The 70,698-nt window shown below is 43.2% G+C and overlaps 4 protein-coding genes across 4 annotated transcripts; 1 reads left to right on the forward strand and 3 right to left on the reverse strand.

Annotated features, from left to right (window-relative positions):
* Positions 1-5,947: 5,947 nt before the first annotated feature.
* GABARAPL1 (GABA type A receptor associated protein like 1) lies at positions 5,948-15,264 on the reverse strand. The gene is made up of 5 exons (XM_010309393.2): positions 15,009-15,264; positions 11,205-11,283; positions 10,089-10,207; positions 8,617-8,678; positions 5,948-7,870 (listed from the first exon to the last, which is right to left on the reverse strand). The coding sequence occupies exons 1-5, from the start codon at positions 15,096-15,098 to the stop codon at positions 7,858-7,860; spliced, it is 363 nt and encodes a 120-aa protein (XP_010307695.2). The 5' UTR covers positions 15,099-15,264; the 3' UTR covers positions 5,948-7,857.
* Positions 15,265-21,511: 6,247 nt separating this feature from the next.
* TMEM52B (transmembrane protein 52B) lies at positions 21,512-27,076 on the reverse strand. The gene is made up of 5 exons (XM_010305806.2): positions 26,540-27,076; positions 25,864-25,907; positions 24,886-24,924; positions 23,772-23,938; positions 21,512-23,322 (listed from the first exon to the last, which is right to left on the reverse strand). The coding sequence occupies exons 1-5, from the start codon at positions 26,585-26,587 to the stop codon at positions 23,072-23,074; spliced, it is 549 nt and encodes a 182-aa protein (XP_010304108.1). The 5' UTR covers positions 26,588-27,076; the 3' UTR covers positions 21,512-23,071.
* Positions 27,077-30,592: 3,516 nt separating this feature from the next.
* Positions 30,593-39,418, forward strand: LOC104638104 (oxidized low-density lipoprotein receptor 1-like). Its single transcript, XM_075742901.1, has 6 exons — positions 30,593-30,822; positions 32,378-32,476; positions 32,817-32,966; positions 34,575-34,726; positions 35,672-35,790; positions 38,124-39,418. Exons 1-6 carry the CDS (start codon positions 30,732-30,734, stop codon positions 38,284-38,286), a joined length of 774 nt encoding a protein of 257 aa, XP_075599016.1. The 5' UTR covers positions 30,593-30,731; the 3' UTR covers positions 38,287-39,418.
* A 10,067-nt stretch (positions 39,419-49,485) lies between these two features.
* Positions 49,486-60,256, reverse strand: LOC104629229 (natural killer cells antigen CD94). Its single transcript, XM_010312813.2, has 6 exons — positions 57,757-60,256; positions 55,235-55,333; positions 54,020-54,106; positions 53,579-53,733; positions 51,464-51,576; positions 49,486-51,120 (listed from the first exon to the last, which is right to left on the reverse strand). Exons 1-6 carry the CDS (start codon positions 57,881-57,883, stop codon positions 51,000-51,002), a joined length of 702 nt encoding a protein of 233 aa, XP_010311115.1. The 5' UTR covers positions 57,884-60,256; the 3' UTR covers positions 49,486-50,999.
* Between the last annotated feature and the right edge of the window lie 10,442 nt (positions 60,257-70,698).

Consider the following 70,698-nt stretch of genomic DNA (forward strand, 5'->3'; position numbering starts at 1 on the left):
GCCACTCACAGTTGTACCAGAGTTTTTGATTGGGGTGTATGTGTTCTGCAGTGTGTGTGTGTGCACGCGCGCGTACACACATTTTGTAACTAGAAATTGCCAGCCACCCGCTAATACCATCTCTCTTAGTAAATAAATCTGGGAGGCAGGCTCTGACCAAGAATCCTTTGCAGGGAGGTACCTTCACAGAGATTGTTGTATTCTGGACAACCTAACAGCAACTTCTGAAAAGGGAGACAATGTCCATGCTGTGGGAGCAACTGACCTGCAATGCCTGAGTTAAGAGAAGTCTCAGTATGCTACAGCAAATTGCAGCTCATGCTACCTGGGATGTACTACTTGGATGTGTTTTCTGCTTTCTGGAAAAAGATGAGAATATTACAGTAAAAGAATATGCTAATATAAGCTATAAGAATATGCTAAAATATGAATCTGCCTTAGCAGCTTTGCGATTTTTCCGGAGCTCAGAAGTTGGTCCAAATATGCACTTGATTCCATCTTCTAGAATAGTCAAAGTTTTAACAAAAGGTATTTTCCCCTGTGGCTGAGTTGGGGAAATGCAGTTTTCTTACAGGACATCCGTGAGACAAAATAAGCTGAAACTTTTTATAGGAAGCAAAAATATCTCAGTCACTGCGGTGATGTTAACTTAATGTTGCTTCTCCATTTTCTTAGGTAGCTCTAGTGCTTTCGATCTCTACCCCTGGATAAGTGCTTTCTCATCTTCTGAGGCCAAGATAATGTATGACATTTTTTTTCTAACAATGAAACACTCTAACACTCATCTCCATAATATCCACGGTAAATGAACATATATTAAAATGCTCATTTCTTTTTTTTTTTTTTTTCAACCAGGAAATGCTACTCCAAAAGGATATTTCCAAAAGTCTCTTACATTTGCTTTTTCTTTTTACAACCACAGATGCATATAGCTGTATAGTTTCAAAAACATCTGATTTCTTTCTGCTTTGTCATGAGACTATGACTTTAATAATACTACAAAACAAGATATTACTGAACGTCTGTGGCTACAGTATTGCATTTATTTCAGCATTTTCAAGCATGAGTGAGGCTTCAGCCCTGAAGATCTAGAGCTACATGTCTAAATTCTTTCAAAATGACATTTAGGTTTCCAAATCATTTGAATCCTTTTGCAAATTTTATGAAATATGTTCATAACAAAATAGAAGAGCAGATACTAAATACTTGTGAGTTGCCAGAAAATCCAACAAAATGCAAATGACAAGAAGACTTTTTTTTTTCCAGGCTTGCACTGTGATTTGTTTTTTGGGTTTTTTTTGTTTTGTTTTGTTTGTTTTGGTTTGGGTTTTTTTGTTCCAGAGAAAGAAGGCACTGATAAGTGTATCAATGAGCTTTGAAGAGAGCTGTTGCTCAAAGACAATTCAGCAGTGTTTTCTTGGCAGTATGTCCAGAGTAGCAGCTACCTTCTTGTTGCTGAAGCTGGCAAAGAATCAGAGCTTTTCCAGTTTGCAAATGGCAGTACATCAAAATGTTACAATGCTGTGTTCCCAAAGATGATGAAGGGTTTCTTTCATTAATGAAAGATAATATGAATATACAGAATCTACATTTCAAATTTTGCTGTGTAATAAGTATAATCCTGTTATTAGAGGTGCTAGAGAGGGACAAGGCTTTTTTTCTAATTCTGCTTCTAATTCATTGTGTGGCCTTCAGGCAAGCCAGTTCACATCTCTGTGCCTCAATTTCCCCAGCAGCAGGCTGTAGACAATAAGAGCTACCCCACCGGACCACCAAGAGGCTGAATAGATCAGAATTTTTGAAAGGACTGAGATTGTCATATAGAACTTGTTATATAAGTGTGAAGTAATAGAATGCAAACTAATGAAATATGATCAAACCTGCCACCGCTCATTTTCTGTTCTATACCCCTTGGAACAAATGAACTGTGGGGGAGACTTGAAATATTCCAATGTTACATCTGAACAACCACAGTAAAATGGAAAAATACTTATTTCCGATTCTGATCTGTATTAGCATCTTCTCCATCATTTTATATACATACTTACACAGCGCATTGCAGCTTGACTCCTGCCTTTCTTGGCTGTCATTTTAAAAGACTTATTTTGCCCATTGTCTTCTAGTTGTTCTCTCCTAACTATTTGACTCTATTGCCCTTCCTATCTGCATGGTGATACCACTCCTTTAACTATATTTTTATTTTGCTTGTGGGGTCAGAATACCTCTTAAGAAAAAGAAGGACCATCCCTGTGATAACGGTTCACTCCCTCACCCTGCCACAGATTTCCTGTGTGATGTCAGGCAAAATCATTTAGTCCGTCCTGTAGCCTGTCCACCCACTCTCAGAGAGATTAGGTGATAACACTGAGGCAGCACAATGGTCACAGGGAGCTTGGGTGGCTACTGTAATGACTAAGCACAAAATGACTAGAGAGAAAGGTAGGTAAATAACCACAGCTTCACCACATACTCAGCTTTGCGAATGAGCCCTACATGCAGCTGCAGTTCTACTGGCAGTGACAGCAGTCTGAATGCACAAGCCACCACCCACCTGATCTAGGAGGAGCTTTTTCTGCAATACCTTTGGCGCTGGGTGAAGCTGTCTGTATCTCTTCACTCCTGCCTTGGAGCCACTGTGTTATTGCAGTGCTGGGCTTCCTGTGCAATTCTGCCAGGTTTCCTCATATCCTGCAGCCCTTTCACTAGTCTGTTCTTGCTGTTTTCCCACACTTTGCTCCACCAGGCTACTACCTTCATCTGCACTCCACAAACTACCCATACTCCAGTTTTGCCTTCCTCCTGTTCTCCCAATTCAGTCCTAGTCAGAAGGGTCTTGCTTCTCCAGGCTCTAATTTTCACCTTCAAAAGGGTAGAGGAAAAGGGACTGCTGTTTCTTCACTTCTGAAATACGGCTGTAGGTAATGGGCTCCTTTCTTCCAAGGTTTCCTGTGATCTGATGGTTTCTTGGCATCCTTTGTACTCTATAGAAAAGAGGCAGTTTAGTGGCTGTAGACTGCTTTCTGAGCACTCCAGGTTCCTTTTTCACTCCTACTTTTACCCTTGCAAACTTTTCTGTAACCACCTGACCCACCCATGACTATATATTACCCTGTGCATTTTTCCCATCCTGTTTCCCTATTGATTTCCACTTCTCGGTGGCCATCTTTGCCACATGGCTGTTGGCTCCAGCTGCGCTGAATACACGTTAGCACACAATGTATGTTTGTCCATCATCCTAAGAGATTGGTGAAAGCCAGTATGCACAGGCTGTATTTCTTTCTTGAATGCCTATATACACTATACTTGCCAGAGTGGCTGTACTTCAGGACTGTATGCGTGCGTGCACGCATCTTCCTTTTTCTTTCCTTTCTGCACTGTTTTCCATACCTGCTATCTGTGTGGGGAATTGAACTATAAGTGTGCAGTGTATATCACTCTCTCCATTACAACCCTTCTGCTTACATCTGCTTCAGGGGACCACTATCAGACTGGTATGTTTTGCGTATTTGCTGCAATGCAAGGCTCAGTATAGGAAGCGCATGATTTTTGACAGTGTATCATGGGAATGCATGCAAATTCACTGTGGTGTGGGGTACAACTAAAGACTAAGGACATTCTCCTAAGGACTGGCAGCACAAGCTGGGGCAGCTGCTGTTTGTGGTCAGCCGTGCTCTTTCTGGGTCAGTCCTGTGAGTGCCCTGCGAGCAATGAGCTCTCTAGTTACACTCTGTGGCTTATCCTGGGGGAGTGCTTATCTGAGACTGACAGGAATGAGCTAGAGTTTCTCCCTCCAGTACTCTTATTTCTGGTTTAATCAGTGTTTCTTTCATCTCGGACATAAGGGTTTTATGGAAGTTTTTAGCATAATTTGGGACCTGTTATGTTAGCCTGGATGATACCCTTCACAGTGATGTTGTGAGACTCTAATGCCCCAGGCCATCTTTTGCCTTAGGTACTCTCTGCTGCAGGAGAATGTTTTCTTCCGAAGCATCAGGATGACTGGAGAAAGGATCCCAGGTGCAGTGATAGTGACCAAGGCAGAGTATTAATTACTTAACCTCTTTTAACCAGCTGAGCCCTTAGTTTTCCCACAGGCCTCGCTCCAATCCCACTTCTGTAATCCACAGAATAAAGGTGACAGCCTTCAAGCAGAGGCTAACATTTCACATATGGACCAGGCAAATCACATTCAGCAAATGCACCCACCTGCTGTTTCTCTCAGCAATGGCACTGACACACACATGCAAAGCAGCATGGCAAGTACAAGGCATACAAACATCACTGGTGCACTATTTTCCTAGGAAAGGAGTGAGAAGGGGAGTGGGAGAGGCCTGCTTATTCAGATACAACTCCATAGTGGTTTTCTACTTGAGCCAGCAGAGAATACCACAACCTAGACAGCAAAACCTGCACTATGGTTGAAGTTGAATTTGAAATTATTTCAGTTGATAGTGTAAGCTTTCAGCTGATCTCTGCCCATCTGTCTGGAGTCACAGCACCCTTCTGCCATACAGGGGGAGCTTGTTTTAGTCATGGTGGTGCATATGAGCACAGAAACTGCTGCTACAGGCAGGCTCCAAGTTTATACAGTGCAGGATGAATTACTGTCTCTCCCTCAGCACTAGCAATAGAAGCTCATGCTGTGGATCCACCCTGTATGCAGTGGGGAAGAGATGATCCATTAGGCCTAGCAAGTTTTATTCCTGTGAATTTCAGTGTCATAATTCTTGACTTCAGCACTCCAAGCAAGTCTCTCCCGCAGTATGCTGCAGGGCGAGAGCTGACCATTGCTCCTCTGCAGCATCGGCATGGCCCATTTCTGCCACTCCAGCCAGTGGCACCCGCACAAACCCACAGGTGATGAGGAGAAGGGAGGAAGCAGAAGAAGCGGCACACCTCTCACTGCTTCCCCAGATGACAGCAGGCATCCCCTTCCCCCTCACACGCCGCCGGTGCCTGACGCCGAGTTATGGCGCTGAGCAAATGGCACCCGCTGGTCTCGCCAGCTCCCAGTAGGGCTCCTTCCTTCTCAGTGCACAAATATCTGCAAGGAAAGGCAGTGTAGATCTGCCGCCACTGCAGGCTTACTTTTCCACTGAGTCCTAGATTTCCTTATCTCTGCTTTTCCTATCTTTAGAGGGCCCTGAGGCACGGAGGGGGCTCTCCAGGGCCTCCCCCAAACCCTTTGCCCATGGCTGGGAGTCCCACTTCAGTCTGAGCTGTCATGAGACAGTGAGGGCTCACAGCTCCCTGAAAGACACAGTGGGAAGGGCACCATGGGACCCTCCCTGCAGTGCCTGATGTGGGGAGCAGGGCACGCCCAGGGATGGTGGCTGGGCCCAGACACGAGCCCTGACCATGAGGCTCATCATGGTGATGAGGCAGGTCAAGATGGGAATCCCATCCATAGGCCAGGGTCAGGTGCAGGCCCAGTGATGGCAGGGCCATGGAGACAGGGATGAGCCAAGGCAGGGCCCATGGCTGGACAGGGCAGGGCTGTGGAGAGCTGGAAACTGGCCCTTCTGCAGCATCATTGGTGCAGGGGCTGATGGCTCTGTGGGAGCTGAGATGGGGTCCTGGGCAGGGTGATGCGTGGCCCTGGGAGCCTGGCAGGGACAGTCAGGGCTGGTGGTGCCCTCAGGGCCCCGTCAGCTGGCCAGGACTGTTCAGGGATTTAAAATGGCAGAGAACGCCTCAGTGCATTCATTACACTTCTCAAGACCTTCAGGTCGAATTAAAGTTCACATTGGTGGCACAGCAAGACGTGGCTGAGTGTGTGTGACAACATAACAAAAAAAGAGACGTGACTTGTTCTGGTAGACAGGACAGAGGGAATCTGGGGTTCTGGGAAAAAGTAGCAGCAAGAAGTTCTGACAAAGCTGCCCCTTTATTTACAAGCACACATGTGGGGAGAAATGCTACAGTCACCCGTTTTGGATCAAGCCTGTGATTTTCAAATGCATCTTTATTGATTGGTTGATTTAGCTCAAGTAGTATGAACTTTATTTTACAAGAACCTGCAGCTAACCAACACAAAAAAGAATCACCATCGTTACCTTGTACAATACCGGACTAGCGCAAAAACAGAAGGAAATGCCACAATCCAGTTAAAAGACCTGTAAAATAACTAAATTAAACTGTAAACTCTACATGTAACAAACGGCTGAGATTAGTCCCACACATGTCACTTACTTACTTATAAACCCAGCAGCGGGAGGGGAGGTCTGAACACAAAACCAAGCACTCCAGATGCCAACTCTTTCTTCCCTGAGCATGCCTAAGCATGGGCTCATTTGAGACAACACACAACCATGTGCTTGGCAGCACACATGTGAGCAAGTGGGCAGCGGCAGAAAGATGCACACCATCTGCCTGCATCTCGTCTTTTAACCTAGAAAGCCTCCTGGGTCTGTTCTCTGCTTCAGAACATTCAGAGCTTCCTAAAACAAAAGACTGATGCAGATTTGCACCCAAAGGATGTGAAAAGAGCCTGGTAATTGGAAGAGAGTGGGCCAAAAAGAGAGGACTGAGCACTGCAGGCAAAAACTGAAGTTATCTAAGTTGGCAGTAGGTACAGCTCATCCAAACACATTTATTCCAGATGAACACGATGGAACAGCAAACCTGAAGTTCAGGATGAAAAACTGGGGATACTAACCCACCCATTTCATCCTTTGTTCCTCTGTTTTCTGTCTGCTTGTTACGACAACTCTACATCCTTTGCGGTCCCTCCCTTCTCTCCCATTCTTCTGCTACTTCCCATACCACATGGGCAGTTACTCTCCTGCCGCACTACAGTGCCTTCCCTGACCTTCATGCAGCTCTGCCACTGACTCCCACTTCACACTCCCAGCCTGCTCTTCTGCCTCCTGTACCTCTGTGGAACAACAGTCAGAGAAGGCTGAAACTTGATTTTCTGTCTTCCACAATCAGAGGAGCACTCATCTTGATTTCTCATTCTTGAGGAACGCAGAGAATTGGGATCTAACTTCATGTAAAATAGAGCAAATACCTTCAACTGATTTTGTAATCTGCCTGTTTCTTCGTCCTTCTTGTCTTTTCCTCCCTCTTGGTCCCTCTCTTAAATGTAGGAATGTTTACAGTAATTCAGGTCCAGTTCTCTGATTTTTAGATAAAACCCCAGAATCTTCCTGAAAGTCAGCTCACTCCCCAAACTCCATTCCTTCATCAGAGTTATGGCAGTTATGGGAAAATCTGCTATTTGTGCCACTGGGAAGAAACTGCTTTGGCATGACAGCATAAGGCTTGCACAGGACAGCATCTATCTGGCACCTTTCTAAGAACAATACTGACTTAAAATAGAATAATTAAAAAAAAAATCTACAGAGAATCTATTCCCCTTCAAGTCTAAAAGCACCTCTCTTGTGGTGAAGAGTGGCACTGTTGTCCAGTCACAAAAAGCCAGCAAAACACACGTGGGAGCGACTGATTTCTTCTTGTGCATGTGGTACAAGGGCTGTACAGGGATGAGACATGGAAAGGAAGGCTAAGCCCACAGGACTTCTGCCATCTTCAAATCTGCAGAAGACTGGTACAAGGACAACACTGATAGATGATTTTCTGTGTTCACCAATAACAAGACCATTAGTAGTTGCCTGAATGCACAGCAAGGGAGACTAAAGTTAGGTAGCAAGAAAAGCTCTCTCACTTGTAGGCTAGCTAGGAACTGAACAGACAATCTCAGCAGCCTCCAAGATCTGCCTCAGTGAAGTTCCCTACGAACAAGTTTGATGAGCAGTCACGGTGGACCCGTCTGGTATACTCAATCCTGTCTCAGAGCTGGAGCGGGCTTGTCATTCTCTTGAGGTCCTTTCTAGCTTTGTGCTTACAAGTTTATCAGTTGACTTCACTGAAAAGAACAAAAGGGTCTTCTCTAATTTTTCTGTCCAGCACTTGCAATTAAAACAACAAAGGAAAAAAAAAATTCCTTCCTTCTTTTCCCCAGCCTTCACATCTCACAGCTGAAGAGTTCCCAGCCCTCAGAGTTAGCCCTTCTAATACTGACAGAAGTGACAGGAAACACAGTACTCTTGGAACACTTCACAGGTAGCAGTTGGAGTGAGGACTGTCAGCACAGGATAGCCTTGTGCAGTCAGAGTGAAATATTTCACAGCTCACTGAATGCTCACAGGAGTGCAGCCCATACTACGGGCAAGGCGTGACAAGGTCAGTGTACAATACATAACATGCCTTCTTCATCCAATGAAAGGGTTACACAAAAATGGCCATCCTGCCCAGTTACTCTCCTGGAGCTTCACCACACTGGCTTGTCTAGCAGCCTCCAGTACTGGCTAACTACTTCCAGCTGTGGCAAGAGAAGAACTACGAACAGTGAAGTCTCCCCATCCCTCAGTGCAGAATCCCTCGTTAGCCTTTCAGTTCATCCTTTCATACACTGTCCCCCTACCCTCCCCTCAATTTAAAAAATAATGGTTATAATTAATGCATGGAAGGTGATGGCATTGTGCATGTGGTTCACTTCCAGTTCTCTTCCCCTCTTCTCAGGCATCCTCCTTCCTTCTCTCCAACATCTCCCCCCCCCCAATCCATTCCATCAGTCCATCTCGCCTGCATGCCTGAGGGGCTGGTGCTCACTTGCCATAGACGCTCTCATCGCTGTAGGCCACATAGAGAAAATAGTCCTCCTCGTGGTTATCCTGCAAGGGGAGGAAGGGAGAAAGTAACAAACCTGTAACTCACTACACGTGAAAAAGCCCAACCAAGAGATTAATATAACAAGAGGGTATAACCTCTCTTGCGCTGTTTCTCCCCCTTTACATTGAAGGCTTCACTTCCTCATACCAAAGAGAGTGTATAGCAACTCCCTCTCTCTGGCCGCAGCTCTGCTTCTAAATTCAGGCATGTCACGTTTCTGGACACAGTGAATTTACTTGAAGAGCCACAGCCAGAGTGTGCTGCAAACACTGCAACAGAAAGAGCTCTCATTGTTGCAGGCTGTGCAGCAGAATCCCAGCACTGGTATGGCCTTAAGATCGAAAGGAGAGACTTGGAAGACTTTAATAAGTCAAAAACCACCTCTAGGTAAATGTGGTTTTATCTGTCGGTTTGCAGAACACTTTGACAAGTGGCTGTATTTCTAGTCCTGTTTTACATATGGGCAGTAAAGCTGAGATGCTAAGTGATTACACTGATACAAAAAGTCTGCAGAGTGCCAGGAACAGAGTCCTGAGCTCTGGACAGTTAGACTTATCTTCCTCCTACATGTCCAGATCTGGAAAACTCCCCATGTGTATTAATCTTGTATTATTTTCATCAGTCCACATACAAATTGTCCGGTTATTGTCAAAAAGTGACAGGTCAAACAAGGCTTGCAGCACCATACTGGAGCTCTCCTATTAACACACTAACACAGCAGAAGGAGAAATCAAGGAGAAATCAATCCATACTGCAAACCAGCCATGATATAATGGCTATATAATTGAGAACATTCCTCTGATGGGCACAGAATATGCCTTTAAGGTCAATCAAATAACACTGCTCAGTAGAAATGCTAGGCACCAATGTTCACTGTGTCCTACAAGGTCCTCACATATACAGTACACAGGATGAAAAAGTAATTCTGAACAAAGAATATGTGTTCCTTGACAACGTATTTACGGATGGTTGCCCAGTGATACTGTGATCTTTTACAGGCTAAAAGGAAATCTCTTTTGTATAAACAGGAAAGCATATGTTCCGCTCCCCCCCTGCCCCAGACACAATCTTTTCTCTGAATTACAAATAATAAAGTGGTTTATTTCAATACTTTGTTAAAATAGTAGGACCAACATATCTCTGCTGGGGCAACTACTCACCACCTGGTAAGACAACCCTTTCAACTATCAATCAGTTACAATGATGAGGCTCCCAGGCTCCTCTTTGTAACTGCAGGATGGAACTTCCCTAAAGAGATGACGGGATACAGCCCAGGCCAAGGGGTCCATGTTCGGGCATCTGTGACCAAGCTGCACCCACTGCCAGCTGAGTAGTGCTCAGTTGCCCTTCCATAAGGCTATGCATTTTTCCAGACACTCCAACAAAAGGAGAAAGAGATGGGCCAGGCTTACCTCGTACAGCTGGCCCATGGTAGCACTGGTGGGAGGGATGGTATTATTGACAAAGAAGAAGAGGGCATCTTCTGGCCTCAGGTGGATCCGCTTTCGGATTAAGAAGTAGAATTGGCCAACTGAAGAGGAACAGAGGAGAATGCCTTAGATGCAGAAAGAACATTTTGGTCTGGGTTTGTTTCTTTGTGTTTTTTTTTCACCCTAACCATGGTTGTTTTCTTTTGCTGGTGGAAGTCACAGGCTGTATGTAAAAAGTAGGGGAAAATGAACAATGCAGGAAAGAAAGCAGTAACTTCACGACTGTAACCACATTAGCAGCCAATCTACTTGGAGATGGTAGTTTCTCAAGTACATACCTCAGGCCATGGACCCTCTAAATCCACACTCCACCTACTATGGTATGAAATGCTCTACTGAGGGGATTGGTGGGAAGACCTCTAACTGGCTTAACCTTTACATCCTATAGATCAAAGGCACCTTAGAGAATTTAGCCTTGGTGCAAATGGTCACACCTTTCCTGAAAACAAATTCCTGAAAACACATTCCTTATTACTTGCTTCTACTATGTTGCACAAGAAAGTATTCTGCAATCCATTATATACTGCAAGAAAAAGAAATGCTGTTCCTTTAACTCATTCATGTTCTGAAATGAAAACAAATATAATCACACACAAAATGGCCATGACCATTCAGAAAAGGAACTTAGTAGCCATGACTCTAACCACAGAGGTGGAAAACAATGGGACTATTTCAAGAACTTGTCTCTTCCTGCAACAAGGATACAGCCTCTGGCAACTCCGTGGCTAGGTCATCATTGACGGATGATTATGCTACTGCCTGTGATACACAATTCAGTCATTTTCATCATGGCTAGAAGTCAGCTGTGACACATGCGTGTTAGCTAAGTCAGTGGGATACCTGAAGATCTCAGAGAATTCTCCATGTTGTCATCCAGGCTGCAAGGTATGTAACTATAACAAGGACAGCCAGGTAAGCTGGGGTAATGATAAGATGTTGAGCACGCCTGGATATTTTCTTGGTGCCAATCATAAAGTAAAAAGCACTTCTGAGATCTTCTCACTGAAAATCAGGAAGAAAGGAGGTAGACATTGTTACCTGTGAGGTCAGAAGGCACAAGATACTTCCTTTTGTCTAGGTCGGGTACTCTGGCTTTTGGTGCTTTTTCCACAATTACCTGGAGAGAGAAAGGGTGAGAGAAAGCAAGAAACAACCCATGAGTATCATAAAACAAAATGGACCAAAAATCATTAGTGGAAAAGGATATTACCCTTTGAGAGAGATGGTCCTACTAGGCCTTTAGAAATGTATTTAATCTATTACAAATACACAATATTAAAGAAAGATAGGTGAGAAGAAGACTTAAAGTTACTGGCAATAGCTGCGCTGAGAACCCAGGGCTGCACCAGTAAGCACCATGAGTAAAAATGGAGACTGGAACAGACATAAAAATAAACCATAATGACCGAGAAAAAATAAAATCAGGTCACCTTGATGGTCCCAATGCAGGTTAATTTTGTATAAAAGAGCTGTCAGGAGGCTAATACATGAAGACTAGAAGTATCACAAGTAAATTGAACTGTTTCCAGGTTACAGTTCCAAACTGCCTGGTACAAAATCAGCCCTACTCCCAGTAGTCTCACATCCTAATTTCTATATTCACCAATACTAAGTGCTAGAATGAAGCAAAGAGTTAAAGAGAAACTACAGCTCATTGGGGAGTATTTTTTTTTTTTTTTAATCCTCAGTTCTTCAGTAGTTATCTTCTACACTGAAATTCATATCCTTTTACCCCTAAGGTTATTTTCCCTACTTCATATAGTTATGGACATTTCCTTACTCATATAAATATCTAGTAATTAAAAAAAACAGGCTACCATCTGGGCAACTGGACCCATAGAGACCTTTGACACAAAATGCTAATCCTCATTATATTCTAATGTCATTACGACATAGAAAAATATGAAGCTCAGCAGCTTTAAGGTCAAACAGACCAAGAGATCTTCTGCTACAGGAAAATTTTTGTTAGCAGAGCTAGGCAAAATGTCTACCTCAGAAGCAGGAAGTAATCCAAAGTGACCTGATCTCTTTTCATGAAAAGCCTTGGAAACCTTTGGAACTACTGGGTTTGTGCAGAAAAAAATTGCAGGCAGGTTTTTGGTGGGGCTTTTTTTGGTGAAATTTTTTTTTTAACTGGTAAGAGATATATTACAAGATTCAGTCTATGTGGCTTGGTGTTCTACAGAAGCCATTTTGACCACCCAAACAAGAAGCTGAATTTCCTGAACCTCCTCAACTTTGTAATTCCATTAGACCCTATAATCATAAATCCATGTATCCATCTGAGACACTGTGGGAGTAATTTCTAAGGGCTCCATGCTCCTGCAGCTCTTTGACAACCCAGATCAGCAACTGTATCTGTTGTGTAACAGAAAAAGCTGAACTGCTTTGGACTAAGCCTTCTTCAGAAGCAAAATGGTGCTGTCACATCAGTGAGACACTATACCAGAGAAAAATGTTCTGATGATGAGCTTGGGGTACTTAGCCTGGACAAAGGGCCATGCTAACTTGACTCCTAGATCCCAGTGAACATTTGCAAAGCATGTCACATCATAGAGATGCTAGCTTGGACATCTCTTCCCTGTGCTCCATTTGGACGCTGCCAACACAGCCAACCCCCCTGAAAAATCTAAGTTTGTTTTTAAAATAGAAACATGGTTGTCTCTGCTACTTAAGGAACTCCAAGCACTTCAATTAGTACAAGGCACTCAAGTTCTTTCAGGCAGTTTGTGGTAAGACATGCACTTCTGTACAAGACGCAGTTGGTAAATGCTATGAAGGAAGGACAGTTCCATGATCTCACTGAACAGGTGCACGCTGAACAGCAACAGCACTTTGCACGTTTTTACCCGCACATCCAACAAGGCAATACCTAACACAATAAATTGCAGTGGAGAGAAACCTTTAGTTCTTGCCCTACTGACAAGCAGAACTGCTAGCTAGCAGCACTGATGTGACCACCCTGACTCAAAAGGGTGGCTTGTAGCTTGGCGATTAGATAATAAAGTATAAGAAGTCATGCCTATGAGGAAGAGGTGAGAGTGATGGGGCTTCTAAGCCCCTAGGAAAGACTTAAATCATATCATCACTGACCTTAAGAGAGATGTCCCTCTTGCAAAGAGTCAGGGAAGGAATGGAGATGCCCGGCTAATCTATCAATGGTAGTCAGTTTGTCTGATAACACAGGTATCTCTTCTGAAGCACTAAACCCTTCACGCACACAAACCAACATACAAAGAAAATCCAAAGGGCAGATACAGATTATCTGTATGTCTGTCGTTGCTGGGTAGTGACTGTGGTAATGCAGGCCCATGCCAACTGTATAATCCCAGCAAAATGCTGAGAGGTATCAGGGCACCGCAGTGTAGGCAGCCAAACGGACGTCATCTTCAAGGATCATGCTGTCAGGAAGGGCAGAGACAGAAGTGATGTGAAGAATAGTTGTCTGCTGCATTCATTGCCCCATATGCAGCTCTGACAACAGGCTACCCCCGAGGATTCAGATCTGGGCCTTGCCATGTATCATTTTCATGTATCCTTAACTACAGCACACCTTGTTATTCTGGTCCTGGCTTTCTCCATAAAGATCTGCTGATGCCCCCCTATCTTGACCTCTTTTACCTCTTATCAGATTGGGTCTGGTCCTGGGCTCTCCACACGGCTCTTCCAGACACATCTATCGTGATCTGCTGTTCAATCTGCCATGTTAATCCTCAGTTTACAGCTGGTCTCACTCCTGACCTACAGAGCCCTCTGCGGTCCTCATCACAAACGACAGAACCGCACACACTTTACCGCTCGCTGCATGCTCAACCTGCTATGCTATGCCAGGGGTCCCAAACACAGCTAGGACAAACGCATCCAGATCCTGACTTCCAAAAACTTTTTGCAAGTCCAGCTGAGGGGCACTCCCAAGATAAAAAATGGTGTTAGCCTGCAGGGAAAACAGGCAGTCTGACTGTACCCCCTTGTCCTTACATTTATCGGGGAGTCTAAGTTATTTTGTATGCAGTACCCCTGGGCAGTAAATCTAGGACAGACCTCTCCAGCGGGGATGGAAAAAAAGAACATTTGCAAAACATTAAAAAGGAACAAAAAAAAAAATCACAATTAATTTGTAATTTCTTTTTTCCAATTATTATTAGTAATTATAAAGCTAGTTTTCCACAGGCACTCCAAAGGCACCTAACGATGAGGAAGCAAAGTTTAGCTAGACGATGACCTTGTTTTCCAAGTGATGTTTTTACCACAGGATGATGACACTGGAGGGCAGAAAGACTGAGAAGTATCATGTTTCTCTCATGCAGAGGAAAAGAACAGAGCAAGACTATATCGAAAAGACAGACCAAAAAAAAAAAAAAAAAAAGAAGGTACAGTATCAGATGACATGGATACAGACATTGTTTTCTATGAAGAGTATCCGGTTAACACACTCATTGTTCTCCTCCATTTTTACAGAGCTAATGGTAAGCTCCTTCCCCACCCCCAATCCCACGCACGCAGGCTGCCAGAAAAAAGATTAGCAGCATTCTGCCTGTCGAGTTACTGCGGATCCCAGAAAAAAAGGGTGTATTACACCCCGCACCCACCCACGAACACAGCACCTTCCTACATAATAAACTGCCATAGCTTTGCGCTAAAGAGAAAAGCAGCCTAGAATTTGAATCAAGATCATCAAGATCACAGTCACCTTTAGTAATCTCCTTTATCTTAAAAACCAAAAATAAAGCAAGCGGCAGACGACAGCCGACAAAGAAAACAAAGGCGGCAGAGCGCGGAGGTCTACCAGGCAAGCCGGGGCCCGCAGCTATCGCCGCCGCTGCCCTCGCACCCCACACTCACGGGGACTCTGTCGGGATATTTCTTCCTGATTTTCTCCCCTTCTTTTTTCCTGTACTCGAACGGGTGGTCTTCCTTGTACTGGAACTTCATGCTGCCGGGCTGTCACCTTCCCTCCCGCGGGCTGCTGCGGCTCCCCCCGCTACGGCCGGTTACTTAGCGAGCCCCCGGACACCCCCGCAAGCGCAGCGCAGCGGAGCGCAACCCCGAGCCGTGCCTCGGGAGCGAACCAGCCCGCTGACGGCAAATTGGGAGCTGTGACGTCACGGGGAGGCATACACCCCCTCCCCTCCCTCTTCACCGTGCCGCCGGGGCGGGGGCTCTCGCTGGCTGAGGGCGGGGCTCGGGTCCACACCGCCCGTGGTGGGGGGGACCGGAGACCCTTCGCGTATCGCGGAGGGGGGTGAGAAGGGATGTGCCACCTTCCAGCCCACGCGTGACGGGCGGGGGGGAGGTGCAGCGTGGCCGGTGTGGCCGCCATCCGTTGTCGCTCCCCCGCCGCCGTGGAAGGTGGCGTGGTTTTGTTCGTACATTGATTTATTGCGCGGCAATAAATATAAATACTAATAAATTAAAAATAATGAACAATTTTATTTTTTTTTTAAAGGCAGCAAAACAAACACGCTATCGAGCAACGCCCTCCCAGCGTGACTCGGGTTATAAATACAGCATGAGCACGCACGTAATCCACCCGGGACTGCGGGCATGGCTGCGTCGCTCCTCCCTCTTCCCCCCTGGGGCGGTTCTCCGGGCTGCCCGTGGGGTTCTGCGGGGGTCCAAGGTGGTGATCCGTATGTGAAGCTTGAATGTCACTGCCTTCACTTGTCTAAAACGAAGGTAATGAGGCTGATCTATTCTTAAAGTAAGACCAAAAAAAAAAAAAAAATGCTTTTTGTGTCCCTGTCGCTGTTGGATCTGGATTATTTCCCCTGTTTATAACATCTCAGTTAAACAACAAGGGGCAGAAAGTGTGTCAAGTAATGTGCCAGACCAGATGCACATTACAAACAGCAGACAGTTAAAGGGAACTGTCTGCAAACAAGCCAAAATAGCCGGCCAATTTTAGCCTGGTTACTCAGCTGACACATACTTGGAATATCTTTGGTTTTTCTGTAGGAGTAGTTGGGCTCACAATTATTTACTGACCTGCAAAACAGAAGGTATTAATGAATGGATCAGCATGCTCAAATCAGCACAAAAATCAATTGCTGCTACCCTGGGGACAATGAATGGGAGTGTGTCAGGTAATTCTTCCTTTGCATGCCTCATCCAGAGAAGCCAGACTTTTCCAAGGATGATCTTTTATTTGTGTAGTAGTTTTAATTGTACTAGTAGGGACTGAGTGGGACAGCAGACCGCCTTGGATGCATAAGGACTCTCCCAAGGCCACACCAGTGGCAGAGGTGAGAGGATCCAGATTTCCTATATCTCATTCAACCCTGTGCCAGTTTGTTGACTCAGAATGAACAAGGGTAGAAAAAGACATCATTGCTATTTTGTTGACACTCTGCTTCTACAGTGTGGTTAGAATGGAAAAAATCCAGACTATAGTAATCCAGCTTGGATCCTGAAGAAATTGAAGACCAAGCTGGATGCTCCTTAATAACAACAACAGAATCAGGGGAACATAAAGCCCTGGTCTTTTTCTAGAAGTACTCATATAAATAATTTAGGCTGCCCTCAGAAACTCATAGTACTGGTGGCTTTGTATATATGTATTGATACACACACTTGAGTTGCCTGCAGGGTGGGACTCACACACCAGGGGTAGGAAGGGGCAATTACAAATCCCCACAGCAGATCCAGGGTGTTAGCTTGTGCTCTGTGCCTCACAGAGACCTGTTTCATATGCTGGCCACCACCCACCTTTGCACTTGATAGCATGCTGCCTCTTGAACTCAGAGGTCTTTTGGTAGTGCTCCCTCTCCAAGCCCTGGTGCACTGTGATCTCTCATCTTGCACGTAAGTAGGAGAGATACGGAGGAAATGCATTTACTCAGTTGCAGATATGCTCAGATGGTGGCACCTCCCAGATATTCTTGCCTGGCACAGGAATGTAAATAGGCATGGAATAGAAATCTCACCTACACTTTTAATGTATGGATGTACAGCTGAGCCTGTCACTTTAAACTGCCTTTGTGGTCAATGGCGATAAATAGGCATGCTGGGGTTGGATTTTTCTCACCTGAATCATGACATCTACTTTTGGATGGCTGAAGTGTGCCCCCAAGAACTCTGGCAGGTGCTTTAGCATCTAAGCTTTTACTACTCAGTATGGTGTAGTGTGATCTCCTGCACCGCTCAATGGTCAGCTCCAGCAGGTGCTTGCCCAAATCTCTTAAGGATAGAGCAGCCCACAGTGGGAATGACATAGACCAGTGTGTCCCAGCCTTCATTAGTTCACGTGCATAAAGTTCGCACAGGAAGCATCATCAACTTATTTCTGTCTGTCCTAGGGCATGTGCATGTTTCCCCATGGTTGCAGGGAGTGTCAGAGGATCTCAGAAGGGTGAGTCAGAAGGAAAACATTATTTCTGTGCAGTGCCATAGCGACTAGCCTAGACTGAAGGAATCCAGGATTTAGACCTGGGGAAAATTCTGGTTTCATGGCATTGCACCTTTCTATAATACCTGTGTTTGGCCTCCTTGCTTCCTAACTGCCTGCAGCATAGCAGTTGCTAAAGCTCTGTAGTGACGTAGATGCCTCTTCCTCAAGGACAAAAGAGAGGAAATTTTCTACCCTGTTTAACCCAGGCCACTAACACATTCTGGCAATTTTAACAGGCTGATCTCAAACTCCTGTTGTCCTGTAAATCGCTGTTTCCATTTCCAGAACTATACACAAGGCAGCTGAGCTAGCATCTAGTTTGAATTTCTATTTACAAATCAGAGAGGATTTTCAGGGTTCTTCCCTGGTCTGATGTAAAGACTTGGCCTGTGAGTGCATTGTGAGGTGACTTTTCCTCCCCCAACAAATCCCACGTGAGGATCACAAATCTCCTTACTGAACTCTTCCTGCCCTGATGATGCAGCTTTGGCTGTGCAGCCACAAGCTTCGCTCCTCCCACTGCCCCGCTTCCATCCCATCGAGCACCAAATTCCCAGCCCTCTCCTCCAGCTCAGTAACAACAATAACGTCACTGGCACAAGAGCAGGCAGGAAGATGATACATGCAGAAGCAGTGACAAACAGCTAATCATCTGACTTAGAGTTCCTGTTAAAATGTCAACCCATGGGCACGTGACAAACCCCACGTTCTGGGTTTGCGTGCTAGAAGGAGGAATTGGAAATGGGGTTGGCTAGTTTTCCAACTCTGGACTGCCAGCACAGACTGGTCCTCCACAGAGTGTCAAAACAATATACTCTTTCTTAACCTAGAGTGTCAGAACAGCTCTGAGCATGTTGTGTATTGCTGTGTCTGCAGCTCATGTAGGCAGAGGTTCACTCTAACAGGGATTACCCAAGTGTTGCCAATGCTGTAGCCATAGAAGCAGGTGATAAAAATATTTACACAGAATCTGGAGGCAGGGTTTGCAGCCCGAGCTGTACCACACAGTGCTCCAGAGCACTGCTAGAAGCTCTGCAGTGCACTACTGGGAAGTGAAGCTAGCTTAGGTAGCTAACTGGCTAAAATTTTTGTGAATTAAGGATAAAAATACCCATTATTTGCCCTGTCTTGGAGATGTCATCTGGGTGGATGTCTCTTGGGAAGCCCATGGAGCTACTGTTCAGCTACCTATAACTCTGGATTCCCTTGGATATTTCTTTCATTAGTATTTGCCCTTGAGTATTTACGCCATTTGTACCTCTACAGGCTTTTTTTTTTTTAATCTTTAGTGTAGTTTCAGCATATCAAAGCCTCTCTTGTCAGAAAACTTCTATTTTGTGGTCTGAATGGTGATTAAACCACAGAGGGCATACCTGAAGTCACTTGTGATTCTGCTCTGCTTGATGTCCATTCATGACACATGGATAGTTCTTAAGTCCTTGCTTGGTGTCTCTCCTGCACCACTTGTGACTGGTCACCAGTTTCACTTGACACTGGATCTATAGCAGCCTCAGAGGCAGAACAGGCAAATCGGCCCTGGGTGAGGGCACAGGGTTAATCATTCCCAGCAAACAATGGCTAATTGTGAAGATGTTTTCCTTTCCTCTAGGAAATGGTTTTGTATTGTCTATGCTGAACTGCCATCTCACTGCTCGATTTTCTACACCTTCTTATTTTATACAAAAAAAGTTGCTCATTTCTCCCAAAGTGATCACATGGCCCAGCCTCAGCTCAAGTTGCTTAAATGCATACAAATGATGTTCTGAAGAGATTAAGTAAAATACCTTGTTGCATGGTGAAAAGCAGCAGTACAGACAAAACCCCAGATCTGAATAACACAAGTCTGAGATCCCTTTGTTCCAACCCAGGGTTCGGAGTGGCCTGTTGGAGTCAAGAATCATTGTTACTTGCAGTCCTGTGAAAACAAAGGAGCAACACAACAGTGGGGCTAGTGGGGTGTTTCTGAAGGCCAGTCTGTCTCAAGTACCACATGTTCTGGGGGAACCTAAGGGTGGCGTGGACAACTCCTTTGTGGCACCTGCTGCTGGTGTACTCTTGTACTCAGGTGGTTCCAGCCCAAACTACTCCATATGCAGGCTAATGGTAGGCAGTGCAGACTGGTTGCTCTTTCTCTTTCGATATCACTTGTCCTATGTTTGCTTGGGTCCTACGCCTCTCCCAGTGTTTGGTCGAGGGTTGAGTAAACAAGTGAGCTGAAGCTGAGCCAAGGGTCAGTGACTTGGTTATGACATAGTTTTAGCTTCAGTACTTTGTGCATCATTTATTCCATCTACAGAAGGAATACTAAGGCTTGTCTGATGCATAGGTAGCGTGACAACATGGTTAAAAGTCTGTAAAGTGCATGGGGATCTTTGGCTGCAGATACTTAATTATTCATAACTAAAGAGAATTGCTTTTGATGGTATTCTTTCCCTTGTTGTGCTGGATATTGAAGTGCTCTGCAGAACATGGGTACTCCAGTGCAGCCAACTTGACACTAGTGGCTGTACATAGCAGCTGAACTAACCCTAAAATTGTTTAATGATTAACAGAACCTTTTATTTGTTTTCCAGTGTATGTTATTCTGTATTTGTGACCAATTCATGTCCCTATTGCTCTTAAGTGGGGGGAAAACTGTTGCTACTTGAATATTTGTTTAAATGTTTTATGAAAGTATTAGTTCTTTATGTTAAATAATATTTAATGTTTAATTTTCAATCTGAAAGCATGAAAGATTTCAAATTATTGGCTGATTGGCCTTATATTGGCCTTATTGGCTGATATAATACAGCACACAAAGTATATTCAATGTCAAACTCAACAGTGAGATGGAACCACTGCTAATGGAGTAAAAAAAAAAAACAGGTGAATAACAGCAAATTGCAGTACCAAATAGCAGTTTATATCTCTCTGAATAAGTAAACTTGCTATATTTTTTTGGGGTGTGGTCATGCTTTTTCCTGAAGTACATGGGGTCTTTATTGACTCTGTCCTCATTTTTCGCTTGTTTGAGAGGAGAGAACGTCTGAATCATAACAGACCTGAGGGCGAGAGTGAGGTGTTTCCAGTCACTGACACAACCTTCTATGGTTAAAGTGTCTGTAGGTTTGCTTCTGGTTTTTGTTTGTTTGTTTTAGTCTGATGTTTTATCATGTCCTATGGCCTCTGAGTGCTCGCCTTAAGTCAGATGAGTCATCTTAATCCCAGAGCAAGTACGGTTGTATCTGTCATTATTGTCACTTGAAGTATTTTGGATGTCTTGCCAGTAAAAAAACCCACAAACAAACTTGAGGGTACCTGCTCTAGCACTTAACAGCTAAGAGACAAGCAAAGAAGGATGTGAGCAGATGGGAAGGGACAGGTGAGTTACACAATACTGGCTCTGGTCAAGGGCAACACGCTGAAATCAGCATGTAATACCTAGCTCTGGGTAGGAGTGGCAGGTAACTTTTCCCCTTGAAACTGAGAAAGGAGATAGCAGAGGTGATTTGATGCAGAGGAGGGGAAAACTAAAAAAAAAAGCCAAAATTTAAAACTTCCTTTTTTATTGCACGGTGTAATTATTTTTGCAAATTATTAGAAACTGCGCCTTCCTGTTTTGCTAGGCAGGATTGCTGCCCTGTGGAGCAGGGCTGCCATCTCCTGTTAAATGCCCGCACAGCTCGGGTGCTCGTAGGCAGGAGGAAAGGGGTGGAGGTGGTGGAGGAACAGTATGTGAAACTATTGTGAAGGCTTTTAGGAAGTTTCTGGGCTTGATAGCGCTTGCCGCATATTCAGCAGATCCAAATGTCTCTGCTTGCTTCAGCGTTTTACTGTGGAGTAAACAAAAGCCTTCCAGGAAACGTTCTGCAGCTTGGTGGGGATGTCAGGCTTGAACTGGACTTCAGAGAGCGGCTGAGGAAATAGGTCTCTAGTAGATGTTCCACAAGCAGTTGTTGTTATTATTTCAAGCGTGCTGTATAGCAGAAGAGACATAACCTTACATGTCACTTATTTATTTATTCCATTCCAGTTTATCACTCATTCATGGTACAGTTAGGTAATGAGTAGGCAATTCAGGAAGAACTTTGTGACCTAGGAAATCAAGACCCTCTTTGAATTCCCTTGGATACATAATTCCTGTGACTGGACAAGGTCTGGGACACCATCAAAGGTGTTTTGGTCTTTCAGTTCTGCTTTATGCTATCCCTGAAGCTGTCTTATCAACCTTCTCTAAATTTTTCCCTGGCTGTAATCTCAACAGCAGTTACGTTCGTTAACATATTTGGGGACCTGGTCCTTGTTGTCCTTATCCACAAAATAACCATATTTGCTGTATTTTCTCAGGGGCATTGTGATGATCAGCATATTAATGACAGTGAGAATTTGGGTACTCCAGTAGGAAGGGCCATGCAGGCACTTCAGAAAGATGGGATATCTGTGACCCGTGCATTATATCAAAATTAACATATACATGCAGTTAATACATGACTGCTTATCATCTGATATTGGAAATCCTTCTGCTTTAATGTTTTCAGTTGCTGAATCTGGGGTAGAGGCAATACAGTCACCTTCTCATGAGTATCTAGTCTAAGAAAACATTTTGCAGATTGTCCACAGCTGTGTTCATCCAAACAGTTTGATTAATATTTCTGGATGATTCAACATATTTGCATTGATCAGGAAAGACTTATAAATTATTTCTATGTGAGAAATGGCTTAAATATTTTAAATGGTCTTAGTTAATTTGATCTGCCTTTGACAGCAACATTAGGAATAATTAATAAATGATACAATATGAATACAACTAAAATGTGATTGAACTTCAGGGGTAGTGTTCCTGTTCCTCCTCTTGTTTCATCTGTTATCACACATACATTTTTTAAATTCAAATATAAGGGCTTGTGACTACTATTTAAGAAGTGCTGTATATCATATTCAGAACCAGTCTGCATTCATTCTATATATCCTGTAGGGCATTCAGAGCACTATACTGCACATACTACCCAATGTATGCTCTGTTTTGTTTACATGCAGATTGTATTCCTACACTGCTCTTTTTTTAATTTTATTTTAAATTTACTATAAATGGTTGGCACTTTCCAGAACTTTGATGTTATTATTAGATATTAATACCTTCTGACATGTCTTTCTTTTCCTTGTTGTGAAAACCTCTCTGCCATACCCAGGAAACTTAGGCTGGAGGCAAACAGAATGAGACAGCATCTGCAATCTCCCTGCAGGTCACTAGCCTGCAAAGTGGCTCGGCACCTTGATCCTGCTGCCTGCTTGTTTGTGCAAAGGGTGATACTAGTGATGTGTGTGTGTAATAAATGGACATGGGGAAGGCCAATTGTTGAATATTTCAAGGAGGTGTCAAAAGGAGCCATCAAAATATGCTGGATCTGAAACTATTTTGCTCTCTTTTTTTTTTTCCTTTTCTCACTAGACTAAGGAGGTTAATCTGATTCCTAACCCTGCTCAGAAGAATTAGTCTCTGCACATAACTATATTATTTGCCATTCAGTAAAAACAGGCACTAGTGTCCCGGGAGGGCTGTCTGGGCATCCTTGCCCTCAGCAGATGCCTGCAGTTTTTCCTCCGGCACTGGATTCAGGTCTGGCACTTTCTGCCCCGTCTTGGCGACCGTGAATCTGCTCATGTGCAGAGCTTCTTCGTAGACTGGAGGAGTGTCTGATGCTGAGAGGGGTGGCGTTCCCTGCACAGCGTTGTGGGAGCGTGCCACCGCTAATATCCTCCTGGCAGCAGGCCCAAACACAGAATGGAGAGCTGAAAGGGAGGAGAAAAAAGCCGTTTGCCTCGTTCTGAAAATACCATGCGATTAGAGGAGGACAAGTATATCTGCAGCACACAAGCTTTTTTCTCCCCACTGCCTGAATATTTTCCTTTTCCTGCCCCTTCATCCTTCCCTAAAAGGGGTGTGTGTGAAACCCCATCAGCAACGTTCCACAACTGCTGCTTCTTTAAATGCCACTGAGGGCTGTAGCTACCCTAATTCCACCCAAACATGTCTCATGGCTGATTCACCATCTGGCTGTGTTTGCTACATGAAGCCTGGTGAGCACCTTAATTTGTATTACATACAGATGCCGCTTTCCCACATGCTGCCATGAACTTCCCTCTGCCAGCTTTGGGGTGCCACAATCTGGGCTTTTTACAGTGCAGCCCCTCACATTGGGCTGTGCTGAGGTCCCCAGCCTCTGTCAAAGCCAACTCACAAGTAATGGTGCTCTGGAGGGTGCTGTCATGATCAAAAGCAATGACGGTGACCTCGTAGGGCTGAGGACCTGATTCCTCCCCTGTCTGATGGCAATGAAAACAGCACCTCACACAGATGGAAACCAGGCCACACAGGAGCAGCAGCCCACCGATCACCACCACCAGCCTGGAAGGGGAGAGAACACAGAGTTAGGATGGAAAAACTTTGTTTGCTTTAAGGTCTCTCCCTGTTTGAACTAGGGCTAACCTCCAAGCTAGACATGGTCATTTGGAGCCTTGTCCAGCAGTTTGGACAGTCTCTAGGGATGGAGATCCTGCATCCCCCCCGGGCACCCATTCCAGTGCTGCACCACCCTCGGGGGATGCATTTTTTCCTTCTGTCTAATCAGAATTCCCTTGGATGCAGTTTGGCCAGTCACCTCAGGTCCTTCTGCTGGGCACCTCTTGAGCTAACTCTGGCTCTGTTTTGTCTCTAGATCCGCTTTAGGTAGTGGAAAGCTGCAGTTAGATTTCCCCCTTAACCTCCTCCAGGTTGAACAAACCTGGTCCTTTTAGCCCCTCCTCACACATCATGTTCTCTGAACCCCTGACCATTTTATTGGCTCTCCAGTAGAGTTGCTCCAGTTTGTCAACATCTCTCTTGTACTGAGGGATTAAAACTGGACTACATGTTCCAGATGTGTCCTCATGAGTGACAAGCAGAGAGGAAAAATCTTCTCTCTCGATCTACTGGCTATACTCTTATTAATGCAGCCTTGTAGATGTCCAACAGCTACCACCCTTTTTACCACCCTCTTGAGAATTACTAAGGAATCAGACTGAAGTTACTTAAAAAATGAATCTTTTAAAAGGCATATTGTGCCATGAATGCTTTATTAATATCATTCACCTGACTAAATTAATATGTGGAATAAAAAAGGAGGCTGTCAAGACAACATTTGTTAAAGACAATGTGATAGCTTAAGGGGGTTGCCTTGCTACTGTAGAGCATTACAGTATCCCAAGGGAAAGTGGGGGTGGCATCGCACTTGAGCGGGTCACATTTAATCCCACTCTTTGCTACTGGAATTGTCCAGTGACGCAGATATTAAAAGTAAACATATGCCATCTTACCAGATATACCACAAACGGTCCCACTCTGTACCTGAACAGCTGAGGAGAATACAACATAGAGTTAGCCACAGAATGCCAAATAAATGGGAAGATCCCTACTGTATCCCCTTCTAGCTCCCCTCACACTTCTCAATTACACTCCAGCTTCTAAATGGCACAATGACAAGAAACTCACTGTGCTTCATGGATGAGATGATAGTTGTCCAACCTCATCAATCTCCCTGTTAGGTGAGTTTGCCTTCTCTTTGGCTTTATCTCTTTATTGTTCCCCCAGTATTTGTACCTGCCCAATTCTGTTTGCAAACATTAGGGATCTGCATCATATTATAATTTCTGAACTTCTTTTATATATTTTCCCCCACAATTTCCTCTGTCCAACCCTGTTATCTTTTGCTTTGTTTTTTCTGACTTTCATTTCTTTGTTGCCCTGTGGATACATTTTGGATGCTGTATTGTATGTTCCTTTAGTTTCAGTTAGCAGACCTGCCTGTGCATTTTTAAAGACATTTTTTTGTTTTTAAAAAAAGGATTCTTAAAAAAGAATCCTCGTAGGCAGTGTCTCACATTTGTTTTGTCTTGATTTCTATTATTCTTACAAATGATGTCACCAAGAGCACTATATTTGAACTATATATGAACCAATGTTCACCAAAGCACTGTATTTCAAATAATTTTTCAAGGAAAGGTAAATTCCAAATTTATAATCTCAGTCAATCAAAATTACACCAGAAAGCTCTTAACCATTACAGTTATCCAAATAGGTAGCAGGAACAGTATCACACGATCAGTATGTTGAATGGATAGTAAATAATACACTTCACATTCAAAGCAACGGAGATTTTATGTGAGTTTTCAATGGTTGGAATTAAAGTAAGCTTTTCTGGAAAATGTCAGCCACTATGTCATAACATTAATATCTACTATTGCCTTTGTCCTTCACTGTCTTCTTAAAAGAGTGCAAGATCAACAAATACTCACAGTTCAGTGTTGAGACAGCCTTCCTCACCTCTCACTCGGGGCAACTAGAAAAAGACAACCAAAGAAGACACAGCTAGAGTGAATTAAGTCTTTGCCATATGCAACTTTTATCTCTGTCACCTGGACTATAACCAGTCTGAATCTCCTATGGTAAGAACTTACTATTATCTGTCTTCCGTTGTTTCTGTCATATATTCTGCTGTAGATTTGAAGTTACTGTGATACCAACTGCATTGTTTCATATCTTAACTTCCCATAGTCATTATAATCCTACTTAGCACTGTTCTCAGCACAGACCCACAGTTACCTTCACCTTCACCACAGGTTTCCCTTTCCCCACCACAAGCTATGTCATGCTACAGATGTAGATCCTTCTCCATGCTCAAATATTAAGAACATTTAAATGTCCTGCTTCCTATTATACCCACGCTGACTTGAATTCTGCTCTGTACCTCCAGCACTCCTACCCTTCTCATTTCTTTTTCTTTGGGTACCCTGACCTCTGTGTTACCATCCCTGGAATAGCAGCAAATACTCTTCTATGTGTCCGTGTCCAGTTCTTTCTAATATCAGGGAAATGATTGTGACTATCAACTGCTAATGCCCCTCCATATTTTCAAGGTAACTCCATAACTGAGCAGAGACCCCCTAAAGAGGAACCTGAGATGTGACTTACCCACAAGAAACAACCTAAAACAAAGCAGATCACGACTGGGTTATGCATCCCCGTAGGGTGGTTCTGTGGCCTCTTGGTGTCTCAAGCTGCTTGGTATCTTCTTGTCCTTTCTAGTTTCAGTTTGTCCTCACCAGTCCACTGACCAGGAGAAGGAGCAGATTCCTTGTTGTGTGCTGAATCCAATCTCTTCTTCCTGCTCTACCTTTTTCTGTCCTCCTCTGGGTTTATCCTTCTTCTCTGCTGTTCAGGTTTTTGCTCTCTCATTCCCCCTTTGTCACTGGCAATTCCTGTTTGTTTCTGCCTGTCTCCTTATGTTATTCTCTTGGCCTGCTTCTCTCCCTCTTTTGAAGTGATCTCTAAAGCCTTCCAGTCAGATCAGGAGAAAAGTGGTGGCTACGAGTTCTTACTTTAGATGTTGAACTAGTTTAGTGAAGGGCATCATGAGATCTCTGCAGACCTGACCCTTTCCTTCTGTTGAGCAGAAAGGATCTCTGAGTTTGTTCATTCCCAATTATTCCTCTCCCCGCCCCTACCCTGAGGGGGGTGGGTTGAAGGTCATGTTATTGACCTGTTCAAATGGAGTTCAGATTCCTCTCCCTCCTCCAGTACCCTTTCTGCTCCTGCACTCACATTGTCTATTGACTTTAGCCATATGATCAACATCCAGAGTGTATGTTACAAGTGAGATGTCCCTGATGAAGCAAAAGAGTTTGCAACATAATTATATACAGCATTTTATATATATGTATGTGTATGTATGCAATGTATATATACACATATATGCATATATATGTTTGCATATGCAACACCTCTCATATCTCCCATTTTAAGGCTCTGCCACCATCCCTCTTACCTGATAGTGTCCTGCTCTGTCAGTCCTGCAGCTGACAGTCTGCTCACTCACAAGTCCCACTCCTGAACTTCCTGCATGGCCAGCAAAGTCCCCCCAAATACTTTGCATCACAGGGCATACATGTTCATTCTCCTATCCTGGATACTATTTGTCCTGCAGCTGATTAAATTAGTAGGTTCCATTTAATGACCTATTCATTTTCTCTGTCTTGTAGAACTGCTTTAGATTTCTATTACTGCTTGCTCATGGCTATTCAGAATGCTATTACATGCATATAATTGTGTTCACCTTCTCTTTCTCTTTACCTGAGATAGAAAATATGCTCTGCAGTAATGCGTTACTATTTGGGAACCACCTGAGACTGGTGAATAAATATATGTTAAGGGCAGGATAGCAACTAGAGAAACTTGCTGCCCCATGTTGCAATCACAATGCATTCACATTAAACTGGTGAATCATTAGCCTTGGTGTTGCATATTAGAGTTGCAGACCAGAACCAATGGATTCATGAACATAATGTATTCTCCCAAGGCAGGCTAAAAACCATTTACCATTCTCCAATTATAAAAGTAGTAATGCAGTATAAACATGCCTTAGCATGAGTTTATCTATCTATCTGTCTATCTATCTCTCTATCTATCCATCCATCCATCCATCCTAGTCTACTACTGGAAAAAGGCTTCTGAGTCCTGGTGGACAAATAAGAAACATAGAAACATGAGCTATTGGCTTTGTATTTACATGGGAATTGCCCAATATTCTTTTTGTCTCTTTCTCCTTAAATTCTTTTGTGTATTGAAGAAGTTTTAGAAGAAGAGAACCAGCAGAACTGTTAAATAGCCTTTCTTGTATGCATGGCTTTTAAAACTAGTGGGATTGAATGTGGAAAAGAAGTTCAAATTACCAGTGTTTTTCAGGGGCTTTTTATTATCAGTGTGATAAGTCAATAGATTATCACTTGATTTTAACTGAAATTCAGTCTCATGAGAATTTCATCAGCTGGATCAAACTGGAGAAATAACAGAAAAAGTGATAAAAATTCTCTAAAGAAAAAGCAGCAGTGTGACATGAAACAGTGACCCCTGCAAAAGCATATAACTCATTCTTGCTGAAACTTACTGATCATTCTTTTTCTATTTCTATGGCATTGGCATTATTACTGTGCTTCCAGTAATCCACCTATGCCCCTGCTAGCCTATCATCCAACAATGGTTTAAATTTCTCCAAGTTTCTCTGGCATTTTGCCTCAATTATCTCAGTATTTTATTTTTCTTTGTTTTTACGTTATATTGAAGTGACTTTTTCGTATTTGCCCCTTGCCACCTTTCAAAAGGTTTTAAAAATGTGATCAGACTCTTACAGAACTGCTAAAACAAACAAAAATATCCCATCATTGACCTCTCTGCTCTTTGTGATTGTTTAAAATCTAAAGGTCCATTCCATAGTAAGCTATGTGATTTCAACATATCCTTCCTTGGACGCCAGAGAAAACACATTGTGGTATGGACAGAAAAGATTTCTGTCCTCTCTGCTTCCCTGTTTTGGTTGTATCAAGGGATGCCTGTCAAGCCTGTTCTGACTTTTATTTCCTAGGTAGCATGATCCTAACTGGGAGTAAAGCTTCTTAATGAGCTGATATAATGCTGTGTACTGCTCTTAGAAGTTGTTGAGAAATTGGTGCTTGTTCCCTGTTACTCTTCAAAGCACTAGAGCCAGCTTGATTATTCATACCCAATACTTCCCCATGGGCATTTGGAAATGTAAAATATGGGGACACTTTTGGGGCTTACAAGGACCCCTGATACTTTTTTGCGTGTAGACAGGCATTAGCAAAGCTTTCATGTGTTTTACACTGGATAATGATAATCCAAAAGGGCTCTGTTGCTTGTAAAACAAAAGCACATAATTTTTGAATAAACTGCATATAAAGAAGCAGAACACTTCCTCCCATATGCCATGCTCTTTTCACTGAGGACATGAGGGTTGTTACCGCCCCTTGACAGAAAATGTGACAGAGAGTTTGAAAGCAGCAGCTGATTAGAGACAGGGCAAGTCACCCCTGGAAATTAACATTTATTGGTCTATATGTGTCTGCCCAGATGCTGGAGTCTAAGTCACTGTGCTCAATTTTTCCACTGTATGATAAAAGTCTGGGAATGCCTTCTACCCTATACCTTTGATCTCCAGGAGCCTGGGGTTGGCAGAGGCTGCAAAGCCTTTGGTGAGACATGGTGTTGCGGCATAGTATTCTGTGCTACCTGGTGTTCATCCTTCCTCCCAGTTTCACAGCTGGTGAGACCAGAAGTTCTTGGGCTGTGTGCAGTAAAGCCATATGAGATAAAACTGAAAGTTCAGGTCTCATTCCTGTCATTTTTCCAGCAGACCTAGAAATACCAGGAAATGTAGGTCCAGTTAAATTTCTCCATCTTATTCCTAGTGCTCAGAATTTGAGAGAGCATGGTGCAGGCACTTAAGGTGGCAGGTAACCCCTTCTTGGATGCAGCGGCAGCCCTAGTGCACTGGCATGCTGCTGTGCTCTGCTAATCACTCTTGCTAAAAGGCAGAGATTATCATGTGTGACTTTGCCTGGACTGCTTTCAGGCCAGAGCCACTCCAGGAGCACAGCACTATACTCTGGTACATGAATTTTCTACCCAAACTCCCCATTAGTTCAGTAGATTTCTTCGCCTCATTCACTTTTACAGTACAGACATACTTGGAACAGCAGCTGGGAAACCTGGATTCATTTCTTACCCCATTACCCCATCAGGACAAGTGTGATGTGCTTACCAGCAATAAGCAAACGGGATCAGTATGTTTTACCTCCAGTCCTCCTGTGCCACTTGAGAGATCGAGAAGCTCTTCTGACTGAATTTAGTGAATATTAATTACTGTATAATAAAGCCAGGAAACAACCTCCCCTGTGGCTGAAAAACTTCAAGGAACTGTTTAGACTTAATCCAAAATTAATGTAATTTCCTCTTTACCTCTTCTCTTCCTTCTTTTTCTTTCTACAGAAGGGCTGTACTCCCAAATTGGGTACCTATTTGCAGCTGTTCCAGGAACTGGGAACTGTGGGATTCCATGCCCCGTGGCATTTTTGCACCTGCAGGGGATTTAAATACTATTCTGGGACTCTGCCGCATGTAAACAACCCCAGGCATCACTGTGTCATGAAATCATTTAGTATGAGCCAAAAAAACCCTTCTGACTTTTGCATGAATCACTCTGTTAGCTCCCAATGACACCAACCATTCGTCTGATCCCAGACAGAACCTAATCCCTGTTTCTCCTGTGGGAGCAACCAAACTTTTGAATTCTCCTGTAACCTTGCCAGAAATGACGAGTGAAGAAGTGACATACGCAGACCTGAGGTTCATGACACTGGAAAAATACCGGGATCAGGAGCTCCAAACCACGAGGGCAAAAGGTAGTGGTGGTGCTGGGGGGGTGCAGTTCTCTCCAAGGCAAACTCTCACCTCGGAGAAGACTTTTTTTTTATGTGACACTCAGAGGAGGATGCCACCTACCAAGAAGCATCTTGGCTTCTGGGAGCCCTTTGGACTCAAATCTTCTAAGAAATTGGAGGGAGAAAAGAAAAAAGGGAGGAGATGATTGAAAAAAATGGAAGGGTGGAGAATATGGAAAAACTGTTTAGATTTGAGAGCAGAGATATAATTAAGGTTGTAGGATGCAGTTAAGTAAAAATAAACATGTTCCAGTTAGGCATTAAGTGTCAGCTCTGTGAAGTTAGTGAAGTAATCTACGTAAGGGACCTTGCAAAAGTCTTTCAGCTTTACTCACTTAAATTTAACTGAATGAAGTAAATGCTAGGGAAAAAAATGTGTTTTCTCTCAAGGGAAGAAACAGATGGACAAATACCTTTTTGTACCTAAAAATAATAAAAATTATGCTACATAGCTTCACAGAGGAAGGGAGGAATGTGGCTGATCCCAAATCTGTATTCTTTATGCTATGCATTAGTGCTTCAGAATTGCTCTGTATGAAAGGTAGTAGCAAAACAAAGAGATGTTATGTTACAGCCTGACTAAACATCTGGAGATAAATTGGATAAATTTTGTAATAGTCTAATAGATTAACGAGCTCTTTCTGAAGGAAATTTCCCCTTACTGGCTAGCCAATGATTATCTCATTCCCACTTTTTGAGAGGTCTTTGAGTTTTATACTTGGAGCCTGAAGCTGAACTCCCAGTAATCTAGTAGAGTTCTTCTCAGCTGTTGGGTTAAAGAGCGAGGGATCACAGGATATAAAAGGCAGAAATACCACAGGTTGTTATGCCAGTTGTTTCTGTTGGAGACTTCAACGTAAGTATTCCCATAGAAATTTCATACTGAAGTCTAATAAGAGAACACAACTATCTTAAATTGGAAGCAATCCTTTGCTCTGTCTTTTGGGGCTCTGTGTGAATTCATGCAGGTGTTTGCATCTGCCCACATTGCAAGAATGGATGTTTGCATTTCTAAGTGTGAGACTGTGTTTCTGTGCAGGTATGTGGTCTTGTTCACATCTGTATGCCCTAATTTCAGATTATTTTACAGGACATGGCTTTCATTGGTGAACTCTTCCTGAGATTATTTCCCGATTTGACAGGTTAGGCACTCAAAAGTAAAAATACCCCAATATCTGGCTGCATATGAAAATTTCAGCCATGTTGTAAGCACAAATACTCCTTGATGTTCTTTCTCCACATGTAAAATTCTGTGCTGTTCATCTTTATTTGTCCAATTCATTTTCTCTTAAAAGCTCCTGTCTAAGCTAGTCTCCATGGCCCCAACTCCTAAGGAGGACTGGCCATGGCCAAACAATGGGATAATTTTCATAATGTAATACCACACACTGGTCTGAAATTCAGCAATTCACTGGGCAGACTACCAGTCATGTTTTCTTGTGCAACGTAGGAGCTGCAGATACAAAGATGAGAGGTTCCTGTTCTTGCTGCTATTCCTTCTTTTTGTCTATCTCAGATTCCCCCAGTCCGTCTTCCTGCTGGCGACCAGCTACAGTGGTGCTTGGGGTCTTCTGCCTAAGTTCAGTGGTAGCTGCAGGAATCTTGGCTGCCAGGTGTAAGTATGGTCACAGAAAGGGTGCTCAGAATTCAGTATAAACAACTAAAAGTCTAGGAAATTAGTTAGGGAAAAGGATTAGCTGAGGGGATTAATGATGCAAAAAAGTGTTCCTTGCTGGAAGAGTTTACCCACTCCTAGTGGGTAAACTAGATCTCCTAGTCTTTGAAATTGGGATGTATTACGTCTTGCTCACAGGTGTGCACAAACTGTATGTAGGTCAAGTATGTTCAGTCATGGGGAGGTACGTGTGTCTTTGGTAGATTTATTCAGGTTGCATTGAGCAGTTTAGCTTTAATATTAATGGAACGATTTCATTCTTGTTTCACTGTGATTCAAGTCATCCTGGTCTGCCACCTTGTGTGTGAAAGGGATGAAAACTTCACCTTGCAAAAGGCAATTGTGGAAAGCCTCAACCAGCAGCTGGAGCTCCTCCAGGCTCAGAATTTGAACTTGACAGAGACTGTAAAGCAACTTGCCACCTCCAGAGGTACATAGTAGTGGGAAGATGGTGTTTCCATCGCATTATGGTAGCCACAGATTGATTTTTTTTTTTTCTATCAACCGTATTGGAAAGAAAAATCAAAATCTCTAAAATTGCCCTGAATTATTTCATTTAAAAATGAACTTAAACCGAGTCAATCAAAAGGCTGCATTTCCATTTTCATAATTTTTTAGGTAAAAGTCTTTCTGAAGTAAGTTTATTGGATTTTTGTAATGGAGCTGGTTTATACCCTAAACCAAACATTTTAATTCAGAAAATACCATGATGATGACACTTTTTTAAAAAAAAATTTTTTTCTAATAGGTAAATTCATTGATGCTACTATTCCTTCTTTCATAGTCAGTTTCAGTGAATTATAATAAAAAAAAAATTCCTACTGGCTTTAATTGTCTGGAATGCTTTGACTCCTCAAGACAGCTTCATTCTGTTATGCAGTATCTCTACTAAATGGGATTGCAATCACTGGCCTTAACAGTTTATAGACTATATGCTGAGGGTATTTTTTCTCTTGTGCAAAATAATGGTGTGAAACTTTAATGATGGGTCAGCTGAATATGCTAGATTATCATATAGCAGAGAGAAGAGAATCATAATAAGTTAACACCTTGTGAGAGAGTGGCAAGGTTATTATCTATGTAAATGTCTGCATTTGAATTTAGCGCAAACCGGAAGCTACTTGTAAGAGTCAAGTGCGCTGTGCTGTGCTACCTATTGCCATCCAGCATCAAGTCCTGGCATTCCCAGCTGGCACTGGTTCGTTACAGTTTAAAATGGTCCAGTGAACTGTAGAGCAATGAACGTGATTCACCCTGTAGTTGGGATCCAGTTCCCAGAGATCTCCAAAATATTTTGTCTGGCAGATCTTTTTGCTGCTTGCGATTATTTCAGTTTCCAACTAGAAATGGAGTTCCCCAGATGGTGCAAGAGTGCAAGAAAAATCCAACATTTTGAGTTCTTCCTGAATTCAGTATTACTCAGGGTCCCAACAGGCAGCTAACAGAGTAAGGTGGCAGAAAAGAGTCAAAGTGCAGCTGTCAGAAAGGTATTTTCTTTAACAGCAGTGGGCTCATTATCTTTCACTTTGGCTGGCCATCACTATCTGATGGCTGCACACTGAATCCACAGCAAGTATGAAATGCTATCAGAAAAGTTAAAGTATAAATTGCAGTGTTAAGTATATAGCAGGGAAGAACTGGCCCTGATGTTAACAAGAAGTTAAAAGTAAGTTCACCCATGTGACTGAAAGTCTAGGTTTCCTTTTACATCCACCTAGATCCATGTCTCTCTGAACATGGCTCAACCTTCCAAATTTTCCTCTATTTGTGTTTTACTAGCACCCTCCATGTTTGCCGTTCAGATTTTAAAAAAAATCTTTATTATTTGTTTTTCTAATTTTAATTTAGAAATGTTTTTATGGTCTGGCAACTGGGTTTATTAAGTCTCCAGTGAAGATAGGAATTTAGCTGCAGAATGAAGGGGGAATTGTTGCTCTTCTGTGATAGAGAAGCTGCGCACTGCTCTAGTGATTTTGCAGGGATCCCCTAGAGACTGCCATCACTGACAAACCTGATCAGGTGCTCTTTTGTTTTCAAGGACATAAATGCATTCCTTGTCCTGAGAACTTGCTACAGTATGGGGAGGACTGCTACTACTTTTCAAAGGAATGGAAGACTTGGCAAGAAAGCAAGGCTCAATGCTCTGCTCTGGATTCCAGACTTCTTAAGATAGAGAGTAAGGAAGAGCTGGTAAAGATTATTTCTTTTTCTCTCTCTCTAATTGTATACTCGGCATTTTGCTGTGGCCTGAACAGCCACTCCATCCTTCCACTGGTGCAGTATGCTGTGGCATGCACGGGCTGGACCAAGTAGCAAAAACTGTCTATGCCCCTTTGGAGCCCCTCTACCTGTACTGTGGCTGCACCGTCCCTCGGGCATCACTACTCACTTCAAGGGAGTTAACTGTGACACACCAGCTTGGGTCCACATATAGATCCTCATCCCATCTCAGGGAAAATATAACTGAGTCCTGGTTGGCACCTCTTTTGTTGTCTTGGTTGAGCAAGCTATTTAGCGATCATCAGAAGCCTGGCCTTCAGCTTCTTGCTGTCCACAGCTAGAAAGCTCACTGACCTGGCCTGCTCCCTTGTCTCTTCTCCCACTTGACCAGAAGATGATTCATATCTTTTTTTGGCTCCTGAGTTGTAGATGAAGCAGCAGATAAAGCACAGCCAGAAGAGCTCTTTGTTGTGAAGGAATTTCAACCCAGACTCTTAATGTGAATGGGATTATGTCTTGAACTCTGTGGTTTTATTGTCTGTACTTTGAATTTCCTGGGTACAATGATAGCAACAGATGCAAAGGCCTTTTCCTGCGTGACTTCTGCAACCAGAGTGTTGGAGGAAGTTGTTATCCTCTGCTCATTGCCTAGCTAATGTGCAGGCTTTGGTTATCTCAATTGTCTTTTTAGCTGAGAGCTACTGAAAGCTCTCAGCAGGTTCATTTTCCTTGTCTCCAAAACAGCACTGGCTGCCAGGAGTAGGAGGCACTGCCCAGATTTACTTGTGAAACAAAGTCTGTTACACACAGGTGTGAGCAGCGCGCTTTCATTTGCCTCTCTCCTTTTCCAAATCATAGGCTGTTACGAGTGAAGCAGTGATGTGATTCACAGGCTTTGTATTTATTTCCATACAGGACTTCATAATGCGATCAGCACAGTCTTACAGTTCTTACTCTTTCTGGATTGGGCTGTCTCGCAATGGAGCTGAGGGGCCCTGGCTGTGGGAGGATGGATCAGCTCTCTCCCCTGATCTGTAAGTCGCTGTGCAGGTAGGAGCAGACCACGTCTATGCGTATTTGTTACGAGCCAGAAGCAGCAGCCTTTAGCCACCACTCAGTAATTGCCTGTCCCCCTGCCTGTTTGCCAGTAGGTAGGTTACCCATCACTTGCTTATCAACCTAGGCAAGCCCTCATCAGAGAGCTTCTATGCAGTCGTGAGTCAAGTGGGTAGCAGCAGTTGGGAATTATTATATCATCCTGTGACTTAGACTGAGCTTGGACCTCCTCTAAGCTCAGGAGTGATGCATCCCAACAAAGAGGAAGTCAAGCAAAAACGCCAAGAGGCCACCCATGGATGAAGAAGGAACTCCTGGGTAAAGTCAAACAAAAAAAGGAAGCCTACAGAGGGTGGAAGCAAGGGCAGGTAGCCTGGGAGGAATACAGAGAAACTGTCTGAGCAGCCAGGGATCAGGTTAGGAAAGCCAAAGCCCTGATAGAAATTGTCTGGCCAGGGATGTCAAGGACAACAAGGAAAGCTTCTATAGGTATGTCAGTGATAAAAGGAGGACGAGGGAAAATGTGGGTCCCCTCCGGAATGAAATGGGTGACTTGGTTACCCAGGATATGGAGAAGGCTGAGGTACTCAATGATGTCTTTGCCTCAGTCTTCACTGGCAAATGCTTGAGCCATACTGCCCAGGTCGCAGAAGGCAGGGACTGGGAGAATGCAGAACCGCCCACTGTATGAGAAGATCAGGTTCGAGAATATCTGAGGAACCTGAAGGTGCACAAGTCCATGGGACCTGATGACGTGCATCTGCGGATCCTGAGGAAGCTGGCGGATGAAGTGGCCAGGCCACTCTCCACTGTATTTGAGAAGTCCTGGCAGTCTGGCAAAGTTCCCACCGACTGGAAGAGGGGGAACATAACCCCCATTTTTAAGAAGAGTAAAAAGGAAGACCCAGGGAACTACAGGCCGGTCAGTCTCACCTCCGTGCCTGGCAAGATTATGGAGCAGACCCTCCTGGAGACTGTGCTCAGGCACATGGAACATAAGGAGGTGACTGGTGACAGCCAACACGGCTTCACTAGGGATAAATTGTGCCTGACAAACTTGGTTGCCTTTTATGATGGGGTGACAGCGCTGGTGGATAAGGGAAGGGCAACTGACATCATCTACCTGGACTTGTGCAAGGCATTTGGCACTGTCCCACACGACATCCTTGTCTCTAAATTGGAGAGACATGGTTTCAATGGATGGACCACTCGGTGGATAAGGAATTGGCTGGATGGTCACACTCAAAGAGTTGTGGTCAACGGCTCAATGTCCAAGTGGAGAACGGTGACGAGTGGCATTCCTCAGGGGTCGGTACTGGGACCGGCACTGTTCAACATCTTTGTCAGCAACATGGACAGTGGGATCTAGTGCACCTTCAGCAAGTTTGCCGATGACACCAAGCTGTGTGGTGTGGTCGACATGCTGGAGGGAAAGGATGCCATCCAGAGGGACCTTGACAGGCTGAAGAGATGGGCTCATGCAAACCGCATGAAGTTCAACAAGGCCAAGTGCAAGGTCCTGCACGTGGGTCGGCACAATCCCAAGCACAGCTATAGGCTGGGTGAGGAATGGACTGAAAGCAGCCCCAAGGAGAAGGACTTGGGGGTATTGATTGATGAGAAGCTCAACATGAGCCGGCAGTGTGCGCTTGCAGCCCAGAAAGCCAACCGTGTCCTGGGCTGCATCAAAAGAGGTGTGACCAGCAGGTCGAGGGAGGTGATTCTACTCTGCTCTGGTGAGACCCCACCTGGAGTACTGCATCCAGCTCTGGGGGCCCCAGTACAGGAGACACATAGAGCTGTTGGAGTGAGTCCAGAGGAGGGCCACGAAGCTGATTGGAGGGCTGGAGCACCTCTCATATGAAGACAGGCTGAGAGAGTTGGGATTGTTCAGCCTGGAGAAAAGGCGGCTCCGGGGAGATCTAATTGCGGCTTACCAGTACCTGAAGGGGGCCTACAGGAAAGATGGTGAGGGACTGTTTATGAGAGAGTCTAGTGACAGGACAAGGGGTAATGGGCTTAAGCTGAAGGAGGGTTGATTTAGATTAGATGTTAGAAAGAAATTCTTTACTGTTAGAGTGGTGAGGCACTGGAACAGGTTGCCCAGAGAGGTTGTGGATGCCCCATCCCTGGAAGTGTTTAAGACCAGGTTGGATGAGGCTTTGGGCAACGTGGTCTAGTGGAGGGTGTCCCTGTCCGCAGCAGGGGGGTTGGAATTAGATGATCTTTAAGGTCCCTTCCAACCCAAACCATTCTATGATTCTATGACTTCTTCCATGGGATGATGAATCTCTCTGCTATTTTTTCACAGGTTTCAGATCCAACGAGCCAGCTCAAGTCCTCCCCTAGACTGTGCATGGCTTCAAGGTGCAAACATAGATGCTGCGCGGTGTGGCGAGTATAAGTTTTACGTTTGTGAGAAAGTGGTGGATCCCACGGTGGTCGAGCAAGCGAACTACTCGGACAGGCACTAGTGTGCAGAGCTCTGCAGAGAGCCCTGTCCTGGGATATGGTGTTGTGCGGGCAAGTTCTGCCCCAGGGTTTGCGATAGGGAAAATGAGTCTGAGCTCAGGGTAATGTAACGTCAGGGATAATCTAAGATTAACTTGCCCTCTGGTGATGCATATCAGCCAGACTCCTTCTTGGGCTTTTTCTTTAACAACTACATTCCCTCTTTCTTCTTTCAGCCATTGCATTCTTGTGTAATCATTTTATCCACTTCTCATAAATTCCTTTCTAAATTAAACAAAATTAAGTATATGATTCCAGAACTCTTAAAGATTCATACCTATCTCTCAGAAACAGGGATCATTGACCATTTGTAAGAGCAACATACAATGTTTTCAAAATCAATCCATTGGGTATTCACAGATGTGAGCTCCCAATTTACAATAAATTTCCGAATGTTTGATTTAATTTCACTCCCCACCTGCTGATAACTAGACAGTGCAACAGAATTGGAGCCTGCATTAAAAGACAAATAAAAATGTTTCTAGTTCTCCTGGTTAGAGAGAAAAGCTTTCAAATGGGATTGCATGCCCTATGGGCTCAAAAAACAGAAGGCAAATACACAACACATCTTTACTGAGGAAAGTCAGCAATATTTAATGCCCAGGAATGCCAGTCCAGCTGCTAGTGGATTGTTCCGCTGCATGGAATGTTAGGGAGGAAGATGCATTGCTCTAAGGCATCTGTCTTGATAATTATCCATGTCACACCTGATCCAGTTCTTTGATTTCTCAAATCCATTTTCCATTCTGTTGCAGAATTTCACAATTGGAATAAATATTGTTGCTACTAACCTTTTTGGTAGTGTGTCTTTTTAGTAAGTCACTGTGCACAGAAGGCTCTACAACCATCAAATCCAGGGCCTTTAATGATGCAAAGGCTCCTGCCGCCTCACTGCTGTTTAGGAGGCTGTTCAAAGAGAAAACTGCATCTGAGAGAGCATCTCTTTTCTATGGCACTAGCAAACGATAGAGATCTTTGAAATCTCCCAGGAACAGTCAAGTTTATCTTTAGAAATTTTGTTCCTGTGTATGTTTTGTACTAATTTGAGCCATTCGATTAAAATTGAACTGTAAGTCTGGGAAGGTGGAGGTGTTTAGACAAGCCTCTAATTATGTTTATTTCAGACATAAAACTGTGCATCAGAAGTCTGCAGTAGCAACAGCCAACAAGTGTGTTGCATCCCTCACTAAATGAGTGTTTAGCAATATGGCAATTACCTTAATTATGGATATGAAGAAGTAATTTAGAGGATCAGGGACAACAGAAAGTGTCTTGCCACACAGCTATCTCTTACTCTGGAAATGATGCGTTTTCTGGCCTCAGCAGCCATGGAGATACTACCTGGGATCCCAGAACTGACTGGTCTGCAGAGGATGCAGGTACGACGTGAATGATGAGAGGGGTAACCCATACAGGGCTGTTGGTCTAACACACACAGGGCATGGTGGCAGGCCCCCATCTTGATAATACCCTTGATGACATAACCCTTGATAATACAAGAGAGTCTCAGAGATCACACCATGAGGAAGCAGGAGAGCCCTCGCTAGGGGGGTGACATGAGGAAGAAGAGCTGTAGCAGTGAGTGAAACTGATGTGAGGGAACTGATACGATGGGCATGGGGTCAGCAGACCAGTGAGGGGAGCAATGGTTGATTGTAGGGGCGTGGCTGAGGGAAAAGTGTTGCATGTGAAAAGCACTGGTGTTACAGACTATTTCTGGGAGTGAAATCCTGCAGAAAATGAAGGAAGGGAACACTGAACGAAAGTCTGCTGTTCTATACTGCGTTCGGGAGGAGAATCTATTAGCCTGTCTTGTCCCCCTGTCCAGGGCATGAAGCACTGTGGGTCCCTGTGCCTGGCTGCTGAATATTCACAAGCTCAGGAACTTACAAAACAAGGGGCAAGTTCCTGGTCCTCATTGCTGACTGGATGTTTTCATTTTATGTCACATCTTCATGCCTCAATGACTTGTAATTAAGGGCTACAAGATGAGCCAAGTTGCACAGAATAGAAGAGCACATGGCATCCAGTAATTGCCCTGAGATGTGCAGTGTACAACCTGTTACTGTGTTTGTTTGAGTAATACCTAATCCTGAATTTCCTTCATATGTAGGGTAAATCACTTCCTGTATTTTGGCTTAAACCAGGAGAGAAAAATTTAGCCTCATAAATAAAATGATTGAGATTGAGCAGCCCTGAGGAGAAGGACTTGAAGATGTTGGTGGACAAGAAGCTCAACATGAGCCGTCAACGTGCACTTGCAGCCCAGAAAGCCAACCGTATACTGGGCTGGCTGTTCAAAGGGCGAGTCCCCTCTACACATCACGCAACTGATGCTATGTGAAGTAAGTGGGTCACACTGATCACACAGCGGGCTTGAATAGGAAATCCCAATCACCCAGGGATTCTGGAAGTGATCACGGACTGGCCAGAAGGCAAAGATTTTGGAGTATCACCAGAAGAGGAGGTGACACATGCTGAAGAGGCCCCACCATATCATAAAGTGCCAGAAAATGAGAAGCAATGAGAAGCAAAATCAGCTACAAGTTCCGGATGCAGCATGCAGCAATCCACCATCACATACCATCTTTCCTGCCCTGAAAGACCGTTATGACAGATGGAGCCTAAAGTCATGGACTAAAGGAACTTAATGGACATTTTGTGGACATTTATGAACATTTTACAGACATTTCACAGTGGTGGTCCATGGACTAAGAGAATGATATCTGTGTGTATATATCAAAAGCCAGAAGAAAAATGGTGGTGATTAATTGCAATGTCTTGGAAAATGTGGGACCTGGACATCATGTAGATGGTATAGAATAAGGGCTGGATACTATCCTGGTTTCAGCAGGGATAGAGTTAATTTTCTTTCTGACACCTGGTGTAGTGCTGTGTTTTGGATTTAGGATGAGAATAATGTTGGTAACACACTGATGTTTTTAGTTGTTGGCAAGTAGTCAAGGACTTTTCAGCTTCTCATACTGCTCTGCTAACGAGAAGGTGATGGGCACCCAAGAAGCTGGGAGAGGACACAGCCAGGACAGCTGACCTGAACTGACCAAAATGATATTCCATACCATACGACGTCATGTCCTGTTTGTAAGCTGGGGGCCCGGCACAGCAGCTGGGGGCCTTGTGTGGTAGCTGGGAGTCTTGTGCAGCAGTGTTCAGAGTGATGGCGTTTGTCTTCCCAAGTCACCGTTACGTGTGACAGAGCCCTGCTTTCCTGGAGATGGCTGAACACCTGCCTGCCCATGGGAAGTGGTGAATGAATTCCTTGTCTTGTTTTGCTTGTGCGTGTGGGCTGGCAGACTGGGCAGCAGGGGGGCGTGCGTAGCATCAACTTCGAGTGATAAGAAGTTGTGCTGTTCATCACTTGTTTTGTATATATATTTTTTCTTCCTTTTTGTGTTTGTCCTCTTAAACAGTTTTTGTCTCAACCGATCAGTTCTCTCACTTTCACTCTTCCAGTTCTCTCCCCTGTCCTGCTGGGGAGGAGCAAGCAAGCGGCTGCGTGGGGCTTAGTTGCCAGCCGGGGCTAAACCACAACAGTCTGTAATTAGCTTTTTCAGTTCGATACAATGCTCATTAAAATCTGAGTATAAGCATTGTACCCATGCCACATTGTTACAAAACAAGCCTTCAGCTCACAAGCCACTGTCAGTGCTTCTTGGCAAATAATCTCCCCACTGTTCCCAGCATGAATATTCATCTCAATAGATCTACCAAACTCGTGAACATTTTTCTTTATAGTGCCTATGTGTTTTAAAGACAAATTGTTCTGCTTACTTAGTTTCCTTATATTGCTTTCAGTTGCTTCATATTGACATATAGCTGCACAAGTAGCTCATTTCTTGGCAAAACTCAGAGATGCAACCTTGAATGGAGTGTCACAGCTTTACTTTTTAATGAGTTTTTCTTCTCTGCATGGTCGTGCTTTTACCCTTGGTGGCAAACAGTCACTAAACCACCTGCATCATAAAAACTTAAATCCAAGTGGGGAAAAATGTTCTTGCAGCAAGATCCAAATACTCATAATTAGCAGAGAGAATAGATGCATCTTTGATTTCGTGTGGAGACAGAAGCTGCGGTGTTTAAACAGCAGGCCTTGCAAAATATACTGTCATTTTTCAGTTGCGCAGCCACGTGGTATGTGGAAAATGCAGCTAAATCACCTCTGCTAAGGACTACTGAGAGAACAGGAAGCAAGGAGAGAAGCACAATGATTTATTGAATATATGACAGTAAATGCAGCTGCATATTGGGTGCTTTGAGTGAACTATTTAAGTTTTCTGAGGTTTTCAGTTTTGTTTAAAATGAGTGTTCATGTCCTAGACCTAAAATCAAAGTCAAAGTCATAAGAGATGGTCAAGAGAGTTTTTCTATGCATTTGGAATTCTGCAGACAGTCAGGATTTTGGGAACCTGCATTTAAACCTATGCATTCAAGTTTGTTTAGTCTAATCTTTTGCCCTCTCTCTAATCTTGGATTGTCTTTCCACCACCATCTCGTCCCTAACCCTCTTGGATAAAAGAACTAGTTTTAATGCTAAAACAAGAAGTAAAAAAGGACACGTTACTCATCCTTCAGTTCTCTGGTTAGAGTCATGTGGGCATTTCTCCTTTTACTAAATTAAGACTCCCATCCTGTAAATTTAGCAAAAAGAAACTTGTGATTTTACATTTGAAAACTAAAATGCAGAGCTTGTCTAAATGCTTCCAGAGAAGCCTATTTCTATTTCTGTTTCAGAAATGTAGAGTCAGTGGTTTGTAATCACACATATGCCTGCTATCCTGAAAACGTACCTACCCTCCCTGCTCCTCAGCATTCTGGGGGCCCACCAGGAAACTAAGCAGGAAGAAATGATCACTCCTTCTGCAGAAGGGTTGCCCTTTTGTTCTGATTTGAAACAAAAATATACAGAGCTGTGAAATATTCTTTGGCAGAGAAAGACCACATAAGTCTGATTAAGCCATCAACAGCAAAGCCAGTATTTCCTCCCTATTCAGTGTTTCCTGTATTTTATTCCTCTCTCATTTTTTAGATTTATTGGGCTTTTTTTTTTTTTCCAGAAGAACATAGCTAGTAGCAGTGGACACCTGAAATAAACAAACAGGCTCAAGTGACATATGGAATTGGAGCACTCAGTTGGAACATACTTAAATGCACAAGATGCACAGGTGGCCTTTGTGGGTAAAACATTTCCTGGAGATGGACAGTCAAATGACCGCACTGAAGTCATATTTGCTGCTATTTATAACGTCAAATTAAGTTGAAGGCTTGTCATAGCACAAATTGTGGTGCAGAAATTTAATAAGAATTGGGTAGCTGAAAAGTAGTATTTTGTAGGAGAAGGTAAATAAATAATTAACATCAACTTGCCCATGTTATGATGACAAAAGTCTTATGCACTTAAAAAAATACCTGCATTTTAAAGCATAATATTACAACCCAAGGAAAGGGAGCAGTTTTTTCTGCTGTATAAGTAAAACTGTATCACAAATATCATACATTCATAGGCAAGATGTTTCATTGTTGAATGTGATGGTTCCAGTTGCATCCCTATGCAAAATGCATATAGAAATATGCATCAAATTTCTAGTGGACATAATGTATTAAGTGCTACAAGAATACATCAAAATACCTTTTCCAATTTGTCCACTCAATTTTCCAACATGAAGTAAAGATCTCGGAGTCATTTTCAAACTTGGAACAATAACAAGGCGAATTTTGTAATCGGTCTTCCTACTGAGAAATGACAAGGGCTATTAAATTAAGCACCTCATTTGAACATGTTCACATCAGTATCACACAGAGATTTTATTTACTAGTGTCTGAAATTTGACCTCTTGAAAAAACACAGAATCACCGACTGATTGAAGTTAGAAGGGACGTCAGATCAGAGGGCTGGAGCACCTCTCCTATGAAGAAAGGCTGAGAGAGTTGGTGGTGTTCAGCCTGGAGAAGAGAAGGCTCCGGGGAGACCTTATTGTGGCCTTTCAATATTTAAAGGGAGCTTTTAAGAAAGACAGAGAGAGACTTTTTACCAAGGCCTGTAGTGACAGGACAAGAGGCAACGGTTTTAAACTAAAAGAGGGTAGATTTAGATTAGACATAAGAAAGAATTTTTTTATGGTGAGGGTGGTGAGACACTGGAACAGGTTGTCTAGAGAAGTTACAGATACCTCAACCCTGGAAGTGTTCAAGGTCAGGTTGGGTGGCTTTGAGCAACCTGGTCTAGTGAAAGATGTCCCTGCCCAGGCTAGGGTGGCTGGACTAGATGATCTTTAAAGGTCCCTTCCAACCCAATCATTCTGTGATTCTATGACCTCTGGAGGTCATCTGCTCCAACTCCCCGTGCTTAAGCAGGGCCATCTAGAATCAGTTGTCCAGGGCTATGTCCAGACCGCTTTTGAATACCACCATGAAGGGAGACCCTACAATTTCTCTGGGCAACCAGTGCCAGTGGTTGGTGTGGTGGGTCGACCCTGGCTGGGGGCCAGGTGCCCACCAGAGCTGCTCTATCACTCCCCTCCTTCTCTAGACAGGGGAGAAAAGGTATAACTAAAAAAAACTTACGGGTCGAGATAAGGACAGGGAGAGATCATTCTCTAATTATCATCACGAGCAAAACAGACCAAACTTAGAGAGGGAATTCATCTTATTTATTACTAAGCAAAACAGAGTAGAGGAATGAGAAATAAAACCAAATCTTAAAACACCTCCCCCCACCCCTCCCATCTTCCCGGGCTCAACTTCACTCCCGGCTTCAACCTCCGCCCCCCTCAGTGGCACAGGGGGACGGGGAGTGGGGGTTACGGTCAGTTCATCACACGTTGTTTCTGCCGCTTCTTCATCCTCAGGGGGAGGACTCCTCTCATCGTTCCCCTGCTCCAACATGGAGTCCCTCTCATGGGAGACAGTCCTTCATGACCTTCTCCAACGTGAGTCTCCTCCACGGGGTGCAGACCTTCAGGAGCAAACTGCTCCAGCGTGGGTCCCCCACGGGGTCACAAGTCCTGTCAGCAAACCTGCTCTGGTGTGGGCTCCTCTCTCCACGGATCCACAGGTCCTGCCAGGAGCTTGCTCCAGCACGGGCTTCCCACGGGTCACAGCCTCCTTCAGGTGGCTCCACCTGCTCCGGCGTGGGGTCCTCCATGAGCTGCAGGTGGAATCTCTACACCCCCTCATCCTCCCTCCATGGGCTGCAGGGGGACAGCCTGCTTCACCATGGTCTTCACCACGGGCTGCAGGGGAATCTTGCTCTGGCGCCTGGAGCACCTCCTCCCCCTCCTTCTGCACCGATCTTGGTGTCTGCAGATGTTCTTACATCTTCTCACTCCTCTCTCTGGCTGCAAAAGCGCTCTCTAACAGTTTTTCTCTTTCTTAAATATGTTATCACAGAGGTGCTGATTGGCTTGGCCTTGGCCAGCGGCGGGTCCGTCTTGGAGCCGGCTGGCATTGGCTCTATCAGACACAGGGGAAGCTTCTAGCAGCTTCTCACAGAAGCCACCCCCGTAGCCCCCCCCGTTACCAAAACCTTGCCACGCAAAACCAACACAGTTGGTCACCCTCACAGTAAAAAAGTGTTTCCCGATATTCAGAGGGAACCTCCTGTGTTTCAGTTTGCGCCTGTTACCTCTGGTCCTGTCACTGGGCACCACTGAAAAGAGCCTGGCTCCATCCTCTTTGTACCCTGCCTTCAGGTATTTAAATACATTAATAAGTTCCCCTCCAAACCTTCTCTTGTCCAGGCTAAATCATCCCAGCGGTCTCAGCCTTTCCTCATAGGAGAGATGGTTCACTCCCATCATCTTCGTGGCCCTTCATTGGACTCTCTCCAGTATGTCCATGTCTCTCATACTGGGGAGCACAGCACTGGACCCAGGACTCCACATGTGACCTCACCAGTGCTGAGCAGAGGGGAAGGATCACCTCCCTTGACCTGCTGGCAACACTTCTCCTAATGCAGCCCAGAATACCATTGACCTTCTTTGCAACAAGGGCATACTGTTGGCTCATGGTCAATTAGGTGTTCACCAGAACCCCAGGTCCTTTTCTGCAAAGCTGCTTTCCAGCTGGTCAGCCCCCAGCAGGTACTGGGGTTGTTCCTTTCCAGTTGCAGGACTTTGCACTTCTCTTTATTGAACTTCATGAGTTCCTGTCATCTCATTTCTCCAGCCTGTTGAGGTCCCTCTGGATGGCAGTACAATCCTCTGGTGTATCAGTCACTCATCCCAGTTTTGTATCATTAGCAAACTCTGCCCTATCATCCAGATGATTAATGAAGATGCTGAACTACGTCAGATCCAGTGTTGACCTCTGGGGTGCACCACTAGTGACTGGCCTCCAGCTGTAGACTTCATGCCACTGATCACCACCCTCTGGGTCCATCTGTTTAGCCAGTTTTCAATCCACCACACTGTCTGCTCATCCAGCCTGTGCATTAACAGCTCCTCTATGAGAATATTATGGGAGAAAGTGTGGAAAGCCTTACTGAAGTCCAGGTAGACAATATTCACTGTTTTCTCCCTGTCTATCAAGCCACTCATCTCATCATAAAAGGTTATCACATTGGCCAAGTACAACTTCCTCTTGTGTGAATCCATGCTGGCTACTCCCAATCACCTTCTTGTCCTTCATGTGCCTGGAAATGGTTTCCAGGATTAGTTGCTCCATCAGCTTCCTAAGAACTGAGGTGAGGCTGATTGGCCTGTAGTTCCCTGGGCCCTCCTTCCTGACCTTATTGGAGATAGGAGTGATATTTACTTTCTTCCAGTCCTTGGGCACTTCTCCCAGTCACCATGATCAATCAAAGAGTATCAAGAGTTGCCATGCAATGACATCTACCAGCTCCCTCAGCCCTGTCATGGGGCTGCATGTCCAGTTTGCCTAAGTATTCCCTGACCTGATCCTCCTCCACCAGGGGCACTTCTTCCTTGCTCCAGCCTTTCCCTCTGGTCTCTGGGATCTGGGATTCCTGAAGGCTGCGTTTTTCTTTGTTCTTTCTACAGACAGTGCCTGTGAACACAATTGGCACCATATTATTTAGCATCTTGCTGACAGTGCATTGGAGCCTGTGAGCACTGGCATCTACTGGCAAGTCTCAACCCCTTCCAGGGCAGCGGGTGTGCTCATAACAAGGATGATGGAGGCCATTGGGGAAGAGAGAGGATCCACTCAGTGCAGGGCCTGGAGCAGAGAGTGTAGTGGAGAATATGAAGAGGTACTGTGCAGCTGGGGTGTGTGGTTCAGCTCTTTTATTTCTGAACCTGCCTTCCTGACATCCATGATCTCTGCTTTTTCCTATCCAGCAGCTGACATTTAGACTCCTCCCATTTCACTGTCTTGGTTATCTTGTTGTTGATGGGAAAATGTGAAGCTGCCATGCTCCTTCCACTGCAGAATGGTACTGCAGGGCTCATTCTCCCAATGCACCTCTTTTTATTCACTTCACCCCATCTTCTTCACTGTCCATGTTCTGTCTGAAAGGATGTTGAACCCAACAACTTCTCTTTAGTTCCCATACCTTTCAAGATTTATAATGTCTCAGGCTCTACCAAGGGCTTTACTCTCACAATTAGTATACAATTGTATTGAGTTTGCGTGACAAGGTTTTGGTAGTGGGGGGGCTATAGGGGTGGCTTCTGTGAGAAGCTGCTAGAAGCTTTCCCCATGTCCGACAGAGCCAATGCCAGCCAGCCCCAAGATGGACCCACCCCTGGCCAAGGCTGAGCCCATCAGTGATGATGGTAGTGCCTCTGGGATAACAGAGTTAAGAAGGGGGAAAAAACCTGTGCGGCAACAATTGCAGCCAGGACAGAGGAGTGAGAGGATGTGAGAGGAACAACTCTGCTGACACCAAGGTCAGTGAAGAAGGAGGGGGAGAAGGTACTCCAGGTGCCAGAGCAGAGATCCCCCTGCAGCCCCTGGAGAAGACCATGGTGAAGCAGGCTGTCCCCCTGCAGCCCATGGAGGACCCCACACCAGAGCAGGTGGAGGCACATGAAGGAGGCTGTGACTCCGTGGAGTCACGTGCTCCACTGGAACAGGCTCCTGGCAGGATCTGTGGCCCCGTGGAGAGAGGAGCCCATGCTGGAGCAGGTTTGCTGACAGGACTTGTGACCCCATGGAGGACCCACGCTGGAGCAGTCTGTTCCCAAAGGACTGCACCACGTGGAAAGGACCCACGCTGGAGGAGTTGGTGAAGATCTGCAGCCCGTGGGAAGGACTCATGTTGGAGAAGCTCATGAAGGACTGTCTCCTGTGGGATGGACCCCATGCTGGAGCAGGGACAGAGTGTGAGGAGTCCTTCCCCTGAGGAGGAAGGAGTGGCAGAGACAACGTGTGATGAAGTGACCACAACCCCCATTCCCTGTCCCCCTGTGCTGCTCAAGGGGAGGAGGGAGAGAAATTGGGAGTGAAGTTGAGCCCAGGAAGAAGGGAAGGGTAGGGGGAACGTGTTTTAAAATTAATTTGTCATTATCTTTCTCTGATTGTGATTGGCAATAAATTAAATTAATTTCCCCAAGTCAAGTCTGTTTTGCCTGTGATGATAATTGGTGAATGATCTCTTCCTGTCCTTATCTTGACCCAGGAGCCTTTCGTTATATTTTCTCTCCCCTGCCCAGCTGAGGAGGGGAGTGACAGAGCGGCTTTGGTGGGCACCTGCTGTCCAACGCAGGTCCACCCACTACAACAACAATAGGTTTTATTTACCATACAAAATATGCTTCAAATGAACCACTTCTCTGAACTTCCCAGTGCCATGAAAGGATTGTGGACCTCCCCTGTCCCCAAAGACAGTGAACCTCCCTGAGCAGCTCGTGTCTTGGGCTCCATACACGTGTAGTTAGGAGAACTTTGACAGCCTCTGCATGAAATAATGGATTTGCTTGAATTTAAAATACTAGATACTATAAATTGTTCCCTCTGAAATATGCCACTGTTAACAAGGCAAAAGCCCTTTCTAAGCAGCTGGGGCCAAGACTTGGTCTGAGACCAAATGGAGTTTACTATATGAAGATATGGAAATAGCTTATAAAGATCATCTAGTCATAGAAACGAAAGAAATGTACCCTGCAAGTTATCACCGGTGACCTGACATTCCTGCAGTAATAGTGAATGCTCCCTAAAAAAACAACTAAGCAGTCAGCAGGAAACCCAGAAGCTAACATTTGTTTTCACAATGCAGCCATCAAACACAGGCATATAGCAGATCGCTAGAAAAAAATCATATGTTAGTTTGTGGGAGGAAAAAGGGGTAAAATATGGCAGGTTAGATGCCTGCTGTGAATTTTTTTTTTTCAAGTTCAATGGTTTGAAACAGATGAAGCATTGTACCTTATTTGCATTGTACCTTGAACTTCCTACCACAATAGTAGAGAATTCTAGATAGTTCAGCTGGTAGTTGTGCCCATGAATTATAACTTGGTTCTACTGAGTATAGTGAATTTATTCAGTTCATAAACATCTTTCATCACATTTGGAAAAGGGGTTCATTTTTTTACCAAGGAACTGCTTCAGTCTTTGAGAATATTTTCCAAGGAAATACTGAATATTAAAAAGATATTATTATTATTTCATTTATTATAAGGAAAGTCTCCAAATACTAAGGCATATACAAATAGATACAAGGCATATATATATACAAGGAATATATGCATACATAATACAGACCAGGTGCTGACATACAAAACTTCAAAGAATTGATGCAATGATGCTCCACCCAGAAAAAGGAAAGCATTTTCTTTCAAGAATTATGACAAGTGCTTTAATAACACATGATGCATAGTGTGTACCTTGGGCTCCAGAGATCCCAAACAGTGTGGATATAATACAAGAGCTCAAGTAAAATCTGTGGCAATGGATTCTGCATCACTTTGAGTACTGATTGTGTGTAGCTCTGAATGGAGCACATAATTATTATCCTCACTGCTATTTGCATAGCAATTAATGTTATGATAACACTGAAGTTATTCAGGTAAAGTTTTAATCCAACCATGACATTTAACTACTTTTCACAAAGATTGCTTCCAGGGACTCCCTGTAGCCTTGTCACAAATGCCCTTTTGTTTCTGTAAATACCAATGCACGTATGAGAAGAATTTTATGGATAAGTAGAGCCTTGTGTTCTTTCTGTATCCCTATACCTCAAACAGAGGAACAGCTGGAAGAACAGATTTAGGAAAAAAGGCATGCCCAGGCAAACTGCTCTGGAAGAGGATTATAGGTGGACAGTAGCTAGTGTGTATAGTAAGTAATTCAGTGAGTAAAATCATCAGGGATGTAGTTGGACTGGTTTATGACTGGCAGGTGTTAATGTGAAATGCTGAGCAAAGCTCAAGAAATACAGAGATCTGCAAGAATCTGTGGCTGCCAACCTAGAAAGTCATGCAAGAATCATTGCTTGACTGTAGCTAATTCTTTCAAGTTGCTTCCTAGGCTTGTAGTTTTTAGCTGTGGAGGTTTTTTTATGTCTCTCTCATTTGTGAGCCTGGGAGGGAAAATGCAGACAAAGAGGAAGATGTAGTCTCTAATGACCCGTCCCTTTGAATCACCCTACTGAGAAAACTGCATGATAAACAAACAAACAAACAAATATACTTAAAACGTCTAGTTCTTAAAGTTGGTATCTCACAGTGGCAGATCCCACATCCCTTTTTGCAGTGGTTCAGGTGAAATGAACGGTCACTTTCTCACAGATCCAGAATTGCTTGGTCGAACAGGAGTGCCTGGCGTAAATAATCTGTCCATATATGGAGGCACAGAAGATCTTGTCATATAACACAACCCTAGGAAATTAAAATATATGGTTTAATGATGTCCTGGTGACATCATGTGATCTATATTTGGCCCATTTGTAATCATGCTAATTTGCCACTGGAATGTAGAGTTATTTCCCCCTTGGAGCTATTTTATTTGTTCTAGGTGGTGGTGCATGTCAAGCTGTACTTTGCCACCCATTGTTCCTCATACAGGACATGAATTCAGAGCTCCATAGCAGGTACTATGGTCTCCGTGCTCCTTCATCATTCCACATGTGACAAACATGGGAAAGTAAGAGAAAGAACAAGTCTTATAATTTAGTGAGACCATTGGATAGAACTGCACTGGTCCTAAGTTATGAAGGCATACCAATTTGTCGCTTCTTTTGAAAAAGCTGTTCCATCCTCCCAGTACCAGCTATTCCTTTCAGATATGTAGGATAATCCAACCCAGTAAAACTGTGAATCCTGTGGCAGAGAAACCTGTAGGTATGAGAAAATCATCACAACAGTATTTCAAAAATAAGATGGAAGTTCCTGTATCTTCCAGCTGTGAAGGTTCTGCAACCAAAGGAGGTAACTCTTACTCAATAGGAGAGTAACCTGTTGTCCGTACTTCTTTTCCATGAGACAGTGCTGACTGTTCTGATTATAGGATCATTCAAATACCATTGTTTATTGAATCGCCACAAGACAAATGTAGCCTGAATGTGTAAAAACACTGCTTTTTTAAACAAACCAAGAAACAAACAAACAAAGCAGCTTTATCTGGTCTGCCTTTAGGTACCTACATTGCCTTTAGATATGTGCAGTTTAGATATAGGTATGAGAATGCCATGAAAGCCCCAATTAGAGTCAGCAAAGATGTGGCCAACAGATCCAATGGAGCCTGAGAAGTGATTCGTCTCACCTAGTGGGAGGGCTACTCAATAGTGACTGTATTGGCTGTAACGGAGCCTGAGGAAGTAGCTCTGAAGTTGCAGACTGCTTACGCTGTAGATGCCTGAAGCGAGGTGAGATGAATCTCAGCCTAGAGGGAAGAGACTGTTGCATAAATACAGGCTGCTAGCACTTTTTGAGATTCTCCAACCCGTCTGAGGTCTTCGCATATGTCTGACAGATAAGACCAAGAACCTATGGGAGAACTGTGCCTTGCTGAGGCATTTGGAGGTCAAAGAGAATACCCCTGGGCATCTCAGATTGCCCTAGAAACCTATGCTTAGGCACCTGATCATTCCTTAGGTGTGTGAGTACTACCTAAGAGGTTCCTCAGCATCTTAGCCTGTTCAGATCCTCCAGATACTCTACTGCTGCTTTGTAGCATGCTTAGGGACTCATCCAAAATCTAAAATCCACAGCTGGCTTAAACCAGCTGTGGTTCTTCAGTCTGGCTGCAGCTGCACATACCAAACAGGGAAGAAAAAGCGAGCACCCAGACACCTGGAGTCAAACTATCCAGGGATTTATATAGCATGGCAAAATTGTCTCTTGCATTCAGTATTGAAGGTGTGGTGTTCAGGTGTCTCCTAACAGTGTGAAACACAATTCTGACCTCAGGATGCTGCTAAACTCAATAATAAACCATTTCTCCACTTTCTATTTTGTCTCTACCTATCTAATTTTCACTTTAAAAAAAAAAAAAACAATGAAAAGGCTAGCCTTTATGCCTTAAATGAGTTGAGAACCCCCATCTGAAACTAACTCCACCTGGAAAAAGGAGAGATTTCCAGGGAAGCTTGTTTCCTTTTAAAGGTCTTTCTTATGTAGCAAAAACAAAATAACGATATTTGGGCTTTGTGTAAACTTAATAGATGTTGAAAAAGGGGTTCCCAAATATGTGTCTACAAAAATGGAAAAGATAGTCTTGACAGCAGCTTACAGATTTTTCATTAGTCAGAAAAAAACCCAAATTAGTAAGACTACTTAAAATTATTAATTCTGTAAACCTTTTTCAGTCATCATAATCCTCTGCTGTCTAGTCTTTGTGCCATCATTAATGCCATTCTGTGAGGATATAACACAAGGTCAGAAAACAACCTTTTATAGTCACTTTGCCGCGCAGCATGCAAATGACAGTACCATGGTGAATTGGCCACTCTAGATTTCACGTAGTTGTGGGTTTGATGCTGGGAGCCCTCAGTAATAAAACTTGTGGGAAGAGATAATGAAAACATGCATTCTGTGTGCTGCGTCTCTCCTCCAGGCTGATAACATACAATTTGTTTTCTCTGTGAAAACCTAAGTATTAGCTAATTAAGGTATTTTATACAATGGCTTATTCTATAATACATAATTTCACTACTTCTTACAGCACATAATTTAGAAAGTGTTGCAAGTCGTGACAATCTAGTGACTTGCAGGAAGGCTACATGACATGGAGAAAATTAAATACATGCACTGAAAACAACCAAACTATTTTCTGCCTGCAAGATTGCTGTAAGTTAAAACACATGACATAAAGGAATGCATGAAGTTAAGACTGTACCATCTTTGCTTTGTCTTTTAGCACAAGAAGAGTGGAGTTTCTCGAGGAACAGAACTCCTGGCTTTGCTTCCATGTTTTCTTCTGCTTTGAAATGTAGAAGCAGTTGTCAGCTCCACTGTTTTGCCAGCTTGCTGGACAGAGAGCACATTTTGTTTCTAGAAATCAGAGAAAGTTTTATGCAGACCTGCAAGTAATACAGGGGCTTTAGCTACTGGCTTGACTGAGAAAAGAGTAAGGGTAGCCATGGGTCAGCTGAGCTCTTGAGGGCCAGAGACAAGTTGTTTTGCATGTTAGTGTACACATATCCACCTCTCAGATGCTACCACAGTTAAAAACAGACAGTAACCGATCAGATCTTTTCCCTGTGATTTTATAGTCTCTCAGTCAGTGGGCTCTGAAAAGGGGATGATATGTGTTTATTTACATAGCAAACACATTTACCGTTTTTCTCCTTCCCTTCAAAACACAATGCTTCCCTCATTTCCTGCAGCTTCTTTCCTTCCTCAGGATCCTTGGAAACCTGAAAAACTGAAGGGCATGAAAGTGCTTATAAAAAAATAAATTTAAATTTTGTAGCTTTAAAAATTTTGTTTTTTAAAAATTTGTATCTTTAATTTGTAGCTTTTGTCATTCTTTTATTTTTTTGTCTACTTAATTTGTATGTCCACCATTGTGTGTACATTATCTCCATTTTCTTCACCAGGAGGGTTGTGCAACACTGGAAAAGGTCACCTGGGAAGGTGGGGGCATCTCTGCCTTGGAGATTTTCCAAAGTCATCTGGACAAAGCTACAGGTGAGTTTATCTGGGGTTGGTGATAGTCCAGCTTTGAATGGTGGGGCGGAGAGGGGGGAGGTCAGACTAGAAAGCTGAAGAATTTCCTCTGACCTAACATTGCTGTGATGCCCTCCATGCAAAAAGCTTGCAATCCAAGGAAAAGAGGGAACTGTGAAATATTCCGGTAACTGTCACAGGGGGGCACCATTACCCTGATAGTGGGGCTAACGAGATCAGCTTCTAGCTGTGAAAACTGAGCATTTGAGAAATGGGTTAGAGTAAATCAGCGGTTAGGACTAAGGTTAGGGTTAGGTTTTAGGGTAAGGGTTAGGGTTAGGTTTAGGTGTATAGGTTAGAATTGGGGTTAGGGTTAGGCGGAAGGTTAGGGACATTAGGATTAGGGTTAGGGTTAGGCATTAGGTGTTAGGGTTAGAGTTATGGTTAGGGTTATAGTTTCAGATTAGGGTTAAGGTTGGGGTTAGTTTTAGGGGTTAGGCTTATGCTGTGGGATAGGGTTAGGGATTAGTTTTAGTGTTAGGATTAGGGTCATTAAGGTTAGGGTTAAGGTTAGGGGTTTAGGGTTAGGGTTAGTGTTAAGGTTAGGGGATTAGGTTTAGGTCTAGGGTTAGTTAGGTTTAGGCCTTATATTAGGATTAGTGTAACCCGTAGGGGTAAGGTAACTATAAGTGCAGATCCTGAGCGACCTGTGCTGACATTCAGTTGCAGGGGACTTCTGTGGGAGAGCTGTGCTGTTGCCCTTCTTGCTGTATTATTTCCACTGGGGAAGCAGAGACACCAGGGACGGTCTGCAGGGGGAGAAGAAGCATTCACGTAGCTGGAATTCCCTCCCACAGCAGCAGCGTACTCCCACAGTACTTACACAGGGCCAGCAGAACTACCAGACCTGTCAGCAGCGCCAGGCACAAAGCGAGGGAAGCAAAGGCCACTGGCCGCCATAGGGAAGATGAGGCAGAGGCTCCTGGGGAAAAAAAAAACCCAAACTATTCAGTAAGAAAACCAGCAGCTCTCCTCACAACGCAGTGGTGCTGCTCCTCTCTAACAGCGCCAGTTCACCTTTATCCCTTCTGCAGAGCCTCTTCTTTTCTTACTGCAGTTTTTGTTATTGCCGTTGGGAATTTCCTGCAGTCATTTTGAGAAAATATCTATTTATCAATTGAGAATATTTATTAACTGAGGCTTTAGTGTTTTAGAGTAAAACTTCTAGTCATGAGACAGGTAAACATTAGATTTTGCATTGCCCACAGTCCTGGAAATAATAAAACAATCTCTAAGACTGCTCCACTTTGAAAGGGAAAAATTACCATCTAGTTTAAGATAATTACTTCTGGAACCTGTGATTGGGATTTTTAAATGATTGCAATGTTAGAACATTAAACTGTGCATCTTTCTTCAGGCTCTTTTTCCAAATTTCCATTGTGCTTCAATGTCTCTAATCAGGATATAGTTCTCCAGAATTTTACAACTGACTATCCCATGATTAAAATCTTTTCTTCTATGTATATACATTTCTCCTTTTTGGGAAGCAGTGCTCTGCAATTTTCTGTAGTTCTCTTTCATATCTATTTAGAATATTCAGGTTAATTGAAAAGTATTACACACATCAAGTATTTTACTTGAGTCCAGTGCAACCAGAGCAAGCACCTCCAGTGATCTAATCTTTTGTTAGGTGAGAAGAATCACCTTCCAGAGGTGCCCAGAAGTCCAGATAGACTTGGCAACAGAAACTTACATAGCCAAAGTTAAGGGAGATGACCTTAACCCTCATCAAGTAATTTGAAGAGAATGCAGATGACACCACATTGGGGTGGTAACTGATATACCAGCGGTTAGACCTTCTTTTTAAAGGTGACTGACTGGCTAGAAAACAGCTATGCTTCATGGTCCTGGTGGACAAGTTGAACGTGAGTCAAGTGTGCCCTTGTGGCAGTGAAAGCTGACCAACACTGGGCTGCATTGGCAAGACTGCAGCCAGCAGGTTGAGAAAAGTGATTATTCCACTCTACTTGACAGTCATGAAGCCACATCTGAGGTACTGTGTCCAGTGCTGAGCGTCCCAGTTCAAGAGAGATGTCAGCTAACTGCAGAGAGTCCAGCAGAGGAAAACTGAATTGGTCAGGGACCTATGAAGAGCCTAAAGGACGTAGGCGTGTTTAGCCTGGAGATGAAGAGGCTAAGGGAGGACCTAATTTTTGTCCTCCACTACCTCAAAGGGCTTTATAGATGGAGCCAGACTCTTCTCAGAGAGGCACAGCAAAAGGACACACATCAACAGTCACAAGTCACATCAGGGAAACTTCCGATTAGATGTGAGGAAAAAGAATTCTTCCCCTTCAGCACTGGAACAAGTGCCCAGAGAGGCTATGAGATCTTCATCCTGGAGGTTTCCAAAACTCAAATGGACAAGTCCCTGAGCAACTTGATCAGACTTTAGAGCTAGCCCATTTGAACAAAAGATTGGAACAGATGAACTATAGAGGTCCCTCCCAACCTAATTTGATCATAGGTCTATCTACTTTACATGTTCTCTGTGCATATCAAAAGGCCATTTAAGGAGTTTTCTGAGCTGTTTCTTTCCAGGAAGCTCTGTCCCTAGATCACAATCCTTAATATTTTATCCTTGGTTTTCTTGCTGCTGCTTCTCCACAGCTTCTCCTCCATCCTCCTTGTCAAGCGGTCATTCTCAATGAATAGCCCTAGATCTTTTCCACACAGCACCAGAGTGATGTTAATTTAATCTTTGTCTACTCTACCCAACCTGAAAATAGCAGTGATGATATTTATTTCACACATAAACCACGTGGTGAATTTATAAGCAGCAGCAACAGTACTCAAGTCATCATTTTATGGTCTCAGACATTTCACGGGCACAATCCACTACCTTAGTTAGCACTCAGCTTGTTTATAGAAACTCTCTCAGTACAAACAAATACAAATATATACTCCTATCAGAGCTTACATTCACTATTAAGACTGATAAACAGAGCAAATTTCTACTCCCCATAGCTGAGGAAATTGCTTCCATTTCCAAGGCCTGCGTTATCTGATAAAACTGTAGTGCATTCCCCTCTTGTAGTGCCCTGCTGTCATAAATGAGTCCTACCAAAATGAAAAAAAAATCCATAGAAAGGTGGAATTTGTCTTTTGTGTTAAAGTAAATGGAAAAAATAATTGGAATAAAGATAGGCTTCAGAAAAAATATCTGTTAACATAAACAATAGCCCACAACACTCCATTATGATTATTTTTTTCTGCTGTTTCAATGAACATTTACCTAAGAATATACCATAAAGTTTAGAAAGATTCTAAAGCAATTAACATGAACATGCAAATTTAAGTTATGCCCTGATTTAGATACAAAAGCTGATTTACACCTGTACTTACTGTCTGCTGTAACACAACTGGCTGGAGCCTTAAATGCAGAACATTTGTTGCTGCTTGAATATCCAGAAGTAATAACTGATACTGAGGGTCGTAAATTTAAAGCAGTATAGCCTTCCTCATCCTCCATCTCCAGTTTGTCACACTTCTTTCCTGCAGTAGCAGTGCTCTGGGAGGAGGGACACACTACAGCGAGACCAATGTTGAGGTGATGGGAATGGTTCACATTTCAGCATTTCCAGTGAAACCACAGAGGAAACTGGCTCTCTTCTGATTACTGTGTCATAGTGAAAGTGTAGTATATTGAAAACACATCAAGGAGTTAAAGTGACATGTCAAGGATGGGTGTTTTCTTCCTGAATGTGAAGGTTGGGAGTCTTGGTTCCTGTCTGGAACCTAAGACTGTTTCATTTAACTATCCATCTGATCTGGCCCTGTAAATACAGCAAACATCAGGATATTCTATCTCCTTAAAATAAGATGCTCTAGAAATAGTTGCTATTTTGAGTTAAGATATGAAAGATATCTGTTCATGTGTCAGAGTACAAATACAACACATCAGCTGCACTGAAAGCAATAGGCTGTATTTCCATACACTGTTATGAAATAAATGAAAAATGAAATTAATCTACAAAAATTAACTGAAATAAATGCTAGAAGGGGAAGAGCTGAGCTGAAAGGATGGTGAGGCCAGGAGTTTGGCAGGATTCACACAACCACTCAGCCTGTGTCAGAGAAAGACCAGATCACACCGAGGACCTCTCTGCTGTTGCACTGTACATGGAGGTGACTGCAGAAATGGGTTTTCCATCTTCATTCTCCATCTCTCGCTCTTTGCAGTGCCTTGCTCCAGTGCTGCGCTGTAGTTCTTAAACATCTTCAGTGACCAACTTTCCTTAGCAGAACACTTGCCCAGACCTCATGAGTCATGTCGTGGTGACAGGGTGAGTCAGAAGGAAATTGCAAGAGAGGAATTTCTGTGGTAGCTGTTCCTGCTCTTGTGTGTAAAGTTTAGAATCCCCCATTTGCAAAATAATATCAACAGACTAGAAATACACTGTAATAACTGGGCTATTCTTCCTGCCTTGCTGTGCAGATGATGATAGATTTTTTTCAGAGCAGAAATATCTCCAGCTGCATGTATTTCTTGCATGATATTTTACCTGTATGCAAAGAGGAGACATGAGGGAAAAGTTGGGAGTAAAGAGTGCTGACAGTTTTGTTACACAGACAGGCTACAAGGAGTAGCATTCACTGTGTATTCATGGTGCATCCATAGTTTCCTCATAAAAACCTCATGCTAAATATGGATCCTTGTCTGTCAGGTCTGAAAACTGTATGTTGGCACCTTGATGTAAAAAGGGCTTTTCTGCCCTGTCAGGTATGTCTATGCTACAAATACAGTTGCTGCACCAGAGACTGCTTTTGGACTAGCAGTAAATTGACCCAAAAGATCAAGGCCACAGCAAGATATGGTATAGCCTTGTGGCTGCCTATCAGCGTGGGGAGCTGTCAATCTCAGCTCACATTTGTCTTCAACAAACTGCAGAAACATCTGGGATTCTGCCACCTGCTCTTAGGCATGTGTCATTAATGAAGAAACATCCTAGAAATGTCTTTCCTGTTTCCTCACAGTCACTCTAATATAAGAGGAAACAAGATCAGACTTTTTTATTTTTCTGGCAAATTACAGCAAAGCCCTTCATTATCAAGAAAGGACGCACCATGAATACAGTTCAGGATACCTTCCACATGATATTTCTTGTATCAGTGTAGCTGATATGAATGCTAATAGACACTCTTGGAAGTCACCAGGGCTGTGTCTGCACTGCAGGACAGAAGCACTCTGCATTTTCACCCCTGAAGACAGAAACAGCTAGGAGAGGAACTGAGAGGAGCAGCTAGGAGAGGTTACATCAGAGATGTGAGTGATGAGTGTAAACAGCAGAGAGGAAGGGAAATCCTCTAAAGTTTCTGGAGCATGAAATTGGTATTTCAAAATAACACCGGAAATGTTCATGTTGGTGATCAGAAACTGCTGTGTAGTGCTGAGATCAGTGAGACGCTAGAACAGCCCCTTGAAGGGAATGACTAATGCTTTAGCAGCCCAGCTGCTACACCACTGGTAAATGGCCCACAATAAACAATCTGCACTGCAATCCACAAGGAATACACAAGTCTCCAGAGGGATCCAAGCTAGCAATTTGTGGACTTTTTGCTCAAATCAAAACACTGTTATGGGACTGAGATTTCTTATTTCAACCTGACTGTCATTGTTCTACAGAGATGTGGAGGGAAACATTTTGTTGATTAACATTGCTTGGGGTATTTTCACTATGGCTGGGCTTGTAGATCCTTGCTCAGCACATTAAGTTAGTAGTATGGCATTCCAGGAAATCTCCTAAAAATACATAAAAGGAGGTTCTGTTCATGCCTCTGACTGAACCCTAGTGAAACTCTTGGAAAAGATAAAAAAAAAAGCAGAAAATTAGAAAAGTAGAAAAGAAGAGCAGAATTATTACAAGAAAAAGAAAAAGAAAAAGAAAAAAGAAAAAAGAGAACTAACAGCGTCAGGAAGAAGTATAGAGCACAGAAGAGAGCTAGACATTCATGTCTTCTCCTGTGACCTGTGCACAAGTCCTTACGAGGACTATGAATCCCTGTGCTCCAGAGCAAATATGATTATTATTGCAATTCAGGAACGCCTTGGCCCACCTTCTGAGAATAGCTGTGTTTGTGTGTTGTATACTCCAGCCTACTAGTGTATTAAAGCAGTCAGATCAACAAGACGTCGGAAGCATCTCCTGAATGGAAGTGTTTAATCCTCATCACTTGTGTTATGTTACAGCTGTACAGTTAATATTAACTGACAAGTGGTATTAGGACTGTATCAGTGGATGCTGGGAGAGGAGCAGTATCTTTATGTGCTTGTCTTGTCACTGAGCTTTTTTTTTTCCCTGGCCATCACTTTTGGCCATTTTGTCCATCACTTGTGTTGGTTAAAACTGAGTAATCATTTGGCAGTTTTGGATCTGGAATGACAGACTTGGGTCATTCCTGGAGCCTGTCACCATGTCCTTTTCCTTAGTACGAAGATATTTTTACATATGTCTAAAAGACAACGAAAACAAGGAAATGTATTAGGTTCGATCCAACATGTTTAAATTCTCATATGATAGTTCTGAAAAACAAAATAAAAAATTCCAACCTTACAGAATGTCTTCTAGCTTCTCATAATCATTTTAGTCTGACAAACCAGTCCTCCTGCCAATGGTTGTTACCTCGCTGTAACTGGATGGCGGGCTTTTCACATATACAGTAAAGCTTTTCTAGGCATCTTCTGCTATATATGGTAGTATGATGCATATATCCACAGTGATAGAAGGAATCTAAATGCTTTGTCCTAGGAAAGAAAAAGCTTTATTGTTACATTTTATCTCATTCAAGTGGTGCATCCTCTCCCCTTCCAAAAAGAGCCATCTTTGCAAAAATTACTGATGTGTCTTACATGAAGAATATATACCCCCAACAAAGAAATATAGAGTTTAGTAACATTGTGCACCAACTGACAGGAGACTGGCCCTGTCCTGAACATGCCAACAAACACCCCCAGCAGACTCTAAGAGTGGATCCTAAACTGTTTTTTGTACCTGACAGTAAGAAATGCTAAGTCCTGGGTACTGACTGGAGGGTGACAGAGGCTGTTTCAACAGAAATGTTAAGAGGATACTGCCCAATAATGAAAAGGAAAATTGGCAAAGCAGGTTTGAAAGCAAGAAGAAAAATATACTGTATTTCTGAAATGACATGTTAGTCTGAAACGAAATTATTCTAGAGATTAAATAGTGTCTTGTATAAAACCAAAAAAGTATAAAATCAAAAGCATGATATGAAACACTGAACCAAGATGTCAGATACAAGAGAAACATGACATTTATGGTCAATCTGAAACTAAATTGTGGAAATGAAAAGTCAGGGTACTTTTTTTTGCCCAGTAATAGTGCCTAGATCACCCTCCAAGCAGTCCTAGGTGGGGCCAAGAAAAAAATCTGAAATGGAAAAGTGAGATCCAGAATACAGAGAAAGCTGTATAAAAGTTGGCTGTTCAATGTTCCCTTTGTGTCAGAGAAACTGGGAGTTGCATGTGGGTGAGGACCAATTTTATGTATTGTGAGAAAGCTGCCCACTTACCAAGACTTTTGTTCTTCTGTAACACTTGTGTTGTCTACCCAATACCAGTTTGTCTGTTGAGCTCTAAATATTAATCCAAGCCAGTATAATCCTGTAGGAAATTTTTGTACCACTTCCTATGCAGATAAGGACAATTCAAAACAGATATTCAGGAAGATATTAAAAATAAATATCTAGGCTCAGAAGTTGAAAGCATTAATGGAAATTGCCTAAAGAACTTAAATACCACAAATTGCTAACCTGTCAGGACAAGTTCTACACTTACATGAAAAGCCTGGTATCAAAGGTGAAATGATAACAGAGCTGGTTTTAATTGGTGAGAAGATACACTTATAGCTCTGAAGAGCAATGTCACGCTCATCTATCTGATTCAAACCCATTGGGTGAAACTGGATCGTTCATCTCCACTTTAGTCATGAATCATTCCTCCTCCATTACTCTGTCCTTAGCATTTGTCAACAGCATAAATGAGGCCTCTGCAGGGAGCCGTTGGGTTTGATTTGTTGAATCTTCACACTTCGCTCTAGCATCGTTTACTTATTCCCAAGAGCTGGACCATGACAAGTAGAGGAGGTCTTAAAGTTAGGCATTCAGTGATATTCTGTTCTTAAAAAATGCTCTGAGCAGAACAGGTAACAATGTAAACTTAAGTAATGCCGCCTTTCTCACCCCTGCTTGAGGGAAATCTCTGAAGTTTTGAATTCAATTTTTCTGTTGTTCTCCTCCTTCCTTCACTTATCATTGTCATTCCCAGTGCACTTGTCCATTTTCTCTTTTTCCTCGTATGTCTCAATGCCATCATTAAGACAGCTAGAACAGACTGCACCTCACAATCTTTGCTGTCACCAGTTTGGGAGGGTGAGAATAAAGCTGCTCCCTTTTACTTCTGGGAGAAACATTATGGCTCGGTGAGAGGGGAACTGGCATTTGTCAAGTGCTAGAGAGCAGGCAGGCCCAGCCCTGACTGCTAGCTCTTGACATCTAGGTCTAGACATCATTTCTGCCTTCAGTCTTCCAACACATCTGCTGGCATCCAGAGGCAAAAGCAATGTTTCCCTCTACACCTGGCATTTTCTCTTCCCGTGTCAGTTTATTTTCATTTACTAAAAGATTAGGTTAGATTTCAGCAACTTGCTGCCAAGTGTTTTAATTTTGATTGAAAGGATGAGATCAGCTTTTGTGGAGAGAACTTCCACAAAATGGGGAGGACTATGGTTCACCTATGGGGAGAGCAGGTTAAAAGAGGCTTTCACACTAATGTCTTACCAAATCCTTGTATGGATCTGTAATACTTGTTAAATTAGTGAACTCATTGCCCACAACAAAACAGCCATGGAACTGCTTTCACCAGTCACCCCAGTAAATAGCCAGCCATGGCAAGCCATGGCAAGATGGGCTGTCTCCGACTGCCAGCCACTCAAAGGGGAGTGCTTTGTGTGGCCACACTACGTCCTAGGACTGCCCAGGACAACCTGATCAATGCAGAAAATCTCCTGCTAACAATGCCATTTAAGAAAGTTATCTGTGAAGTGAGTAGCTGATAGGGCACATGAATTCCCTCCATGCTAAACAGAGTGAGAACCCATTCCATACCAACTTCGCTGCCTCTTTTATCAGAAGAAGAGTAGAGTTTTGTGAGGAACAAAACTGGTGACTCTGTTCCCATGACTTCTTTTCCTCGGAGAGGTAGTAACACATATGGCCACCTTCCCACTTCCAGTTTGCAGGGCAGAGTACGCAGTTCTGGCCTGGAAAAGGAAAACCATCATCCTGTTTCTGTTCCCACGCTGTTCCTCACAGAACATCACTGTCGGCCTGTGACAACAAGATCTGTAGGGACTGAGGATGTTTGAGATGATCCTTATTCAGTCAAAATCCCACTGTGGTCCCAGAAGGCTCAGGTAATGAAAGAGGTGAAAACTGAATCGCAGCCCCTGCCCCCACCCCATCATTCCTATTCCTTTAGCACTGGGGGAGGAGGTTCAGGTGCTGCAGATGGGATTTATTTTGCTTATTTTTAGGATCTACCAAGACGACATGAGTGAACCCATCTGGATTCCCATTTTTGTCAATGGACAGAAGTAGAGACCTAGACAGCTTGTCTGCAGAACAATATCTGGACTAATGAAATCCCCTTTCCCAACAATCACAATGGAATCCCTTCACCTGGTGCCCCTACTCTTCAGAGTATAATTTCTGAAGAGAACTGATTCTCTGGCTGGCTCATTGTCAGATGCCACTTAAATAACTGAGCTGTGGCAAACTGCCTTCAGAAATAGGACACAGTCAGGAAAGAGAGTGTGAATGCTCAGGTTGGTTTAGCTACACTTCACCACACATCTCTTCTGATTTTAGGAGATTCCTGTCTGACCTGGGGTTGGTACTAGCACACTGTCCTGTGTGTGGACTGCTGTTCACATAGAGTGCAGTCAGTTGTTTAATTCTCAGGCACCACTGTAAAACTGTCAGATCAGATAGAGGTGAGCATGTTGTAGAGATCTCTGAACTAGTGCTGAGGGGAACTGGCACATCCAGAAGGCATCCCCACAGAACCCTTTTCTTATGCAAAGTAGATCCTGAAACCCTGGTAGCACTACCAGGCACATATGGGCAGGCTGGGCGCCTGTCTCCAGACACTGTGTGCACCAGATATGGTCATCACCTGCTTTCTAGGTGGTTACATATGAGAGAGCAGAGGCTCACCTGAGGGGATGGACCTGGGTAGACAGAGAAGACACATCTCATTTCCTTCCCTGCCATATTGAAAGATAAACCCTCATCAAAACTTGTCGATTTACCATTATTTTTAAGCATTTTTTCCCCTTCCAAGCACAGCTGATTTCCTATTGCTTGCAGCATATTTGAGAAATTTCCATGCAGCTCATTCTTTGTCATGTTGAGGTCTCTAAGTTTTGTCCTGTAGTCCTTGGGAATCTGGTAAACTGAAATTCACAAAAAGACATTTTCCAGTGCTGTCCTTCAGAATGGGTGGGATGCAGATAGGGAATGACTTAGCAGATAGTTAGGGATAAATAAACCATTTGGGATAAATGTTATTCCTCCCTGAACAGTTGCATGCAAGGGCTGCTGAGATGGAGAACATTTGCATGGTGGATTTCTTATTATTTGGCTGTGAGCGAACAAAAAAATTGAAGTGTCACTTTTTATCATATATTTCCATTGTGTATCTTTCTCTTATATTGGTTTCCAGGCTGTGCTTTTTTCCTAAAAATGTGAACTGCAGCTCTGGATCACAGTGGAATTGTGGCGGATGAGAGGTAATGAACACAACTTGTTCACTGTGACACAAAGCTTTTCCCTTCCCTTCAGATCCAGTATTATCAAAGGGGAATTCAGTCTCCCTAGTCAGTATGGTCGGATTGTGGATATAGTTTTTAGGAGACCAGAAAATGGCAGTCAGAGCAAGCAGTGAATCTCCTACTCCACCCCTTTCCAGTTCCCCTCCATGTTGCTCGTTTCTAGCCTCATCAAATTGAGAAGAGGAGAAAGATGCTGTGGCAAGGGAAAATATCTGGTTTGCCTGTTCTCAACTGAACCAGAAATTGCACCTGAAGGAGATGCCAGTCTGGTGTTATTCAGTATCTTGAGCCCCCCAGCAAACAGAAATGCATTAGTACTTACATAAAACTGCCAGGGTCACCAGCGCAATCAGCAGTGCCAGGCACAGTGTGATCAAAATCGGGACTATTGGACGGCAAGAGCGGGATGAAGTGGGAGGTCCTGGGAGGAATTAAATAATGAAATGGAGATGCGATACTAAGGGAATGATGAGCATATTTCATTAAATCACAGCCATCTTTATGGTGCATTGGTCCATAAATAATTGCTTTTACTTTATGGTTGTATGCTCCTGCTGCAGAGTCTCTGCACACAGCAAAAGATGCCCAGACAAAGTAAGAGAGTGAGAGATCACAGCAACTCAGTGGAGAATGTGGACAGCCTCAGTCCTTTTGAAGGCCATAAACTGTGGCAAGAAAGATATTGAGAAAGCAAGATGTTGCAAAATCTAGAATGTTGATTGCTGGAAGCTGAAAACAAATATGCACTTATATGTTTGTGGTAATTTGTGATGTGAAACATATCTGTGGTAATCTGGTTAATTTGAATGCTACAGTGAACTGCTGTAGTACTTCATGGTAGTTTGAGATTTCTAGCTAGAAATTCACAGAGAATTTTCCTGTAATAAGGGTTACAGCCTAGATACAGAAATAAGCACTCAGTGAGGAGAAAAAGAAACAATCATTGCTGAGCAAGGGAAATTTTAAGCATGTAGGTCATCCAAAAGAGACCTTGTTTATAGGAACTTGATGATTTCATGGATTAAGATGCACTGAAGGAGGGAGAAAAACCATTCAGTTTGTCAGGGAAGCATTAAATCTAAGGCAGATATTAAAGTTACCACTCTATGGGCTTTTGTGGAGAGCTGCAACCAGCTTGACTTAATCTAGTAAAGGCAGTAGAATGGGAATGTGAACAGAAAGTTGCTAGTCTAGGAAAGGAAAAGGAGTATTTAAAATTGGGGAGTGAATTGCTGAAAGAGTAGGAACTGAAATTTAGTATGTTGAGCTAAAGGAACAGGAATGGAAACTATGCAGTCTACCTCTCCTACAAATAACCTGCGGTGAAGCAATCCTGGGTAGAATGCTGTACAAGACCTCACTCTATAGAAACTCAAGTTGATAAATTATATGAGGTGAAAGAAGATCAAGCAATGGATGTTGTCTTGAACTGGGGCACAGATCACTGCTGGCTTTTCTTCAGCGTCCTGTTCACCATAAACCCCTGGTCCTTTCCAGCAGAGGCCTCCACAGTCAGCCTGCTCCCAGTCTGTACCAGAATATGCCTGGGATTAGTCCAGCCTCAGGGCACGACAACTTGTGGACCTTCCTGGGGTTTCTGGTCATCCAGTCCTCAAGATTCTCAGGACTGCTCAGTATTGAAGCTCTACCACGTGGTATCATCAGACACAACCCCTAGTTTAGTATCATTATAAATTTGCTGAAGACACACTCTGTGCCATTTTTAAGGTATTTACTATTATTATTATTTATTATTAAACAATATAGGCTCAGTATCAACCCCTGAGGGACCTCTGAGGGACTCTGCCACCGAATAGATGTTGTGCCATTAGTTACTTCCCTTTGAGCCTGGTAGTCCAGCCAGTTTTCAACCTACCTAATGGCCCATAACTTCCTCAGCTTTAAAATGACAATACTGTAATAGACACTGACAAAAGCCTTGCTGAATATATATTACATCTGCCACTCTCCCTGCACCTGCATTTCATCACAGAATGCAAACCCACTCTAGGGAAGTGCTCTAACTGCTGGGTATTGCATAAAAGAGAAATACCCAGGCCCTTCACAAAGAGAAACAACATCTCCTTTTCACATTATTTTCCAAAGTCTGATCTCACAGGCATACGACAGATACACTCAGAGATAAAGCCTGCACAGGAGAATCACATACCTTACAGACCTTAACAAGACTTAAGGACACACTGACTGCTAGGACATATGGATATTTTTAAGGTCAAAGTGCTTCTCTACATGCTCTGAAGCTGTGTATTAGGTGCCTGGAGAACTTCAGGAATAGAACTTTGAATCCCTTAAGGCAGACTGCTAAACAGACTCATATGAATTGGAGCTAAAGGGCAAAAAAATTTTGTTCCTACCCCTACAAAGTCACAGCCCCAAGCTGAAGACTGAAAGTATTATAGTCCATGCTTCCTGGAGCTTTTAGATGAGACAAGACAAAGAAAGAGTGAGATTTCATAAACAAATACAAAATATTTTCTGGGCAGCAATATGAATCAAGACCAAACAGAATTGTTAGCTTTGCCTGGTTTAATTAAAGTATTTCCTCAAGAGTTTCTTTAGGTGATGGTTCCCTGTATTGTACTTTGTAACCTCACACTGCTTCTGCTACATCTAGCACAGCTGAAGGGGCCTTGGGATGGGTTGTCCTTCCTGTACAGTACTCCTGTGGTCCTTGAATGGATATATTTATTCATTGAGGTTGTTTCAATTTGACGCTTGCAAAATAATGCACAGACTGCGCTGTGCCCTCTCAGAATGGTGCTTTCTCATCACGAAATATGCATTGTCTACCCTGGGACATAGAAACAGGATATCTGTAGTCGAATGAGGATATTGGTGTCATTGGATGTTAAAGGTAACATCCCAGAAGCCCAGAGCTTAACACAAAGATAGTTCAGATTTTTATCTTTTTTTTTTTTTTTTTTTTAGCCCCTGAATTATACTTTGGCAATGCTCAAAACCACAACTTAACAATGATCAAAAAACATATGTTCAAAAAGCATAACATGTTCAAAAAACCAGAACATATGTTCAAAAAAACATAAAAGCGTTCAAAACCACTGCTCTTTGATACAGAATTCCCCAGAGAATCCCTTCTGAATCACAAGTAAGTTGTCCACTTGTTTGTAAACCTCTGCTCCAGAGCCTGACCCCACAAATAGCTAGCACTTTCTATGTTCTTTTTTTCCATGAGTTGCACCACTCAAATCTAGAGCTCATCTTCACATGTGCTCTTAAGCAATTTAACACAAATTAAGAAAAATTAATTTAAAATTAGTATTTAAAATGCATTCAGCCCTTTAACAGATACAGCCATCTCAAAGACCAGTGCCTTAATTCAGGCTAGAGCTTCAGAAGTGAAATAAAATGAGTCAGTTAAAGCTAATTCAGTTCTAAGCTTGATTGCAAATGCATGGAGAAATTAAATGGAACTGATCCACTTTAAAAATTAGTTCAAGTTAACTCTTTTGATGTTTAGACAATTAGGACTATTTGTGGGACTTAGTATAATTCTCAGTAATATGCTTTTCCATGAAATAGTAACATCACTATTTCAGGTATACCTTGCAAACTCTAACAAGTTCAGGCAGAAATACAAGCAATAAAAACCAGAACACATTTATAACTAGTATAACTTTTCTGATAATAACAAAGCTAACAAAGGCCCCTTGGGCATATAATTAAAAATATTTCCTGTCCCATCTACTTTAGCAAGAGTAAATCATAAAAGTTTTATAGATACTACACCTTTTTCCTTAGTATCTTCAGGCTCTGTGATATTATCCAGCTCATGGCTGTTTTCAAATTTCAGATTTGCATATGTTACTTCTTCTGTCATAGCTGGTAAAAAGTGTCAGAACAAAAAGGTAGAAAAAGATCTAGCATTTGCAGCTAGTAAGCTAGGAAGAAAATCCACCCCTTTGTGGGATTTCCTTATATTGCAGACACAAATGAAGCAGCAAAGACATCCAGATACATCTGAGCTTCCTCAATCACAGTACTGCCAAGAATATGTTCCTCTCTCACTCGTTGCTATGTTCTCTTTATTCCTCTTTACGTCACTTCTACCTTCCTTGACTAGCACATATTTCTTTCTGCCATTATTGAAGAAAATACAGCCACTTCTGTAGAACTCGTCTCTTTTCATTAGAACTCTTCTTCTTTTGGAAAGACATTTAACTCCTGATTACATCATGTTCAAGCTTGACACACAGAATTGAGTAACGTGTTTTACAGCTTTGAGGCTGTCCTTTACTTTGTGCAGCTGTGTTCAGCAGCAGATTTGTGAGCGCACTTTAGTTTCTGTTTCTCACTGGAATGTGCTGAAAGCAAACCAGATGGTGGACTTGCATCTTGAACCTGGCAAGGTGCGTTCCCATCCAAAAGAAGTAAGAACTTGTGCTCAGTGCTGGTGCCTCAGCTAGGATATGTCAGGGTGTCGGCTTTTACCTTCCATGCCAACTTCCCAGAGTGATCATTTGGTCTGGGAGCTCTAAGTCACCAAACTAGAAGGACCTCTTGAAGAGGTCCTCCACTAAGTTTTCTGGCATTAATGTTTTATTTCCATTTCTGGAATAATTTTCTTTATTTTTCATTTCTTCTCCAGATCTAATGGCATGAGGAAAAGGATACACTAACACTCAGGTTTTGAGACTGCAGAGTAAAGTGAGTCTTCAGGAAAATACATTTCATGTATCTCCTTCACAGAGATGGACACAGCTGTAGAAACTAACTTTCTCTGAGGTGAACAAACAATCCCACAGAGGAAAAGAAATAACAGGGAGACCTGGTTAGCCAAGGAAGGAGTACATGATTCATTGCATGAGAAATTGTCCGCCTGCTCTACTGCTGTGTGCCCCCCATGAGTCCATCTGCATTTCTGAACAACTCATTCCCCACTGATGTTTAGACCCTGTTTATCTATGAGGACAACCATTTCTTTGTTATGCTGGTATCCCATAAGTGAGACCATGAGACAAGATCTTCTAGAGCAAGAACAAAATATTCAGTTGATGCAAAAATGTCAGTGATTCTACCTGGAGTGGAAAGGCAGACAGACACATTCCTTAATGAAAGCAGGAGCAGAATAGATTTTCTGAGACATTTTAAGCTCCTCTTCATGATGTTAACACTTCCACAGTTGTGAAACCTTAAATGTGCATGACAAAAGCAGAATGTCTGGCATTTCCGGTACAATTTTTGCAATTTAGCAGAAATGATGAATGGAACAGAAATAGATTATGGATGCACATTACAACCTGAGTGACTATCCTGAGGCTTAAGTACACTATTCCACCCTGTGCTAGGAGTGTAAAGTGTTCTAAAAATGAGCAGGACTATAAACTAATCCTCCTTCGTACTTCTGGATCTGCACAACTGAGACTTAGGCTTTCATTCTTTGCTTTACTCAGAA

Source organism: Balearica regulorum, chromosome 1, assembly GCF_011004875.1.
Source record: "Balearica regulorum gibbericeps isolate bBalReg1 chromosome 1, bBalReg1.pri, whole genome shotgun sequence".
Lineage (NCBI taxonomy): Eukaryota > Metazoa > Chordata > Aves > Gruiformes > Gruidae > Balearica > Balearica regulorum.

Bases quoted from the DNA above. Each gene is read 5' to 3' on its own strand.
- GABARAPL1 (XM_010309393.2), bottom strand. From the start codon at position 15,098: ATGAAGTTCCAGTACAAGGAAGACCACCCGTTCGAGTACAGGAAAAAA. The intron at 11,284-15,008 runs GTGAGTGTGGGG...TTCTCTCTCCAG, and splicing joins AATATCCCGACAGAGTCCCC to GTAATTGTGGAAAAAGCACC. The intron at 10,208-11,204 runs GTAACAATGTCT...GTTCCTCTTCAG, and splicing joins TGTGCCTTCTGACCTCACAG to TTGGCCAATTCTACTTCTTA.
- TMEM52B (XM_010305806.2), bottom strand. From the start codon at position 26,587: ATGCATAACCCAGTCGTGATCTGCTTTGTTTTAGGTTGTTTCTTGTGG. The intron at 25,908-26,539 runs GTAAGTCACATC...GTCTTTTTCTAG, and splicing joins TTTTAGGTTGTTTCTTGTGG to TTGCCCCGAGTGAGAGGTGA. The intron at 23,939-24,885 runs GTAAGATGGCAT...CTCCCCTTCCAG, and splicing joins GACCGTTTGTGGTATATCTG to GCTGGTGGTGGTGATCGGTG.
- LOC104638104 (XM_075742901.1), top strand. From the start codon at position 30,732: ATGACGAGTGAAGAAGTGACATACGCAGACCTGAGGTTCATGACACTG. The intron at 32,477-32,816 runs GTAAGTATGGTC...CTGTGATTCAAG, and splicing joins AGGAATCTTGGCTGCCAGGT to TCATCCTGGTCTGCCACCTT. The intron at 32,967-34,574 runs GTACATAGTAGT...TTTGTTTTCAAG, and splicing joins GCAACTTGCCACCTCCAGAG to GACATAAATGCATTCCTTGT.
- LOC104629229 (XM_010312813.2), bottom strand. From the start codon at position 57,883: ATGGAGGATGAGGAAGGCTATACTGCTTTAAATTTACGACCCTCAGTA. The intron at 54,107-55,234 runs GTAAGTACTGTG...CATGCCCTTCAG, and splicing joins GGTAGTTCTGCTGGCCCTGT to TTTTTCAGGTTTCCAAGGAT. The intron at 51,577-53,578 runs GTACAGTCTTAA...TCATACCTACAG, and splicing joins TAAAAGACAAAGCAAAGATG to GTTTCTCTGCCACAGGATTC.